At 39.3% G+C, this 59,810-nt stretch overlaps 1 protein-coding gene across 1 annotated transcript; it reads right to left on the bottom strand.

The window, feature by feature from the left end:
- Window positions 1-5,326: 5,326 nt before the first annotated feature.
- On the bottom strand, window positions 5,327-38,623 carry DCTN4 (dynactin subunit 4). The gene is made up of 13 exons (XM_046666579.1): window positions 38,363-38,623; window positions 35,686-35,756; window positions 33,161-33,339; window positions 27,418-27,461; window positions 25,154-25,261; window positions 23,480-23,553; window positions 23,132-23,244; window positions 22,478-22,587; window positions 16,241-16,314; window positions 13,162-13,216; window positions 12,033-12,140; window positions 10,735-10,832; window positions 5,327-7,933 (listed from the first exon to the last, which is right to left on the bottom strand). Exons 1-13 carry the CDS (start codon window positions 38,495-38,497, stop codon window positions 7,720-7,722), a joined length of 1,383 nt encoding a protein of 460 aa, XP_046522535.1. The 5' UTR covers window positions 38,498-38,623; the 3' UTR covers window positions 5,327-7,719.
- Window positions 38,624-59,810: the final 21,187 nt, after the last annotated feature.

Below are 59,810 nucleotides of genomic sequence, written 5' to 3'. Positions count from 1 at the left end.
TAGCTGAATGTCCTATATTTTATCTGGCGACCGCTACCCTCTCAGCGGGTGTGATTGTCCCTCTTAAAGAAAAGGAAACTGAGGTTAGAGAGATTAAGTAACTTGCTTCTGGTCGTGTAGCTAATATATGGCAAAGCCACAAATCCAAAGGCAATAGTATTGTCTTTACAACTTCTGAAATGAAAAGAGTCTTATGGATCAACACATACATTCTTATATCATTTTTGGAACAACTCATAACCACTCTGCCGGTACTTTATGTATTTCAAGCATTCTGGTACCACTTTCATAATTTTTGACATATCCTATCATCAAACTACCTAATATGTTTGTCACCATTTTTAAAAAACAGGTTTATTTAAAATAGTTTAGGTACGGCAAAATGTCACCCCTTTTAGTTGTACAGTTATGAGTTTTTACATACATTCACCACAAATATAGAATAGTTCCATCATGCCAAAAAGTTCCCTTGTGCCAGAGTCCATCCATTTCTCCCCACACACAGTCCATGGCAACCACTGGTCTGTGTTCTGACGCTATAGTTTTACCTTTTCCAGAATGTCATAAATGGAATCCTGTATAGCCTTTTGGGTCTGCCTGTTTTTTCTTAACATATTGTATTTGAGATTCACCCATATTGTTACATGAATCAGTAATTTGTTCCTTTTTATTGCTGAGAATTCCATTGTATGGATATACCAGAAGGTTAAAAAATCCATTTGCCTATTGATGGACATTTGAGTTGTTCCAGATTTTGGTAACTATAAATAAAGGCATTATAAACATTCACATACAGGTTATTGTATGGACATAGGCTTTCATTTGTAAATACCTAGGAGTGGGATTACTTGATCGTATGTAAAGTATGTATTTTCCTGTATGAGAAAGTCCTTGGGTTTATCTGAGCTTCTTGGATCTGTGGTTTGTTGTCTTTTGAAAATTCTTCAATGTCCTCTCTAAATATTCTTCTCCCTAGTTTCTTCTCCACCTGGGACTCGAATTACACGTTAGATCATTTGATATTGTCCCATAGATCTTGAGTACTCTGTTGTTGTTTCACTCTTTCTTGGGTTTCAGTTTGGCTAATTTCTATTGACCTATCTCTAAATTTCCTGATTATTAACAAGTCCTTGCCTATGACAAGTCTACTGAGGAGCCCAGAGAAGATACTCTTCATCTCTGATCCTGCCTTTTTTATTTCAGTTTGTCTCTTATAGTTTCTGTCTCTCTGCTGAAATCTGTTCATATATATTATCCGTATTTTCAGCTAGATTCTTCAACGTGTTAATCAGAGTTTAAGTCCCTGTCCGATAATACCAACATCTGGGTCATATCTGTATATGGTCTTGTTGATTGTTTCGTCTGTGAAGAATGGGGTGGTTTTTCTTGCTTCTTTGTGTATCTCAAATTTTTATTGAATACCAGTCATTGCTTATATCACAGTAGAGACTGAGGTAAATAGTATTAATACTTGGAAATGAGCAAGCTGCTTCTTCTGTCAGGCCATTCGGGTGGGGTTTGGTCAATCTAGTCAGGAACTGAGCTGGGTTTGGGTTTTGCTGTTGCCATGGCTGCCTCCAGCAGATTTCACATCCTCTAGCATTATTTTGTGCTTTAGGTTGGGGCTGAAGAACTTTTCTCAAGTGTTCCTGTTTCATCCTTAGCTTTCAGCTGTCCTGCGTACCTGCACATGTGGCATGTCTCCATGCCCTTGCCCATCCCCCAGCTGCTGAAGTTTGTTACTAGCTGCTTTCTAGGTGGGTAGTCGGGGAGGGGTCAGGGATTCTTCGATCTAATTCAGCCTCAGTCTTTGGTAGGTCCTTTGTGGCCAGGCCCTGGGAATGGGTCTTTTCTCAGCATTCTTGCCCCTCCTCTCTGCAGCAGCCAAATCCTGACTTGGATCTATGGCTGGCATTGTGGGGGAGTTTCCTGCATTTCCTGTAGAACTTTAATGGTATTGGTATAGAGTCCTGGGGTCAGGACTGACTCTCGTCCCTCCCACGGGTAGAGGTTTTGCCGTACCTCGCGCCAGCAGCAGTGCATCTTCACCCGTGCCCTGTGGAGGCAGGATTTTCTGTTCCTCCTGCAGTGGCTTAGGCCTTCTTGCTCCTTATGAGGGAAGGGTCTGGGTAGGGGGAGGCAGAGTTGCCTGCAGATCTCTCCTGTGTGCTTTCAGACCAAGGCAGGCTGTAGAGCTCCAGCATCCCCCCTCCTCCCCACAGGTCTTTCTCATGAACACCTGGAGGTTTTGGAAAGCAGTTCTGAATGCACGCAGCTCCGTTAGTGTCTTAGGCTCCCAGGAATTTTGTCCTGTCAAGTTAGCCCAAATTTGGCCTTGGGGAATTCTTTAACATTTTAGTTAATTTCCTCTTACCTGCTTGCACGGTGGTCAGCACTTCTTCCTCCTATGCTCTTCTACCTGTGAGCCAGTCTGCATGTCTGATCTATCCTTGCAGGGGTCTGTTCCTCCTTGAAAGGCAGGCTATCTGACTGCCCTGCCACGTCAGCTCTCTGATAGGTCCATAAAATTTATGATTCTGTCATCTGTCTGCCTTTTCTTTTTGAGTAGGGTGACACTCTTTCCAGATATCTACATCATAGGCAGGAGTGGAGCTCATGAGTCACCCCTTTTACTTAAAAATATTTTAAGAGGAAAATTTTTATCATTTTTGTAAATGGAAAATTATCACGTTTAGATGTAGCCTTAAAAGCAAGTACAATGAAAATGAAACAGTATTTTTTAATAAGCAGCTACTGTTGTCTGCCAAAGGCTCTGAGCCAGAAGCCTATGTTTAAAAAAAATGAGCGTTAGATGTTACAAACATCAGACAATTGATACTTTTTTCCTTGATTTAACCAGCAGGATGGGGAAGGGGGCGGGAATCAGAAGGAAATACCTTTCCCACTGATTGATTCCATATTCTTTAATGTTACTTTCATTTCACGAAATCATTATCTCATGTAGGTGTCTCAAACTGTGAAATATATTTCACTGTAGATGCCCCTGACTGCCAGAAAATGAGGATAAATAAAGTATTGCAATTGAATGACTTAGCTCTGAGTTTCTGGGTTTGCTCCAGGCTGCTCTCTGAATGTAATTAGGAGAAACAGAGGACAGAGGGGCTTGGATTTGGCTCTGAAGGAGTTTGCAATCCAGTAAAAGAGATACATAGATGCAAAACCCCATGATACAAGGACGTAAATGCTCCAGAGAGGTATGGTGCTGTGGATTAAGATGATAGCGAGATGGGAGCAGGAAAGTAATGCTGGAGATGGTGCAGAGAGAGGAAAGAGTATTCTAGGTAGAGAAAACACCAGAACAAGAAAGCTCAAGGCAAGTAAGATATTTGGCTTATGACAAAGAGGCATGTGTATATTAAAAAGAAATAAAGACACAAGATCAACAGCTATATAAATAAGTAAAAGGACAATAGTATTAATTCAACAAACTTGAGTGCCTACTATTTGCCAGGCATTGTTCTAAGCTCTGCAGATACATCACTTAAAACAAACACAAACCCCCTGCACCATGGAGCTTATGTTCTAGTATGATGAGTCAGAAAATAAACAGATATATGGTAGTATGCTGGACGGTGATTAGTGCTATGGAAAAAAAGAGCAAGGAAGGGGGACAGGGAATGTGTTTAGGGGAGGGCAGTTGACATTATTTAATAGGGTGGTCAGGGAAAGCCACACTAGGAAACATTTGAGTGAAGCCCTACTTGTGATGAGGGTGTGAGGTATACAGATACCTGGGAGAAGACCTTTCCAGGCAGAGGGAACAGCCAGTGCAAAGATCTCGAGAGGGCACCTGCCTGGGTGACGCAAGGGACAGCTGGGGTGGAGTGAGCACGGGAAGTAGTACATGAATTCTGCAAGGCTGAAGAGGGCGTGGGTTTCAGGTCATGTAGGGCCTCCCAAGCTGTTAAGGACTTTGTGTTTGGTTTGCTCTTGAGCAAGGTAAGGAACCTATACGGGTTTTAAGCAGAGAACTATGACTTAATCATTCTGGCCACTAAAAGGTCGGGTAGGGACCAGGGTGGTTTCAAGGAGACTAATTTGGATGCTACTGTAATAATAATGTAGGGGTCTAAATAGATGATGGTGATTTGGCCCAGGATAGTAATGTTGGAGAGGGTATGAAGTCGTCAGTTTGAAGACAGAGCTGACAGGATTTGCTGACCGAATGTGGCACGTTAGTCAAGGGTGATGCCAAAGTTTTTATTGTGAGAAACTGAAAGGAAACAGTTAGTTAGGGACAAAGGCAGGAGAGGGAGATGTGGTGAGAGAAAATTCAGAGTGTAGTTTTGGACTTTCAGAGACTTTTCTAGAGCTGGTATGTAAATTTGGGAGATGGCCATAAACTGGGTGAGGTAACTAAGAATAAGTGTAGAGAGAAAAGAAGTTTAAGAAATGAGACCTGGAACATTCCAAGCTTGGGGAGATGGGAAAGAACTTGCAAAGGATACAGAAGAAAAACTGCCAGTAAGGTGGAAGAAAAATCAGGAGCACTGTGTTCTGGAAACCAAGTGAAGAAAGTCTTTCAAGAAGGAAGAGATCAACTGTCAGATGCTACTGAAAGATTAAGTAGGTAAGGACTGACAACTGACCACTGTTTAAAGGTATGGATTGTTGGGGACTTTGACAAGAAGTTCCAGTGATGTGGTGGGGATGGCAACCCAAGGAGAATGGATTCAGGTGAGAATGGGAGGAAGGGTACTGGAAGGTAGCGTTGAGTTTTGCTGTAAAGGAAGTAGAGAAACGGAGTGGTAGCTGAAAAGAGGTGTGAGGTCAATTTCTTTAAGATAAGAGAAAGCATAGCATGCTGATCGAATCAATGCAGGAGTGGGAGGGGGAGAAATTGCTGAAGAGATGTCCTTTAATAGGTAAGAGAATGAGATTGAGTGCATTAGGTGGCGGGGCTGGCATTAGACAGGAGCATGAACACTTCATCTACAGTAATAGGACGGAAGAGCTGAGTACAGACAAAGGTGGATGAGTGGCTACTTGTCAGGGCTGGACCATCTTGTATATTTGAAAGGATATTTTTGGGAGCAATGACCCAGGATAAAAGCTGGTAGAGGCCTAACACCATAACATTTACATGATGGTTCTCAGAACTTGTTTATATAGAGCTCAAGCAACAGCTACCTATATAATGTTATAGTGAACTAACCTGATATGAAGTTTGAACTTAGTTCATTTAAACAAAGGGAAGGGAGCATGCCCCACCGACTCTCATACTAACTCTGTTGACTTCACCCGTCTCCTGACTCTGAGCCGCACTATTCCAGTCAGTCTTCATGAAACCAAACAAAAGACACACTCAAGCTTTGATTGCTTTATTTCACGACATTAAGTTAAGCAATAAGGCAAAACAGTAACCTGTCATTCATAAAAATCAAGGAGTGCCTCTCATTCCTACAGGATGTTTCTTCACAAATATGTGTGACATTTAGCTCATTATGCCTGTAAGCACTTTGAACAAAAGAAAAGTTTAGTGGGTTAATCAAATCACAAATTCAAATTAACTTAGCCTGAAGTTTCCAAAATTGTAGTTTCTAGTGCTAATGACATCTAATTCGCCTGCAGTGATGCACACTGACTGTACATTAAAAATCTTGCACCTGATCTAAAACAAAAAAGCAACAAATTCCGAATGCACCAGCTGCAGGTGTTGAACCGCTTCTCCTAACACACAGAACACAGGCTTGCACTGAAAACCATCTTGAGGAAATGTTAAGCTAATGGCTCTATTATTCTGCAAGTTAATCTGGCTTCTGATGAAAAAAAATTTTATGATCAAAAGTGTTTTTGTGTTTCTGTGTCACATGGGGGTGATGAGACCCATTACTTCAGCATTATTACTGTTGGGAACAAATACTGGCTGTGTGCCATAAACGCACGACATACAACCGTGTGTAGTCTCTGCCAATGTGTAAACAGGAAGCTATTCTCTGCTCTGATGCCCATTTCCTCCACTGGCAAATACGGAGCAGCGGCTTCACAGCAGGCTCTGTGAAGCAGGTAGTGAGATAAAAATTAGTTTGACACTCTGTGGGGTAGCAAAAAATTAAACTGTTTCTATAGTCTGCAAATTTGTCACTATATACCCCTGGCCCCAACTCCTAAGAGGCTACACCTTACTATTGTCATAATATTAAAGAGTATTTTCTCCTTACACTGCAGCATATATATTACTCTGTGGAATATTATTTCATAAAACTGGTTTGACCTTAAGAGTACAATTTAGTGTCTTTCAAAGGCTTCCTAAGTATTTTTATCTTCTAAGGGGAGCCATCAAATTACTGTGTCCTGTCTGTATTCTATATTACTATCTATCTTAACTTTTTTCTAAACTAAAGGCTTGAACTTCAAAACAAACCAAGATAAACAGAAAATTTCCCTTTTCCCCAAAAGCCCGTTGGCCACTTGCTAACAATACATTTACAACAAACGTGGTGTAGTTGGTGGTCTACTTTGTCAAGCAAAGTTTTTCATTTTAGAAAACATCACAGAAATTAAGGTTAGCAACTCAACTCGAGGATACCAAGTGAAAACAGCATGTGTGCTGTTAGGCAAGTATTCTGGGCTACTTGCTTAACTATTTCATGCTTTACAATCACAATGGTCTTATTTGACACACCATATGATAAAAATCTTAAACTCAGGAAGGGGAAAGGTTCTTTTTCTAAATATCCAGTTTTGGATTCAAGAGATTATAAATGTTAATTTCCCCTTCAAATCAAATGGAAAGAATAGTAGTTCATATCATGCTAAAACTCTAACCTTTAAAATGTCTTCTGCATTCCAGAAGTGAACTTGTCCACCAAGTTTTCTTTGGGCTTTTTCCAGATCCCAAATACTCAGACCAATTTACCGAGTTAAGGAGGCAGAGCAGGGAGAGGGGTAGGGGGTGAGACGTACAAAGACTGCCTCCCTGTGGCAGTATTAGTCCCCGGATATGTGGCAACATTTAAAATGAACGGAATTTGCCACCCTCTTAACGTGACATACAATTGCGTGCTTTTCAAATGCTTCTTAAAAGTTCCATATACTACTGGGAAAAAACTTTAAGAGCAACTAATAAATAAGTATCCTATATTCACTCAGAAGAGGGCAAATGAGGGCGCCTTAAGAACTTCACAGGTTTTTCCAATCAACACAAAACTGACAATTCTATTTTTCTGTCAAATGGAAATCAATGGCAAGACAGGAGCCACGATGGCAAGTGAAGGGGTATGTTTAGTCTGCTAGAGTCTGTCTAATGGAATGCGCAAAGCAGCTGGTACGCTGAGACTAGTGCTGGGTCATTAACAGCAGGTCTATCCTTCCATTAAGGTTCATCTGGGAGACTGTGATCCTTTGTGTGATCAGATTGGGAGATAGTATGGTCAGAGTTTCTCAGGTGGCCACTCTAATGCCACTCCAAGGAACAGCTGCTCCCCTTTCTGGGGATGGAACTAAGCTGTTATTCAATGTGCAGGGTTCAGTGAGGGAGACACAGATTTACTGCTGTCAAAAGAAGGGAAAGCAAGAGGAACAGCAGTTACCCTGTGTTCCTAAGGCCTTGCCTGTGCCCCTACCCTGCTAGGAACAGGAGTCAGTAGTGCACGAGTACATCATCATAAACACAGCCTAATGAAGCAGCGGCTTCCATGTTTTAGTGCAGGTTTGTGGTGATAACGTCCTTTGGGATCTGCCAGCTAGCGGAACCTTTTAAGGAAGAAGCGGGCCCAAGCTGAGTTCCACATGCTGGGTGAGCCAGATGACTTCTGTGCCCTGGTCACTTTCTTCGATGGGGCGAATGGGGGCTGTCAGGTTTTTAAAATCATGCTTCATCTTAAAGCACACGGTCACTTCGCCCTCCTCACGTTGTGGGGTCACTTTGATGAAAATACCCACTTTGTTGGCCTTTCTGAAGGCTATAATGCTACGGAAGGAAATAAGCACAGGATTAGGCAGGTCACAAGCCACTAAGACTTACAGTCGCTTTATGGCCCAACACGAAATCTCAGACGACAAGATATGACCACCATCCCGTTTATCAGCAATGAAGAGTTTCTTCAGCAAAATGTTAATCTCCGTATTTTTTTAACATTACAAAAGTAAAATATAAGAATTTCAAATGGGAAAAAGTAAGTCATTCCCCTTATTTTCTCCTTCAGCACACAGAGAAAAACTGTAAACGCTTTGGTTCTTAACCTACCAGGTATTTTCCTATGAGTTGACACTTTTTTGCTTTTTTAACCAAAACAAAAGGGACACATTATTCCGTAACTTTTTTCCCTGTTTATCACAAACATCCTTCCATACTGGCAAATAGAGATCTTCTCCATTCTACTTACAGGTTGCATAGTATTCTGTATGTACCGTAACTGGTACACACTGAGGTTGCTGCCAGTTTTCCCCTGCTATAAACCCTGGCGCTGCGAATGTCCCTTCACATTTACATTTGTGCACAGGTGGTGATATTTCTACAGGATATAGACAGATATTAACTCAGAGTTTTAAAGGAATTTCTGGAACACCACAGATCAGTGTGTTTTTGTAAGTAACCTCTGTAAATTAGGAATTTTTCGGATAGGAAAAAATCTCTTTAGTTGAGGTTTACCATTTTAGTTTTCTCTGACATGTGCTTGAAGTTTGTGCTTTAATAACTTAGCTTCAAAAAGTAAAAGAGCAATGAGATAAACAGAATTTTACCTACTATCCAATGATACTAAGTTACTCTAAGAAAAGTTACTGGAATTAGATATTTACATATTTATACAGTATTATATAAATTAATTTTCAGATATCTAAAAGTCCTATAAAGTGTAATAATGTGAAATATAATTAATTCAGTTTTTTATCAATCTGTCAGGTAATCTGACTGGAATTTAATATCTTAGATGATCCTTTCCAGAAGTTTACCTTGGCTTAACAAATTTCTGTACCTAATTAATGTAATTTAAGGACCCACATAAAGCAGAGATTACAGAGAATGCATGTTGTATTGTGTTTAAGTAACTACACCCTTGATCTGTATCAGATTCATTAAAAAAATAAATTCAAGCAGCTGGCTTGGTGGCATAGTGGTTAAGTTCATGGGCTCCAGTTGGCGGCCTGGGGTTCACAGGTTCACACCCTGGGCGCGGACCTATTGCCACTTGTCAAGCCATGCTGTGGTGGTATCCCACATAAAATAAACAGAGGAAGATTGGCACAGATGTTAGCTCAGTGACAATCTTCCTCAAGCAAAAGAGGACGATTAATGAGAGATGTTAGCTCAGGGCCAATCTCCTCACCAAAAAAAAAAAAAAAACAAGTCAGTTAAAAAGAGTACAAAGAAAAAATTAAGTCTGTTTTTTAGCCTTAATTTCCTAGGCAACCACTGCTATTTGGGAAGCATTTTAAAAAAATTCAGATTTCTGGTGCCCACTAAGACCTGCTAACGAGAATCTCTGGGGTGGGGCCTGGACTCTAGGGATAAACACAACACAACCCCTGCCCTGGGGCATCTGAAGTGAACTCTAGTTTAGGGATCACTGCACTCATCTCACCTTTGCCCTCACTCTATTTCTCCAGCCCAGCCCACGTTCTCTTTTCTTTCCAGTGCTTGCTGAGGGAGCTTTTGATCCTTCTGTTAAAAAGCCTTAAATGTTCCTGTGTCAGTATCTTAAGCTATTTCTTTTGAGCTCCAAGCCCACCGTCTATATCTTGCCTGTGACACAGGACTCTGCTAGCCACATTTCTGCTTGGTAGGCTGGCTCCCTGTCAGGTCCCTGTAGTGGGCTCTGAAGGGGATGAGAAGCGTGCAGGAGGAAGGGGCTGTGCCTGCTCCCCACCGTGAACTTCCTGTTGCTGCGAGGTTCCTGAGGGCACCACTCCAGCAACGCTTCTTCACCCAGAAAGTGGCCATATCCACTTGCAGTTTTCAGACTCTGGCATAACCAGCTTCATCGTGCCACCCCAAGATGCCAGCACTGGCCAAGCAGCGTTCCCTCTCCCACCTCCCCAGAGGTCTGAGTTTCAGCTCCACGGGGCTCCTCCTGCAAGCCTCTATCTAGACTGTAACAACTGTGACCCTTTCCCTCTAACCATTTCACGGAGGGGCGGTCACTGCTTCATACAACTGCCATCTCTGGGATCCTTTCGGGTTCTTTCGAACTCTCAAGTTACCCAGCTAACAATTCTCTATACTAAGTTCTCTCTGATCAGATAACTGAAGTGATTCTTGTCTTTAGACTGGATCTGACTGAGGCATTTCCCATCCAGGGGAAGGTGTGGGTTTTTACTTTCCAGTTATTAGGTAGGCGAGAGTAAAATCTTTTAATTACTCTAAGGGGATGAGGGAGGGGGAAGACAAAGTCAATGATAAATCTATGGGGACAGCATATTGTATCCTGTCCACAACCATTAAATCATGTACTTGAAAATTTTTTTTATTAACATGGGAAAATATATTTACATGAAAAACAAAGGTTAAAAAACTGTGCTTACAGAATGATATCAACGATGAAAGAAATATATGGAAAGACAAACACCAAAATGTTAATGGTGCTTATCTCTGGTGATGGGATTTTATTTTCTTTTTCATGGTTTTACATATAGTTCCCAAATTTCTATAGTAATTATTTTTATAAACGGGAAAAAAAAAATTTTAAACCCAAATAAGAAAACTGGAATCTATGAATGGACCTCCTGTATGAGCCAACTGTGGTAAGGGAGGGTCACAAAAAGATCACTCACTCAGGATCATCCTGAAAGTCCTGGGGTTCCGCCAACTCATCATACTCCGCGGCTGCGTCCTTGCCGGCTAAGACGAGCTCTTTGGGAGGCACTGCCACCTGGGGGGCAAGAGAGAGAGGCCTGCCTCAGAAGGGGCCAGCGCACTGTAGGACATTCATGCAGCAGACTGCAGTGAAAGTATGACACCGATCCAGACAGGCAGAAGTAAGCAGCAGGGTTCAAGACACAGACAGTATTCTAGCACTTACACTAAGTTTAAAAACAATGACTAGATGAATCACCAAGTAGCAAAATGTAGAAAGGCCACATTTCATTTAACTGATACTGAAGTCAAAATCTCCTATTTCAGTGCTTTGTATACTCTATGTAAGCAAAGGGCATGTAGAGGAGGGATGCCACTTTTAAAAGGAGATGTTATTCCTATGAGTCTTGAAGAATGAGAATGCATTAGACTGAAAGAAAGGTGTGCACATGTGTGCCAAGGGAGTGGGGATAAGGAGGCATTCTAGGTAAAACAAACAGCAAATGCAATTCTCTAGCATGAAAGTTCATAACCCATTGGATCTGCTTGGATCACAATCATCAGATGTATGATTCAGAGACAGCTAGATTTGGGGATCTGGGGGAAGATCATCCTGGAAGAACAAACAGAGGTGAGAGCATTAAGGGGCTCTTATGCTATGCCAAGGAATTTGGATTTCACCCCGAAGTCAGAGGGACAACAAATGATCAGCATGTCATGATCAAAGTTAGATTTAGAAAGATCACCCTGGTGGCAAGACTGGAATGGAAGCAGGGGGGACTAAAAACAGTGAGGTCAGGGGGGGCTGGCCCCGTGGCCGAGCGGTTAAGTTCGCGCGCTCCGCTGCAGGCGGCCCAGTGTTTCGTTAGTTCGAATCCTGGGCGCAGACATGGCACTGCTCATCAGACCACGCTGAGGCAGCGTCCCACATGCCACAACTAGAAGAACGCACAACGAAGAATACACAACTATGTACCGGGGGGCTTTGGGGAGAAAAAGGAAAAAATGAAATCTTTAAAAAAAAAAAAAAACCAGTGAGGTCAGTTATGAAGTTACTGTCACAGTCTAGGTAAGAAATGATGAGACCTTCAAACAGGGCAGCAGTAGCGTGTTTGCGGATAAAATAAAAAACTTAGGGGGTAGAATCAAAGGAACTTGATGACAACTTGGATGTGGAAATGAGAGATGTTTTCCCCATGTGGAGGTCCTTTAAGCCTCAAATGAGGTCACTCCAGGAAAAGTCAGGGCCAGTCAGGATGAAGCAAAATGCTCCTACCTTTGCAGTGCTGTTGATATTATCAGGGTCCCCCTCCTCACACTCCAACAGTGTCACGTGGGTGAGGTTCTCCACTGGATTCGTAAGAGTCAGGAGGACCTGGCTCTCCTGCGAAGAGGAAAAGCATCTCTCAGACATGTTCCACTACTGCCACCGAGGTCCAGTTTTTTAGTTGCTATACCAAATACTTCACAAAATTATCATTCCTCCCCCCAATTACTCCTCAGCAATAACACCCAATTCTCCCCCACCTTCAAAGTGCTCCTGATTCCCAGTCTATTATTTCTATGGTAGGCCATAGACTCTTTAGAGTTGCTTTTCACTGAGGAAATGGACGGATCCCACAGAAAGGGCCAGTTACTAGATCCAGAAATTCTGAGGATGGACATTGTCTAAGTGATTATTTAAAGTTTACAACTCTTGCTCCACCCTGTCCTCCACTTAAGGACTGAAAAGAAGGAAGCTCTCATAAATAAAATATGGGAGCCACAGGCCAGCCAGATGTAGCAGAAAAATGGCATATCAAGACTGTAGAAGACTTTTTCAGATTTCCTGAATCATAATTTGCCCTTGTTTGGTATTCTTTTGAGATTAGCAAAAAAATCTCTAAAATGGACAGATACTATTCAAATGTCTTCACGAGCAGCATGAGAGGAAAGAACTAAGGAGGCTGCTGCAGAATATTCTACAACTCATTAGGGGGTGTGTATGAGAGAAAGGGGCATAGATAAGGATCTCAAAAGAGAGCGGCTATGATAAAGAAGAAACCTAGCTGATTCCTGATATCTGATACATACACACACACGAGATGGTGGAGAATCTCCTGACAGGAGAAGAGCTAAAGATGCCTGTGGGGTCCAACAACAACTCCTTTCTTTTCCTCACCCATGATTCCACTTCCAATATAATGTGGACTTGGCTCCTTCTTCATACGCTACAAAGATGCTGTTGTCAAGAATTCCAGTTTAAAGAAATTTAAAATCTCAATCCCTTTTATTATTCTGAACTACTTTTTTTCTATCCCTTGCTCATTGCATCCCATGACAAATACCCAAAGCCACTTACATACACATGTGCTCACATCTTTGATCAATGAATTTTCTTTTCTGTTGATAGGCAAAGTACTAACCTTCATGTAGCGAAGGTTGGGAATTGACATGATTCTCACTTCTGGGATATAATTGCTATGCATGAATAAAAAAAAATTTATTAACTTTCATTCTTAAAATTATTACTGTTTTTTAAAGCTAATGCAGCAAAGAAAAGATTTCTTTACATTAATTAGGACATATCAGAGAAAAAGAATTTTAAAGAATCATATCATCACCACAATAAAAACTTAAGATAAGACATGAAACTGAACTGGTTGAGTTCTTTCTGAAATCTTATGTATACTTCCAGTTTAGAGCCTATATATGTATGCGTATCATGGCAGATATCTTCCTTATACATTTATTAGATAGCTTTTTGAGATTTTACTAATTCATTTCTGTAAATCTGAAAGGCAATCGGTTCTAAGATCCAAGGCTTATTTAATAATACACTGTAGGGGTGTAGAAACACTACCAAAGACTTCCCAAACACTTATTTTTTTTAAAGACTGGCACATGAGCTAACATCTGTTGCCAATCTTTTTTTTTCCTTTCTTCCCAAAGCCCCCCAGTATACAGTTGTATATTCTAGTTGTAGGTCCTTCTGGTTGTGCTATGTGGGACGCCGCCTCAGCATGGCCTGATGAGCTGTGCCATGTCCGCACCCAGGATCCGAACCAGCGAAACCCTGGGCCATCAAAGCACAGCGCAAGAACTCAACCACCCAGCCACGGGGCCAGCCCCCCACTAATATTTTTATACAGCACTTACTACACGCCAGGCAATGTTTTAAGTACTTTACAAATATTACCTCGTGTAATCTTCACTGCAACTGCCTGAGACAGGTATTATTATCATCCCCATCATAAAGAGGAAGAAACCAGACTTGGGGGGAGAAGTGACTTGCTGGTAAGAGGCCAGGACTCAAACCCAGGCAGCCTGGCTCCAGGGTCCCTGCTCCTAACCATTATGCTATGCTGCCTCTCTAAGTAAGATAACAGAATGTTGTACTTACAAGTGCTTGTTCTGGACTCAAAACTGCCCAGGTTGAAATCCCAGACTGGTGTTTATATACCAAGATATTCTTTGTAAAGACCAGGGCAAGATAATTACCTCTTTGCATCTTGGTCTTCTCAATTATAAAATGAGGACAATAAGAGTATCTATATCTTGAGGTTACTGTGAAGAATACATTAAATAATATGTGCAAAAAGTGGTTGTTAGCACATATAAATATTAGCTACTGTGCATATATTAACATAAGACAAAAATCTATTGCAGAAACACTAAAAGTGGGGGGGAAGTGCACCTTAAAACTGAGACAATACAGTACTTTAAATTCAGACTAGACATTTTTCATGCTAGTTCTCAGGATTACCTGAGTGACTTAATAACAATTCAAGGGCCCCACTATTGAAGATTTGGATTCAGCGGGTCTGATGTGCAGTCAGACTGTCAGTATCAAGACTCCCAGGCAATTCTGCCATGATGTCAGAAAAAGGCACTTTTTCTCAAAGCAAGCTTAAGAAATTAATGCTAAGCACATCCCGCCATTCAGGTTTTCTGTAATGAGTATGATTCTTAAGAAAGGCATTTGTACCACATTTCACATGTACCATTTTTGTAATTCTCTTCCTAACCAGTCGCGTATTAAATAAGATGGTTAGGAAAATAGAACATGTCTTACTGGATTTACAGTTACAATGCATTTGCAAACATAATAGCTCATTTGATTCTTCTCAACAACCCTGAGAGGGAGGCAGGACTGGTATCATTCCTGGTTCAGATATAAGGGAATAAGTTTAGACAAGCAGAGTGACAGACCTCATACCTGGCCTTCTAGTCCCTTCCTCCTAATTCACCAGACCAGCACTTCTCAACCTTTTGACTATCAATAACTTCTTTTTAATTGCTGCATAATATTCTACAGCACTAGTGTATCTCAATTTAAACATCTATTTCTTTGTTAATGGCTAACCAGCTTGACATTGAAGTTGTTTCCAGCTTTTTGCCATTAAAATGTTGCAATACACATCCTTATAAATGATCTTCAGATACTGGTGCTTTTGTTTCTGCAGAATAGATTCCTAAGACAGGACTGCTGGGTTAAAAGGTCTACGTAATTTTGTCTTGGTTTTCCAAACGACTCTCCAAAAAGACTAGCAATTCACATGCCAACCAACGATGTATGCAAATATGTTTACCCACACTCTCATGAGCACTAGACGCTATTTATTTTTTTAAACTTTTCCTATCAAGTCTCAGCATCTTTCCATATATTTCCTAGCCATTTGGAATTCCTCTTCTGTGAGCTGCCTCTTCAAATCCTTTGCCTCACCTCATCCCCCCTCCATTTTTATCTTCCTAATTTGTGGGAATTCTGCATTCCAGGGATATTAAACTTTTATTTGTCATGGAGTGACAAATACTCTTTCCTGCTCTACTGGCCGTCTTAGGACTTTGTGGTCAATTTTGTTTTTCACAGCTCCTGGGTTTTTTTTTTGCTAAGGTCAAAGCAGTCTGTTTTCCTTAGCGGCTTCTGGGCTTCCTGCCTTGCTTAGGAAGGGCTCTCTCCCCCTCAAATCAAGAGAATATTTTCCTAATTTTTCAAAATATTTTTCTTGTTTGATAGGTGATTTGCATACACAAAGTTTCCTTCTATTGACAAGTCACAATGAGTTAACACTAAAATCACTAAAAAATCTAATAAATCTAATCTAATAAAATTACAGGAATTTTTGCACGTTACAGGAATACTCTTCAATCTGCTATATCGTGTTTATCATTTTTTACTTTAATTTTTAAAAAGGTCATTCCCAAACTTGGGTATTTTGTAATTTGTAGTGAATGATTAGTGACCCTCGATCCAACAGTCAACATACATTACCACATACCATACTATCACTGTGTCCCCGATACAAACATGCACCCCAGAGTCTGTCTATAGATTTGCCTTAAACTTCATGGTACGCAATTCAAAACCTTAACAGGAACAGAATAGCAAGATTATGATGATGTAGTTTTTCTTTTCTTTTTTAAGCCAAGAGTAAGCACATTTCACATTGGAAAAAACCAAAACAAAACAGTAACCAAAAACACCAATCCCAAAATACTTACACAGCAACCAGCTGGATTTTGAATTTGATAGATGTTGGATTAAATTCTGGCTTGCTCAAATTATGCTCACATTTCTAAAAAGAAACAGACTATGTCTCAGAGGAAAACAAGTACTCTGCTGATCCACAGAGCTGCAAAATTCAGGACAGCATTTACTGGCAAGACCACATATGTTTTGAAATAAGAGTTTACTATGCTACTGATAACCAAAATACACAAAAGGAGATGTTTTGGGTTTCTGGATACAAGCAACCACAGTATCAAATATTACACCTTTGCAGTGCTTTAAAACTATCAAAATAACACAACTAACACATACTGAATACTTACTATGTATGCTGAACAATGTGGATTTTCCTGATTTTTCTTGTTTTCTTTTAAATTGATGATTTTTTACTAGTCCTCCTTCTTTCCCCTCTACTAGCCTAAAAAGTATACATTCTTGGTTTCAGTGGGTTTAAACATCACACTGACTTTATGAAGTAGGTGTAGGAACTATAACTATTATTGTCCCCATTTCACAGATGATGAAAATGGGGCACAGGAGGGGTAAGTATTCTGGCAACTTCACAGAGCTAATAAGGATTGGAGCTGAGATTTAAATCCAAGCAGTGTGACTCCAGATCTCATGTTTTAAAATACAGTAATCATTATTTATTTCTTGAATGGGTACTACATGCACCTGGTTAAAAAATTTTTTTAACAGTACAAAAAAGGTACAATGTAAAGATATGTGTAACCTGTCCCCTTTTTCCACTCCCCAGAGCCAACCAGTTTCTCATGAGTTTTCTTGTAGACAGCCTATGCACATAACAGTATACGCATACATCATCTTTCTTTTTCACAACAACATAAAAGGGAACATTTTATATAATCTTCTGCCCTTTGCTTTCTTCACTTAATCTATCTTGGAATTCCATACCAGCACACACAGAGGTGCCTCTGTATCCCATTGCAACAATTTAACTTATCTAACCAGACCCAAATTGATGGCTGTTTCCATGACTTTGCTACTACAAACAATGCAGCAATGAGTATTCCTGTACATGAATCAACTCCCACATGCGTAAATGTACCTGTAGGATAATGTCCTAAAAGAAGATCAATGGGTCCATGCATTTGTTACCTTGATAGATACTGTCAACTTTTGCCAATCTGATGATTATGAAATGGTATCTCACTGCAGTTTCAAAGTACATTTCCCTGATAACTGTATAATTTTGAGTATCTTTGCCATTTATTGGGTATTGAGATTTCCTCCGCTATGATCTGTACATTAGTATCCACTAGTTATTTTCAACTGGGATATCTTTTCCTTACTAATTTGCTAAAGTTCTTTAAATATTCTGGATACTAATCCTTCGTTCATTATTTACCTTACAAATTACTTTTCTCAGTCTATGGCCTATCTTTTCATTTCTTTATGGGTTTTCTTTGAAGTGGCAAACAAGTTTTGCTTTCAATGTATCAAATATGTAACTTCTCTTTTATAGTTTGTGCCCATTTGCCTCATGGAATACTCCTCTAGCCAGAAGTCACAAAGATATTCTCCTATATTTCCTTCTAGAAGTTTTGTTCTTCACATTTACTCTTTAAAGTTTCCAGTGTTCCTGAAATTGACTTTTGTGTATGGTGTGAGACAGAGACTCAATTTTATTTTTTTTCATATAATCATTTGACCTAGCAAAATTTAATAGGCTATTCTCTCTCCAATGATCTGCAATGTCCTATTTAGTAAAATCAAGTTTCTTTACATGCATGACCCTATTTTTGCTTTCTTTATTCTGTTCCAATAGTCTATTAATCTAACATATGCATGTATTTTTTATGGTTATACATACATGTATTTATTTTCCTTCCTTTCTTACACAAAAAGTTGCATACTTGCCATGCACCCTGCTTTTTGTATTTAAAAATATATCCTATATCAGTACCTTCTTTTTTATAGATTTATAGTACTCATTGTGTGGATTAACCTAATCTCTGCATATTTTGGTTTGTATTTGTAGAGGTGTATCTTTAGGGCAGACTCCTATTAGTGAGGTCAATGGGACACTGCTTATTTACTCTTGGTAGATATTACTACGTTAATTTTATGTAAATTTTTGTTAATTTATATATTAATATTTACTTACTATCATTAATCTTTTTAAAGGAATCAACTTTTGGTTTTATTCTTTTGTAGTTTATATTGGTTTCTTAATTCATTAATACTTACTCTCCCTTCTAGTTTCTTTGGACTTACTTTGCTGTTCTTTTTTCTAACTTCCTGAAATGGATGCTGAGATCACTATCTTTTAACATTTCTTCTTTTCTGATATATATATATCTCTAAGCATGGCCTTAGTTGCCTCCTACAAGTTTTGCTATATAGAAACCACTGATTTCTAACTTAATTGCATTGTGATGAAACATCTTAATAATTTCATCTTCTGAAAAATGTTGAGACTTACTTTATAATCCTGTATATAGTTAATTTTTACAAGTGTCTATGTGTACTTGAAAAGAACGTATATTCTGCAGATACTGGGTACAGTGTTTTACATATGCCATTAGGTCAAGTTTGCTAGCTAAATTGTTAAGATGTTCTATATCTTTATTGATTTTCATCTGTTTGTTGTTTCAGTTACTGAGAGAAGTACACTAATTTCTCAAAATAATGTCTATTAATGAAATTTTCTCAACTTCATATATTTTGAGTCTCCGTTATTTGTGCATACAATTTTAGAACCATTATATCCTCTTTGTGAATTAAATCTTTTTTCCTTCATGAATTCTCTCTCCTTTAAAAAATGAGTGTTGGGGCTGGCCCAGCAGCGCAGCGGTTAAGTGTGCACGTTCCGCTTCTCAGCGGCCTGGGGTTCAGTGGTTCAGATCCCGGGTGTGGACATGGCACCGCTTGGCAAAACCCATGCTGTGGCAGGCGTCCCATATATAAAGTAGAGGAAGATGGGCATGGATGTTAGCTCAGGGCCAGTTTTTCTCAGCAAAAAGAGGAGGATTGGCAGTAGTTAGCTCAGAGCTAATCTTCCTCAAAAAAACATTAGTGTTTGCACAATATACCTTTTCCCGTCTATCTTTACTTTCAATCTTCCTGAATTCTCATGTTTGTGTTTCTTGCAATCAGCATTTAGATGACGTGTTGCATTGTGTTTGTTTTTGAATTTTGTCTGACAGTCTGTTTTTCACAGAAGCCTTCAGTTCACTGGTAGTTAACGTAAATGCTGATCTATCTGGCTTTAAATCTGCTATCTTACCACATGCTTTCTATTTGAACCACTGGTTCTAGATTCTTCTCCTCTTCCTTCCTTTCTTTTTGTAGATAGACTTCATCAAGTTCAGAAAGTTCCCCACTATTCCTAGTTTACTGAGAGACTTTTTTCTTTTTTTAATCATGAATGAGTATTGGATTTTGTTAAAAGCTTTTTCCCATCTATTGATATGATCACGTGATTTTCCTTTTTCAGTCTGTTGATGTGATAGATTACATTAACTGACCTTTGAATGTTGAACCAGCCTTGTGTTCTTGGGATAAATCCCACTTGGTTGTGGTATATAATTTTTAACACATTTTTGGATTTGATTTGCTAATATTTTGTTAATAATTTTCACATCTATTTTCATGAGAGATACTGGTCTGTAGTTTTCTTGTAATGTCTTTTTCTGTCTTTAGTATTAGAGTAATGCTGCCCTCACAGAATGAGTTACGAAGTATTCCCTCTACTTCTATCTTCTGAGAGACATTATAGAGAACTGGTCTAATGTCTTCTTTAAATGTTCAGTAGAATTCACCAGTGAACACAGCTTGGCCCGGTGTTTTTTGTTCTGGAAGGTTACTCATTCAATTTCTTAAATGGATATAGGCCTATTCAGATAGTCTATTTCTTCTTGTGTGAATTTTGGCAGATTGTGTCCTTAAGGAATTGGTCCATTTCATCCAGCATATCAGATATTTGGGCATGGAGTCATTCCTAGTATTCTTTTACCATCCTTTTCACTTCCATGGATCTGTAGTGGTGTCCCCTCTTTCATTTCTGATATTAGTGATTTGTGTCCTCTCTCTTTTTTTCTTAGCTTGGCTAGATGCTTACTGATTTTACTGGTCTTTTCAAAGAACCACTTTTGATTTCATTTTTTCTTCTATTGATTTCATTGATTTCTGCTCTAATTCTTATTTCTTTTCTTCTGCATACTTTGGATTTAATTTGCTCTTTTTTTCCTAGTTTCCTAATGTGGAAACTTAGATTGTTGATTTTTGAGCTTTCTTATTTTCTAACATATATGCATTCAATGCTATAAATCTTCCTCTAAGTACTGCTTTTGCTGCATCCCCAAATTTTAATAAGTTGTGTTTTCATTTTCATTTTGCTCAAAATATTTCTAAATTTCTCTTGAGATTTGTTTTTTGATCCATGTGTTACTTAAAAGTGTGTTATTTAATCTCCACATATTTGGGGATTTTCCAGTTATCTTTCTGCAATTGATTTCTAGTTTCATTTCACTGTGATCTGACAGCAGATATTGTATGATTGCTCTTCTTTTAAATTTGTTAAGGTGTTTTTTATGGTCCAGAATGTAGTATGTTGGTAAATGTTCTAGGTTGGCTTGAGAAAAATGTGTATTCTGCTGTTGCTGGATGAAGTAGTCTATAAATATCAACTATATCCAGTGACTGACGGACGTAACTGAGTTCAACTATATTCTTACTGATCTTTTGCCTGCTGGATCTGTCCATTTCCGAAAGAGGAGTGTTGAAGTCTCCAACTATGACAGTGGATTCATCCATTTCTCCTTGCAGTTCTATCAGTTTTTGCCTCACAGAGTTTCACTCTCTATTGTTAGATGCACACACGTTAAGAATTATTCTATCTTCTTGGAGAACTGACCCCTTTACCATTTATAATGCCCTCCTTTATCCCTGATAAGTGTCGTTACTTTGAAGTCTGCTCTGAAATTAATATGGCTACTCTTGTTTTCTTTTGGTAGGTGTTAGCATGGTCTACTTTTCTCCACCCATTTACTTTTAATCTATATGTGCCTTTATATTTAAACTGGGCTTTTCCTTTCTTTTTAAAAAGATTTTTCATTACAGAAATTTTCTAACATATGCAAAAATACAGAATAGTATTGTAAATCCCTAGGTACCCATCACCCAGCTTCAACAATTAGCAACTTGTTAGCAATAATGGCCAATCTTGTTTCATTTACACTCTTACCCACTCCCTATGCCTGACTATTCTGAAACAGATATCAGATATCATATCACTTCATCCATAAATATTTTGGTATGTATCTCTAAAAGACAGATATTTTAAAACATAACAATACTATTATTATCCCTAAAAAAAGAACAATTCTTTTAATAGCATAAAGAAATCCGAGTGTTTAAATTTCCCCAAAGCCTTCATAATTTTTTCTCTCCACCCTTACCCTTCTTTCCTTTCTTTCTCCTCCCTTGCCTCCTTCTTTCCTTCTGTGTTTTGTTTGACTCAGGAATTAAATAAAGTCTCCACACTGTGTTTGGTTGATAAGACTCTTAAATCTCTTCTAATCTAGCACTGCATTATGTGACAATAGCAGCACTATTACAGCAGTCACCTGTGCTCATTGAAACGAATTAAGATGAAAGGTTCAGAACCTCAGTTGCACTTATCACATTTCAAGTATTCAACAGCCACAGGTCACTAGCGGTTACTATGCTGGACTGTGCAGATACAGAGCATTTCCACCATCACAGAAAGTTCTGCTGAACAGTACTGATCTAAAAGGTTTCCTCCTTTCCCCCCTTTTCTTGTTTTCTTTCACCATTTATTTATTGAAGAAACTCTGTTGTTTGCTATATAGATTCCCAGAGCCTAGATTTTGATTTTTCTTTCTCTTAAATTGATTACTTTTTATTAGTCCTTTCATTTCCTCTCTATTAGCTTAAAAGCTATATATTCTTTCACTATTCTTTGAGGGGTTTGAGGGGTAGCACTATAACTTAACCTTCAGAAACTTCAATTTCCACATCTGTAAAACCTGAGCAACAACAGTACCTACCTCACAGAGTGGTGAGGATTGAGTTCACCTTGAAAACATTTAAAATATGCCTGGACACCTAGTCCATTCTCAGTTAGGCATTTTCTATATTTACTACATCCCAGAAGTTTTGATATTGGCCAGACACCAATCATGTTTCCTTTACTTCTGCTTTTCTCTTGTACAAACGGCAACTGTAGAGAATGGAATACGTACCCGGCAGCGCAGGGACCGTTTGATCAGAAGATGTTTGTGACGAGGATAAAGCTGTGAAGCACAGATTGGCTGGAAGTCAGGCTGCAGGAGGCGCTGCTGAAGGGTGGTCACTAGCATGCAAGGCAGAAACCAGGCTTAGTTACAGTGACTTGCTCAAATTCAGACTTACATGAAACACCATCTTTATGAATAGCGTTTTTCAAAAAATAATAATATAGAATTTTTTTTTAAAAGATTGGCACCTGAGCTAACAATTGTTGCCAATCTTTTCTTTTCCTGCTTTTTCTCCCCAAATCTCCCCAGTACATAGTTGTATATTTTAGTTGTGGGTCCTTCTAAGTGTGGCATGTGGGACACCTCCTCAGCATGGCCTGAAGAGTGATGCCATGTCCGCGCCCAGGATCCGAACCGGTGAAACCCTGGGCAGCCAAAGCGGAGTATGCAAACTTAACCACTGGGCCATGGGGCCAGCCCCTAACATAGAAATTTGATAGACATTTTATAGTTCTTCAATTGCATCTATTTTATTTTCTACATGATTCATTTTACTATTAACAACTATACCATTAAAAATCTCAGATCACAAGGCCTATTAGTAACCAAAGCAAAATTAAATGTAAAGCAGAAACAAAGCAGAACCATGTATAAAATTACCCTCTGTTAAATTTACTGGTCTTGTATAATAGTCTTCAGGTAGAGGTTCCACTTCATCTACAGCCTGAGCTGGCTCAATCTTTACCTCTTTCTGGTCCTCTCCTTCTTTAAGGCTAAAAAATAAAAAGCAGTGATTTCTTAAGGGTCTACCTGATCCTCTTCAAAGTCTACGGTATCAGTAATTCAAGTCTTCTATTGCAGAATATTCTTTCTGTTTAGGTCTTTCCTAAGTATGAAAATCTTCTGCCTCATTGGCAACAGTTATTTATTTATTTTTAAATCACATTCCTTTAATATTCATTTTGATACCTGCTTTTCTCCTCAAAGACATTTAATGTCCAAACTTACGACAGTCCAGCAAGGGTACTGATGGTTGCACCAGCTCGTGGTCGCTGAAGCCTAGTTCCAAGACCGTATTTGTCCTAAACAGAGTTCAGAAATTCCTATTAGAAATTCCACCTTTACATATCCTACTTATCAAAAGAAAGAATTTGGGTGGGACAGCATGAGAAGCTCAGGGAAATAAGCAAAAAAAAAAAAAGCTAATTTGAAAGCTTCCTTTAAAGAGAGTAATTTGTAGCCCCACATCATCTTATTCTTAAAATAATAATAAAAGCACCAAACATGGAGATTCAAATTACATTAAATAGTAAAACTGAATGAAATGTAATTTATTTTTTACTATTAATCTAAAAATATCTAAGCTATGGCTTAGACCAGAACTATGTGGAGTGTCTGAGACACACGATGAACGTCTTCTTGGAACACTAGTGATCATCTGCTAACTTCTTCAGGGTTAGCAAGAATCATAAGAGAGAACTTACCACTACATGAATAGTGTGTTGCTGTAGGCCCCAAAATAGCAGCAGGTTGCAACAGAGACAAAAAAAATGCAGCATAAGATAGAAGCAAAGCAGGCAGGTTATACGGGAAAGTAGGAAGAATAATGCATTTAACTCAAATTCCACTCCTAAATACACTACTGCACACGCTGATTATACCGCTGAACAATTCAGAAAAATTCAGTAAGATTTCGCTGAAGTCTTTCGCAAAGGTAGATGCTTTGCAAGTTCTGTTTTATTAAATTCTAAACTAGATATTTTTATATGGACCTTACCAATTCTTAGGGTTTCAATGACTTAAGTAATTCTCATGTGGAAGAAGTTTGACAAATTACTTAATATTTAAAGGTCTCATTTCCTCAATTGTACAATGGGGATACACCATTTACTCCACAGCATTGTTGTGAACATTAAATAAAATAACATACGTAAAATACTTAGCACAGTGCTTGACACATCACTGCCATTCAATTAATGTTATTCATTAAATGCCAACCTGCTTGGCTCCAAGCAAACACATGAAAACAAATTGTTCTGCAAAAGCAAATAAAACTTAGGGGGACAAAAACAAAAGCTCCAAACCCTAACCTCCTGCTTCTGATTGGTGGAATACAAACCAGTAGAGAACGACTTCCATAAATAACTCCTATCAAAAATTTCACCTGCATATATTACTATTTATTTAACCATGCAATGTGCTATGCTCAAGTCAGTGTTTTCATTCTGGAGAAACGTGGGAGGGTGCCAAAAATTCTGACAACTAGAGATGGGAAACCACGACCACCAGAATATCAAAGGTGGGCTACGTGGGCAACATGAACAAAATCTACTACTTGCCCACCTTCTTCTGACTTTCTGTAATAGCCAAAAGCTCTCAGTAAGAGTTCTGTGGTGCCTACAATATTAAACAGTAGCCCCTTTGGGGAATAATCAGAAGAAAAAGGGGAATGATGGAGAAAGAAACACTTACGCCCTTAAAACTCAAAGAACTCAAACAGAACTAGTGATACGGCAAAACCATGACGGCTGGACATGAACATCCAGAATCTGAGGAGCCTTTCTCTGCTACTATCACTCAGGAATCTAGGGACAATGGCCACTTTCTGAAGTGGTCACTGTTCTTACGCCACACAGGTCTTGGTCAGTGGGTGGCAGACTCCTTTTTTTACCATGCTCTCACCGAAAAAGCCAAAGGCATATAGTTTCTACGTCGTGCCAGTTTCTTGCGATCTCGTTCAACCTTCTCTTTCTGAGCAAGCTGCTGGTAATATTCAATCAGCTTGTTCATCTGTAAGAAATCAGAGACTCAGTATTTGTTTCACAAAAAAGCTAACAGGAAATATACAAAATTAATCAACTCTACCCACTAGATACATAACGAAGAGAGAAGACAAATTATTAAGGTGGGCAAATTCACCCTTTTGTTCAAGGAGAATTTCTCTTCATTACGTGATCTATCTTCAGAATTGAAATGGAAGCTTCAAGTTCAACAACAGGAAGAAACTGGCAATGAAAAGACTTGGAAACTTCATGCTCTCTTCCCACTGCTTTTACCTCATTACTTATTTTCCCTCATAACCGCTCCTACTTTTTGGGCATGGCCACAAGACCATCTACTTCTAAGAATGTGACATTTCATATTCTATTTTCTCCCCTACTCCATCACATATTTTCATTTTTGAAATATAGTTTAATCATAAAAACAATATACGTCAATTGTGAAAAGTTCAAACAATACACAAACATAAAGAATAAAAAGTGCAACTTCTCTTTTACCTGTGTCCCAGCTCACCCTTCCCCTCAACAGAGGTCTCCACTATTATCAGTTTAGATATCTTTCCTACACGCTTAACAGACACATGCATGATAATACTATATTTTGCATACATTTTTAAAAATCTGCATGTAGACATATAACTTTGATATGTATAAAAATAAATATAGCCCTTATTTTTCACATAAGGGGAAAACAACTGTTTTGTAACTTTCTTTTTCACTGAAAGTATGGTGAACTTTTGATCCAGCACAAATACATCAAGTACATCTTCCCATCCAGTAAAAGTAGACCTACCTCATTCTTTTTAAAGGCTGCACCTTATTGCATAGCACAGATGTCCTAGAAGGTATTTAACCATTTCCTATGATATGACTTAAATGGTCTCCTGGTACCCATTCCTGCCCTCTAAATTCAGAAGCAATTATTTTTGGAAACATCAATCTGATCCTGTCATCTCTTTGCTTAAAAACACTTAGCAGCTTCTTAGTTCCTTAACCATCTACATGGCCCTGCACAGTCTGACCGCAAGTACTCCTCTCCACGCTAATACTATGCTCCACTTTGTCACACTCACCTTCTTGTCTACAACTTGCTTTTCTCTTCCTCTTACAAGCTCTTTGCATATGCTGTTCCTCGGCCTTGAATTCTTTCCCTTCTGTGTATTGTCCTCAGATCTTAGTGTAATCCTCAGATATGGACCTAACTAGTTGAAATTCCCCCTAGGAAATGTACACATGGCAAAATTTACCTCTCTTTCACATAACTTATCAAACTTTCCTTTATCCAGGGATCATTTGATTTTTGTTTTCCCATTAGACTTAAGCTCTATGAGAATAGGAAACAGGTATCCCTACAGTTCAGCACAGTTCCTGGCACACAGTAAATGCTCGATAAATGTTTGATGAATGAATACATGTATTTGTGCATAAGTGCAAGTATTCCTGTGGGTCAGAGTCCAGGAAGTAGATACTGCTGAGAGCTCAAGAAATCTGTACTAATTTACACTAACAACAGTTATGTGAGAAGGTCCAATTCCCCACACTCATCCAGGGTATTTTCAGTATTTCTTGTTTTTGCTGATGTCAAAGGAGAATAATTACAAATTACTGTTGACTCTGCAGTTTGATCGTAGATACTTCATTTCGATAGCATCTCATCATCTTCCCCATATTCTAGTTCCAGGGGGAAAAAGTCAGCTCTAGTACATGCTACGGAGATCAATTCTCTATGAACTCTTAAAGGATGCTCAAATCATGATTGTATAAGCACCACTACTGAGTCCAAGAGCATCTTCTAAATTAGTGGTGTTTTCAGGGGTTAAGATATCTTTATATTGATGATATTTCCAAGAGAATTTGAGAACAAATGGAACCTTAACTTAGTTGGTGGGTACGTGAAAAACAAAACAAAAACATATTTCCTTTTTCTATTCACAACCCGAATACAGAACTAAAACCATACCTAGGCTTCTCCATTAAGTCAGACTGGAAAAAACCTGTCATCGTGATTTAATATCTTTACAATAAGAAGCTCTTTCTATGCGTAACAGATACCAAAATACACATCACGGATTTCTAAGCACAGGTCATGTCCACTGATAAACTGGAAGATCTTTGGTCTTTTTCTCCATCTTATTTCATCCTCTCTCTAACTGACACTTTACTTACCCGTTGCGTGTGAGGGTTTTCAGGTTCCTGCCAACCACCACTAGCTGCAAAATAAAGGAACATTAAATAAGACTTTCATGATGTGATAATTTTATTTTCATAAAAACAGATCATCTGCAGGCTACAAAATGAAACTTAAAAACATAAAATCACAGAACTTACAAGAGAGAGTTCTAGAAATTATATGGAACAGAATGTTCAGAATGAAAATTTTTCTTTAAATACAATAATGGTGATAATGATAAACACCACAACTGACACATGTATAGCTTATGTGCCAGGCATTTGAAATACATTACATTTCACTTTATTCTCCTAATCACCCTCTGAGGTAGGGATTCATTATTAGTTTCATTTTACAAATGAGGAAAGTGAGGCTCAGAGACGTTAAATAACTTGCCCAAAGTCACACAGAGAATAAGTGGTAAAGCCAAGATTCAAACTCAGGCAGTCTGACTCCAGAGATCCTTCTTTTACCTGCAACTCTGTGCAATGTCTATGTTCTAAGACCTGGGTTTGGAGAAGAATTTCTTACAAAACAAACAGCACAAATCATAATGGAAAAGATTATTCCAGAAAGTTGAAAATAAAACCATAATGAATACTTCCAACAAATGGTGCTGTAACACTTGGATACCCACAAACAAAAAACATGAGCCTCGACCTTCATTTCACAAGATATACAAAACTTACCCTGAAATGGACCATAGACTTACATGTAAGAGCTAAAACCATTATCTTTCTACAAGAAAACATAAGCAAAAATCTTAGTGACCTTGGGTTAGGCTAAAGTTTTCTCACTGGACACAAAAGGCACAACCTATAAAATAAAAAATTGATACACTGGAGTTCGTCAAAATTAGAAATTTGTGTTCTACAAAAGATATTGTTGAGAAAATAAAAAGGCAAGCCACAAACTGGGAGAAAATATTTGCAGAACACATACAGTCACGTGCTGCTTAACGACAGGGACACGTTCTGAGAAATGCGTCATTAGGCGATTTTGTGTGAACATCATAGAGTACAGTTACACAAACCTAGAAATTATACCCTACTACATACTTAGGCTGTATGGTACTAATCTATGAGACCACTGTCATATGTGCAGTCCATTGCTGACCAAAACGTTGTTACACAGCGCATGACTGTATTCAACAAAGGACTTGTATCCAGAATACAGGACTCTTACACAAACTCAATAAAAAGACAAAAACTTGGGGCTGGCCCAGTGTCACAGTGGGTAAGTTCGTGTGCATGCTTTGGTGGCCTGGGATTCACAGATTCGGATCCTGGGCACAGACCTACACACTGCTCACTGCGCCATGCTACGGCAGTGTCCCATATGCAAAAGAGAGCAACACTGCCATAGATGTTAGCTCATGGCCAATCTTCCTGACCAAAAAAAAGGAGACAAAAAATAGTTAAAAAATGGCAAAAGATTTGTACAAACACTTTATTAAAGAAAATATATGGATAGCAAATAAATATATTAAGAAAATGCAAATTAAAACCATAATGAGGTATCACTACACACTCATTAGAACGACTAAAATAAAAAAGATTGACAACATTAAGGGTTATTGAGGAACTAGAACTCTCCTACACTGCTGGTGAGGATCCAAAACGGTATGGCCACTTTGGAAAATAGCTTGGTAGTTTCTAGTCAAGTTAAACATACACTTACTCTATGACCCAGCAATTCCACTCCTAAGTATTTACTCAAGACAAAAGGAAACATACATCCACACTAAGACTTGTAGGCAAATGTTCATAGCAGTTTTATTCATATGGGCCCCAAAATGGAAAAAACCCAAATGTCCATCAACTGGAGAATGAATAAACAAATTATGATATATCCACACAATAGAACACTATCCCACAATAAAAAGCAAAAACATGGACAAACCTCAAAAGCATTATGTTAAGTGAAAGCAGACAGACACAAAAGATTACGTGTGACAAGACTCCAATTATATAAACTCCTAGAAAAGACAAAATTACAGTGATAGGAAGCATATCAGTGGTAGTCAGGGGCCAGGAGGTGGGGGGAAGAAACTGACTGCAAAGGGGCATGAGGAAACTTTTTGGGATCATGGAAATGTTCTATATCATGATTGTGGTGGTGGCTACATGACTATACACATTTGTCAAAAATCACAGAATTCTACACTTAAAACTAGTGAGCTTCATTATATGTAAATTATATCTCAATAAAGCTTGCCCAAAAAAAAGGAAAAAATAAACTATAATGAGATATCATTTCACAACCACCAGTTTCGAAAAACTTGAAAGAAGTCCAATGATACTAAGAGCTGCCAGGGCTCTGGAGCAATCAGGGGTAGTCTACTATTATATGCTACTGCGGGGGCAAAAAGTGGAAAACCATTTTGGAGAGCTAAAGACCAACACGACTTAAAACCAGCAATTTTATTTTCAGTTATGCAGAGAAGCCCTTACTTTTGCAACTTGGGAAACACATATTTCTAACAGTACTGCTGTCAAAAGCAGAAAACTGAAAGCAGCCTAAATGTCCATCAAGAGGAGACTGAAGAAGTCAACTGCGGTGAGTCATACACGAACCAACCAAGTATCACAAATGCATGCTGACAGAGGAAAGTGGTAGACGATACATACCGTACGTTTCCATTGTTTCAAACTGAAGGACATTATTTGTTAGCGGCTACACATGTATGTGGAGAAGTCTGAAGATAGGCAGGCACCCTGATAAATGCTGAATTCAGGACTGTGATAATTCTCTCTCTCTAGGAGGCAGAGGAAGGGGAATGCAGACGGGAAAGGCTACAGGAGGGGCCTAAATTACTTTGGTTGTGTTTAATTTCTTAAGCTGGGTGATAAGTACATGAGTGCATATTATTGGTATAATTAAAAAAGCTTTTTTCCAAAACAAAAAGGACTCTCATTGAAGGTGACACTATATCCCTTGTAAGAAATGGCAGCAATAACATCCTTTAGTACAACATTCATATTTTAAAGGTTGCCTTACTTAAGGCAATCGTGAAAAATTATGTGAAAGAAACATTTGTTGTAATATTTTAAAAAATCTAAACATTTTACCTAATTGCTTCTTTAGAAACGCTAATTTATTCTAAATAGCAATTTGGGAGACATAACAATCTCATTGTAAGTTTTTCTCTGCACATTACTGATACAATGGCTTACTCATAAATAAACAACTAGTTCTAACTAAAGTGGTTTCAGGGCTTCTCAGATACCAATGACATCAGGGAAGAAATGAAATGATCTGTGCTCTTCAAGAGCTCCTAGTAGTCAATTATCACTATCAGCATAGCCCAGAGGAGAGAGTTTTCTAGAAGCAAGCACAGGTTGTAAGTTCTGAAATATAAATTCTCCAACCCTAATGGCTCATAATCCAAAAAGCATAAAACATTCGTTTAGAAACAACAAACGGAGACATCTACTTGGACTTCTGGGCTTTGTTTCCTTAACTTGATAAAAGCAGACAAAATAAAAACACAAAAATACACTCTAACTCACCAAGCTACATACTATGCCACTTTGAGGTTGTTTTCAACATTTAACTTAAATTCTAAAAACAAATTCAAACAACTTAGTTGTCACAATGACATTAAAACATACACACACAAATATGTACTTTCACTCTAAAAAGATGCTACAGAATCTTTCTAACATAAGTCACATTTCAGGTACATACATACACACCAACAAGCATTTTTAAGGAACTAAGATCCATCTGTTGGGTTAACTAGTTTCTTAAAAGTATTTTACGAACTTAATGTACAAAGTCAGAGAAACAATCAAGAGCTCAAGCACTCTAAACCAAATGGCAAACCCAACAGAATCAATAACTAAAACTTTAAGAACAGAGTTGAATCTAAAGGAACTTCACCCATATTTACTTCCAAATTGTGTAAGAATCTGTAAAACTTTTTAGCTAAAGTCCATCTTCATTTTAGTTATGTCAAATGACATAATATATTTGTTATGAGCTTCTTCATATATTAGTAAGCTGAAACTTTTTTTTTTAAAGATTTTATTTTATTTTTTCCTTTTTCTCCCCAAAGCCCCCCAGTACATAGTTGTATATTCTTGGTTGTGGGTCCTGCTAGTTGTGGCATGTGGGACGCTGCCTCAGCGTGGTTTGATGAGCGGTGCCATGTCCGCGCCCAGGGTTCGAACCAACGAAACACTGGGCTGCCTGCAGTGGAGCGCGCGAACTTAACCACTCGGCCACGGGGCCAGCCCCAGTAAGCTGAAACTTTTAATGAAAATCCAAAAAATGGTAATTTTTAACAAGTCCAAAAAGTTTTCCAAAAATCAAACAAAGGAAATTTCAGAAAGATAAAAGGACAATGAAGAATTAGCTATGCTACTGTTTATATTAAAAAACAAACAGCAACTGAAGGTTTTGAACCGACCGTATAAAGTGTTTCCACTCTCTGATGTTAACCATAGAGTACAGGAAATGTAAAAATAAAGGAATTTTCCTGATAAAGATAAGTGCAATCTTCACTCTGAAACACTCAAATGATGGAGACATAAATGCTTTGGTGGTCTTTATGTCCAAACACACACATTTTTCTGTTTCACTGACAAACATTTTATACCTATACATGTATCTTTGAGCATGTGTTTGAATCTCCAGGATAGATACCTGGACCTGCAATTGCTGGGCAGAAGGATAAGAGCAATGAAAAATTTTAATAGATGTTGTCCAACTGCTTTCCAAGGTAGTAGCATATGAAAAACCTATTTTCCCATATTCTTGCCAATACTTCATATTACCAGATTTAAAAATTTTTGCCAAATCAATGGAGTCAGTTTTAATTTGCATTTCCCAGATTACGAGCAAAGTTGAACACATCTTTTTGCATATTTATGGGCTTAAAAAAAATACTACCTCACCAAATTGGGTGTGAAAACAAAAAATCCAATCGACTGGACAAGAAAAACTAAATGAACTCAGATATCCAAAACATGTTCTTTGGTCCCAAGGAATTCATATTAGAGTTGAAAACACTTAAATAATTCACATATAAAGAATATTAACAGTACAAGGCAGTTTATGATAGCCAAAGAAAGAGTAAACATAAAAACAAAGGTCTATAAAACTTCAGAGGAGGGAAACAGGAAGGGGTGGGACTTGACTTGTGACTTCATGAAAGGTTAGGGTCTTTCCACGGCATCTGCAAGGTTACTGAGGAGTCTGGGGTGAAGAAAAAGATCTTTAACCCTACTGCGGTCCCTTCAGTGTGCACATTCTGGTTACTGAAAATTTTCATTTCCATCTCTGAGAAATGTTCATATCCGGTGCCTATTTTTCTGTGGGGTTTCTTTCTTACTGATTTATAAGGTTCCTCATTTTTGGTTATTTATCTTTAGTCTGTTATGTATGATCCAAATACTTTTCTCAGCTTGTCACTTTAATTTTTTAGTTTTGTTCATGGTGTGTTGTGTCATCAGGAGAGTTTATTTTTTATGAAGAGCATTAATATTTGATTCTAACAAAGTGTCAGATTTATAAACGCTACTTTACCAACTCTAAGAAACCGAAATAGTTTATCCAGTCTCAGATGAAACATTATGGTAAATAAATGGGAGAATTTGGGAACACAAAAGATTTAATGACAAGATACTCTGAATTTAGCTCCTACCACCCATTAGGTAACAGAAATAATAATCTGTGGGCAATTACAGCGCTGCCAATTTCACAAGATCTCATGTTGAAGTCTGTCTCACTCACCCACGGATTTGTCTGCCATGCCCACATCTCTAGATGTCCAGCGACAAAATCCACAGGCCAGGTAATAGGCTTTCTTCATGGTGGTCTTGGCTGGGTCATCGGGAAGCTGTGTGGAGATGCTTGTTGCCCGAGTGGAGAGGGTGTGCATGCAGCCGGGACAGTCAAAGCAGTTGGCGCATCTATGATACAAAAAATACAACAATTCATTCACTCGACACACATTATCAAGCCCCTACTATGTGCCAGACATCGTTCTAGGTATTAGGAATTCAAGACAGAACTATAAGGGAGGAGTGTCTCTCAAGCAAAAAGAAATAAAGTATTCCTGACACTCTTACAATGTTTGTTTTAAAATTTCAAAGGTATTATACATTCATTATTATTATTTTTTTTTAAAAGAGCAATCATTACCAAAGTTCCTGAAGAATTAAGAGCCTGACCCAACCCTACTTCCGAGGGAATCACTACTAACAGTGTGGAGTTAACTATTTCAGACTCTTTACTGTACAGACCACAAAGGTTTCTGAGGAAAAGAGAAACGCCACAGCTTATGCCTTTAAAGAGGACAGACCAATTGCACAATGGGAAACTGAGAGGCAACAATACAATAAGCTGGAAACTGGGTTTGGAAAATAACTGCTTGTCTGCTATGCCAGAGGGCTGAAACGGACACCACCCAATGCAGTCGCACTGGACGGGCCCAGGAGCGGAGCATTTTCTGGGCTTTCAGCTCTCTCTTTAGGCACTCCTCTTCCTAGTGCTCAGCCAACATCCCCGTCCAGGGGCCCCTGGGCCTTGTTGCTTTTAACTTTCCCACCACTTGACATTATCAAGATTTCGTCTCCAGTCCTGGACTTGCTCTGAAGCTCCAGCCCGTAACTCCAATTATCCGCGACACTTAGCTGCCTGGATAACATTCTCAAATGAGGATAGTAAGAGTACCCACCTCGCAGTGATATTCTGAGGATTAAATGATAAAATAATGTGTGGACAGCACACAAAACAGTGTCTGGCTTATCAGGAGCTATTTCTCGGGGACAGGAAAGACAAATAATAGTGGATCACCTCCAGAGAGGTGTAGCAGTGTGACTGGCAGCAGAGGACTTTCACACCAAGCTAAAAAGCAAAGGGCACCCAGTAATGAGCACACCTACTACCAGTCTCCAATAAAAGGAAGCAGGGCTCCTTGGAGAAGGGGTTAATTCTAGGACTGAGGGAGAAAATATACAGGATAAGCCTGGCGTATCTTGTAGTAACAGAAAGAAAGCGCTCAAATGAATGAACAGCTCCTCCCCACCCCCCATACAATGACAGGGTATGTCAGAGGGGTACAGAGGTCTACTGAAAGAGCTCCCAATGGCCAAAGCTAGAACAATCTGAACAGAAGAAATTATAGTCGTATTGGATTACGTAAAGCTTAACAGAAATACACATGAGCCCAGACTGCTTTAAGTAAATGATTAAATAAATAGGAGAGCAGAGAAAAATCTTCCAAGAAAAGAATTTCAAATAGTTTATGCAGACAGCCCTCACGGAGGGGGAGCATAACTCTCCAGTATTTCAGTGTGGGCTGTAATAACAACTTTCCTTCCAAAGAGTACGTTATGGAAAAGGAGGAAAAAAAAGCTGGAGAAACCTGACAAACGCTAGCTCCAGCCAGGGAATAAAGGTGAACACCAGTAGTGATAAGCCATATTGACGTATGACTGGGTATGTACCAGTATGTACCCTGGATATGACGCGTTGAAGGGTGCACTTTCCCTCTGTGGTCCCCGTCAAAACACATTCCCCCAGCTGACGAGAGAAACATCAGACAAAGTCCAACTCAGAGACATTCTCAAAATACCTTACCAGTACTCCTCACAACTTTTAAGGTGATCAAAACCAAGGAAAGTGTAAGCAAATGTCACAGTAAGAGGAACCTAAGGAGCTATGACTATTAAATATGAGTATCCTGAATAGGATCCTGGAACCTAGTAAAAGGAGATTAGGGAAAAACTGAGGAAATCTAAATAAACTGTGGAATTCATTAATAATAATATATCAATATTCTTCATTAATTGAGCCAATATACTGTACTAAAGTAAGATGTTAACAATGAGGGAGACCAGGTATGGGGTAAATGGAATTCTCTGTACCATCTTCACAATAATTGTTAAGTCTAAAACTGTTCTAAAATAGAAAGTTTATTTAAAAAAAATCAAAGGACATTTCATTTTTGGCAAAGGGAATGCTAAAAAATGAAAAACAGCTTGTTAAAAAAGAGAGTTAATCCCATGTGTTTTCTAACCAGCTATTAAAAAAATAGTTGAGGAGGGCCAGCCCTGGTGGTCTAGTGGTTACGTTCAGCATGCTCCACTTTGGTGGCACAGTCCTATACCGCTCTGTTAGTGGCCATGCTGTGCTGGCTGCCCGCATACTAAAATACAGAGGAAGATTGGCACAGATGTTAGCTCAGGGAGAATATTTCTCAACAACAACAACAAAAGTTGAAGAAAAGAGGAAAAAATGGATCTCGATCTTACCTATTCTTTTTTAGTTTGGCTTCAGCTGATGGCATATTTTCTAAGCAACTGGGACAATAATGGGAGTCCACCTAGAAAGAAACAAGAGATTACAAAATCAGAGGAAAAGAAATTCGTTTAGCTTATGTATACGTCTATACTAAATAAGAAATTTTAAAATACATAGCAGCAGCAGGTGAGAAATCACTATCTGGCAAAGAACCTGGACTGTTTTCAGCTTAAAGTTTCTTCTTCAACCACGTTTTTTCTCACCCCCTTGATTTCCTAAAACTCTTCTATTTCTCCTTTCTGATCTTTCCTGTTCCCCTTTCATCAGGGTTTTATGTATTAGATATGTTAAAAGTTGTCTAGAAGAACTCTATGATAATCTAATGAATACGTTAATAAATAAAAAAACCTATTTGTGAAGCTGTGATTAAATATTCTATCTTGTTTAGCTTTACTGGACTACAATAACTTGACCACACTTAAACTGTTACGGGAAATTTAAAAAGTTTTCTCTTAAAGAGATTTTAAATGACAAATTAAACTACTAAGCTAACAAGATAGTCTTATTGTATTTAACCCCAAAACATAGTATAAAAATTAAACTCATTGTATTTTTTTTTTTGATATTTTTTTTTTTAAAGATTTTTTTTTTTAATTTTTTCCTTTTTCTCCCCAAAGCCCCCCCGGTACATAGTTATATATTCTTCGTTGTGGGTCCTTCTAGTTGTGGTATGTGGGACGCTGCCTCAGCGTGGTTTGATGAGCAGTGTCATGTCCGCGCCCAGGATTCGAACCAACGAAACACTGGGCCGCCTGCAGCGGAGCGCGCGAACTTAACCACTCGGCCACGGGGCCAGCCCCACTCATTGTATTTTTTAAGGCCTGAATAATTATTTTCTTTAATGTAGGTAGATCCTATTTGATAATTCTAGAACTCTAGTCAACTGCAGATGGAAAGACAGATTCACTTGACCATAAATACTATGATAGAAACTGGCTTCTTCTTTTATCATCTGCTATAAACAGGACCATCTTTCAAAAAATAAAGTTGCTGCTCAAATAATCTCCAGGAAAATAAAATACCGCACTGCTAACTAATATTTGCACTTACTCAATATAAAAGGCAAAATAATTTATTCTTTCTTGTCCCCTTTCCAAATCATACTTGTCCCTTCATATGTAGCTCCAATCCCAGGTTCTCCATTAGAATTTTCTGGGCTACTCCAGCCCTCACTAGCCTCATCCTTCCCCAAACCCTAATGGCCTCCACTTCATAGGGACACACCAGTCTGTAAAAGATGCAGTCGCTGACTGAATGTCTTAGCTGAAGAGATCCTTAGAGATCAAGGAGACTGAGCTCCATAATGACACCAAATGAGAATCTAATCCAATAAATTCTGAAGGTGGAGCTGGAACACAGATGCATCTGAAAAAAAAAGGCCTGACCAAAGATACATACATACATACACATACACACACAACACGCTAATGAAGAAAAATATACAAGAAATATCATGTACGTAACACAGCATTGATTTTTCTCTGGTATTAACTGCGTTCTCTGACTAACCTATTATGAAAAATATCCCCAATAAAATAATAATTATTAATAACGTGTAAAATGGCTTGTAGGATAGAACATGTCTTCATACGCATTTTTAACAGTCCAGGGATCTTCAGTGAAGTTCTGAGTCAGGCTGCTTGGTTTCAATTATTGGCCCTCCCTCCCACCCCCCAATTTCTTGCTGTATGACCTAATGCAGACATTATGTGTTTGTTTCTCTAACTGCTCTTAGTTTTTATGATGATAAAGGGGATTATGTAAAGCACACGGCATACAGAATACTGAATAAGCCTAACATTACAATCAGCTTTTTTTTCACTAGACTAAGTTACTCAACAGCAGATTTGACTTACTCATCTTCTAATCCCCAAAGGTTACTGAAGGAACAAGACGTGTCAAGGGCTGCAGAAGTTCTGGGGTTTTGCTATTTGGTGATTTTTTTACGGGGTGGGGTCTTTCACGTTTGAATGCCCACTTGTGACTGTGAAGGACAGCACCGCACCCTCAAGCAGAAGCGCCATGAATATAACACTTCGAACCTCTTACATGACAGACCCTATTCCAAGCGCTTTTCACTCAGCCCAACCCATCCTAAGTTCTTCCCTGCTACAGGCCTTTGCCCGAGCCAGGAACAGCAAGGCATTCTGACGAGGGCCCCGTTTCTGGCCAAAGTAGGGGCCGAACTTCCACGATGGGAGGGGCATGAATGAGAATGCCTGCACTCCCTTCCCCCCATCAATCCTGCAAAGACAGTATCTCGCCCCTTAAGGACCCTGACCTAAGCACCCCTACACCTTTTTCTCCCCAACCCACCCAATTCCCAAACCCCCCAGGAGACAGACGGCCAACGTCCCCAAAGTCAAGTCTGTCCAATCAGAGGGCGCTCTAGAACCAGAAGATTTCCCCCTCAGCCCCACCCAAGGCCGCTCCTCCTTTCCAAGAAACAAATTATAAGCAAATTAAATCGCAGGCAAATCTGAGTGACGGAATACACAGCCAATCAGGAAACTAGAAAAACGACTACCGCCTCCAACCGGCGGAACTTCCTCGCCTGTCGCGGTGACTGGGAAGAACCCCTCCCCCCTCCCCCCAACACACACATTGTTCATGGGACGACGGCGTTACCTCGTGAGACACACATTCCAGCGACCGCAGCTCGCTACAATAGCGGCAGAAGTAAAGCTGCGAGAGCGGGGCCCGAACCTTCTTTTCTCCCTGGACTAGGTAGAGAACCCGCTCCGATTGCAGCAAAGACGCCATCTTGGAGGGGGAGGAGCCAACGACGCTCCCGTCGCATCACGTGACCCGAGAGCCTGCGTTTTCCTCTCCGCCTTCCCTACGTCTTTCAACGTACACTTTGGCGTAAGATTTCCGACCCCGGTGCGGGGGTCTGCGCCGGGCGAGTCAAAGTGCGCGTGCGCAGCTGGGATCCACTGTTTCTTCCCCAACCCTGGGCCCGCCCCCCCAGCCTTTTAGCGAGCGTCAGCCGCCTGGGTGGAGCTGAGGGTTTTCTATCGTTAAGTACGGAATCGCAGATCAAATCCAGACAGGCTCAGTGCTCGCCTTTTCTTGGTTTCTTCCGGAAATGGAGGCTGCTCTTTTGATTTATTTAAGCTGCTTCTCCGCCCTCACTTTCCAGGCAGACATCCAGGAGGCAGAGGGAGGGTCTCAGGGACAGAGTTCCGAGGGAACTGGAAAGCTAAGAGTTAACACCAGACTCTCTTCTGACAGTCTTGCCACTGACCTCTAGGAAACTTTCACAGACATTATATCGTTTGAAATTTCTTAGACTGTAAGCCCCTCCACGGAGGAGGCCATATCTCATTCATTTCCAGGTTTCCAGTACTTAGCACTAGGACTAAGTCTCTATTGTGGGCGTTCAATAAGTATTAAGGAAGGAATGAAATCAATGATTGCACAATGTTGTTAGGTGTCCTTTATATTTTTCTAGTGCATAAACTCAGCCTTAGATGTGTAAAATGACCACTTAGAACTAGCCCAGCAGAAACTGGAGCCCATGTTACTGGCCACTAGTTCTGTGCTTTTCTCTTTGTTCTAGTGTTGTGTTATTACCTGTCTGACATTGGAGTTGGTGATTCAAAAGAAATGAAACTAAAAAGTAATATTAGCTGACATTTATTGAGCACTTTTTGAGTGCGGGACACTGGATCAAAACTTTGCATACATTGTCACATTTAATTTTCGCAAAAACTCCAAAAGGCTGGTACTATTATTATCTCTATTTTACAGTGCAGGAAATTGAGGATTAGAGCATTAGAACGGTTTGTCGGTTTCCTAATAGCAGCAGAACCCTGTTCTGTCTGACTCCACAGCTTGCGTGCGTTACCGCTATGCATACTGCCGCCAGCATGTTTTTTTACTTTCTTTTTTCCAGCTTTATTGAGGTATAATTCACAATGAAAATTTGTATATATTTAAGGTGTACACCTTGATGATTTGATAAACATTGTGAAATAAGCAACACAATCAAGCTGATTAACATATCCATCCCCTCACATAGTTACCATTTTCTTTCTTTTTTTTTCCTGGTGACAACACTTGAGATACCTTTTTAGCAAATTTCAAATATGTAATACAGTATTGTTAACTATAGTCACATTGTTGTACTTAAGATCTCCAGAACTTGCATAACTGGAACTTTGTACCACTTGACCAACATTTCTTCATTTCCTTCTCCCCCCAGTCCTTGGTGACCACTATTCTGTCTGCTTCTACGGGTTTGACTATTTTAGATTCCATTTATAAGTGAGATTATGCAGTATTTGTCTTTTGGGGTCTGGCTTATTTCACTTAGCATAATGTCCTCTAGCTTCATCCATGTTGCTGCAAATGGCAGGATTTCCTTCTTTTTTAAGGCTGAATAATATTTAATTGTGTGTGTGTGTGTACGTATATATATATATATGTATCACATTTTCTTTATTCATCTATCTACATTTAGGTTGTTTCCATATCTTGGCTTTTGTGAATAATGCTGAAATGATCATGGGAGTGCAGATGTTTCCTCAAGCTTCTGATTCCATTTCCTTTGGGTATATACCCAGAAGTGGGATTGCTTGTTCGTAAGATCTGTTTTTAATTTTTTGAGGAACCTCCATACTGTTTTCCATAGTGGTTGTACCAGTTTATATTCCCACCAACAGTATAGCGGGATTCCCTTTTCTCCACATCCTTGCCAACACTTGTTATCGTTGGTCTTGCTGATGATAGCTGTTCTAACAGGTGTGAAATGATATCTCCTTGTGGTTTTGATTTGCATTTCCCTGATGATTACTGAAGTTAAGCACCTTTTCATATATCTGGTGGCTGTTTGTATGTTTTCTCTTCAGAAATATCTATTCAGGTCCTTTGTTCATTTTTTAATTGGATTATTTATTTTGCCATTGAGTTATAAGAGTTCCTTATATGTTTTGGATATTAACTGCTTATCAAGTATAGGATTTACAAATATTTTCTCCCATTCTGTAGGTTGCCTTTTCATTCTGTTGATTGTTTCCTTTGCTGTGCAGAAGATTTTTAGTTTGATATAACCGCATTTGTCTATTCTTTGCTTTTGTTGCCTCTGCTTTTAGGGTCATATCCAAGAAATCATTGTCCAGACCAATGTCAAAAAGCTTTTTCCCTATATTTACTTCCTATAGTTTTATGTTTTCAGGTCTTTCATTTAAATCTTCAAGCTATTTTGAGTTGATATTTTTATATAGTGTGAGACAAGGATCCAGTTTCATTCTTTTGCATGTGGATATCCAATTTTCCCAACTTCATTTATTGAAGACACTCCCCTTTCTCCTTTGTGTGTTCTTGGCTCCCTTGTCCAAGACCAGTTAACTGTTGATGTGTGGATTTATTTTCTGGCTCTCCTCTCTATTCTGTGCCGTTGGTCAACGTGACTGTTTTTATGCCTGTTTTGATTACGGTAGCTTGTAAAATATTTTGCAATCTGGAAGTGTGATGCCTCCAGCTTTGTTCTTTTTGCTCAATATTGCTTTGGATATTCAGAGTTTTTTGTGGTTCCATATGAATTTTAGGATTTTTTTTTTCTATTTCTGTAAAGAATGCCATTGGGATTTTGATAGGGATTGCATTGAATCTGTAGATCACTTTGGGTAGTATAGACGTTTTAACAATATTAATTCTTCCAATCTATGAACACAGGATGTCTTTCTATTTATCTATGTCTTCTTAATGTTCTTCATCAATGTTTTATAATTTTCAGTGCACAAGTCTTACACCTCTTTGGTTAAGTTTATTCTTAAGTGTTTAATTTATTTTTTTCTATTATAAATGGGATTGTTTTCTTAACTTTCTTTTCAAATAGCTCATTATTAGTATATAGAAACACCACTGATTTTTGTATGTCAATTTTGCATCTAATAACTTTACTGAATTTGTTTATTAGTTCCAACAGATTTTTCTGTTGAATCTTCGGAGTTTTCTACCTATATGATAATGTCGTCTGCAAACAGAGATGATTTTACTTCTTCCCTTCTGATTTGGATGCCTTTTATTTATTTTTCTTGTCTAATTACTCCCCAGATATTTGTACTTTTAACTATATGATTAATAAACGAATACATTCTTGGGCTACCTTTGGGAATCCATTTGGCAAACCTGGAAATGTGAAAGAGTTAACATTCTGTGGGACAATCTTTGACCAATGTGGGGTGAAAACTTGTGAATAAATGTCCCCTTCTTCCTTCTCCCAGATGTTCTCCTTGGGTCTTTAGAGGGTTCCAGCAGGATCCAGCCCTGGTTGCATACAATGGTGACCAGCTTGTTCAGGTACCCTTGTATTGACTTTCCTTCCAACTGTTTGACTCTTCCCGCCTCCCTGCCTGCAATCTCTCACTTTAGACTCTGCTTTCCAGGGGGAGCTGAGGCTAAAAGAGAGACCCAAAGGTTGAGCTACCACATCAACTGGTAACCACATTTAACAATTCTTGGCAATAAACTCTTGTGAAAAAATCCAACCCAATTTACATTCTCACCATGAGTGTATGAGATTTCCATTTCCCTATTATTTATTCAACATGGAATATTATCAAATCTAGGTTAATAGTTTTGCACTTTCTAGCCATGTGATCTTGAAAAAGCCGTTTTTACCTCTGAGTCTTGTTTCGTAACACATAGAATGGGAAGAATAATCGCTGCCTTAGTAAAAATAAAAAGTCATCATGGCTGTGAAAGAATCCTTCAGAGTAAATTCACAATAACAACTAAAAATATTGGACTTAGTCAGACTTTTGTCAAATGAGATCTTGTGGAGAGGGCTTGGATTTGGGCTCCCACATCAGAGGCTCAGAGTCCTCTATAGCTTAGGAGTCCTGGAGAATTACTTTGACCATAGCTGACCATGAGGAAGGCTGACCTCCTCATTTTGGTTTTCTGCTTGAAAACTGCATTAATCACAGGTTTTCACGCATTGCATCTGCAGACTCATCTAAAAGTCATAGTAAGGGAACAGAGGAAGAAAAAGAAAAGCCAGTGTTTCATTAACACCCATCCTGGCCTCTCTGGAAATATGTTGGCAGTGCTACCTAAAGCTATTTCCCAAGTGTGAGCATGGCAGAGGGCTGCGGGTATGCCTTCATCCTGGGAAACCTGTCCATGGACTCTGCTTTGAATTGTTTTTTACAGAGTTTCTTCTCTTTTCCTGTATACCTGCCTCTCTTATTGTAGCTGTACCCTTACCCTCACTCAGCTGCCCTAGCCGAAAACCTGGGGACTTCGAGTGGCTCTTTCCTTTCGATTCTACCTCCTGGATAGCTCTAACACCTGCCTGTCTTCATTCATTCTCACAACCACTGCCTTAATTCAGAGATCTACCGTTTTTCTTCTGGACTTACTGCAGCCTCCTGACTGCCACTCAATTTACTCTCTATGCTGAGCCAGAGTGACATTTCTAAAAGCCATATGTTGATCTCGATCCATGTTTGTTGTTGTTCAGCTTCTTTCAGCAGCTCTCCATCACCTACAAACTCTTGGGATAATGTATAAGACCCTCCAGGATCTGGCGCCTGCTTACCTCTTCAGTCTCATCTCCCAGACACATCTCACTTGCTTTCCAGGCCTATCTAACTCTTGCTGATCTACCAGGAAGAATGTGCAGTGTCCTCTTATGCCTTCTTGCCCCTGTACATGCAGTTCCCTCGGAGAGAAATAACCTTTATCTGCTTGCCAGCTCAAGGTTAACTTCCTCTGTGAAGCCTTGTCTGTTCCAACAAAGAGGAAATTGACCATGCTTGCCTTTGTCCCACAACTGTGTCCTGGTAGAGCAACTTGCATACTGCATTGTCTTCATTTCTTAACAAATCTGTCTTCCCTTCCAGACCATAGCCTGGCAAAGGGCCTGACCCAGAATAGGTATTCAATAAATTTTGTTTGATGCCTTTTACATCTGGGAATATTTCTTACATCTCAGATTGCTAAATTGGCTAACATTACCTGATAGGTATTATTCACAAGTTACTTTACAGACATACCCTATGAGGCAGGTCCTATAACTATTAACCCAATTTTATAGATGAGGAAACAGGCTCAGAGAGGTTAGGTATTTGCCCAAGGTCAGACCAATAGGAAGTGGATGAACCCAGGTCATCTAACTCCATACACTACTATCTTACCGATTATGCTATAGCCCATGAGTTGGCAAACTTTTTCTGTAAAGGGCCAGATAGAAAATATTTTAGGCTTTGCAGGCCAAGAAGCAAAATCAAGGATATTAGGTAGCTGTAAAGAGAGAAAACTTCTGTTCCATCCCTCTGGATTGCCAGTTGCTGTGTGGTGAGCACACTTTGCCTCAAGTTGGAGACCTTCTCTCAGCCAAAAAGGAGAAAGGCCAGTGGCAAGGGGGGTGAGGAAAAGTGGGAGAGGAGAGCGAGGCTGCCGCTATGGTCAGTTTAACTTTCTTCCCCAATGACTCAGACCCAGGGGCTCTACTCTCCTCCCAGGAGAGCCTGGCCATCTCAGCTGGTGCAGACTGAAATTCCCCTGCTCAGTGACTGGCAGTTGCCAGTAGCACAATCCCTAGTGTGTAGGTAGGGACCAGCATGGGCCCTGGGCAGCAGCAAGGTGCAGGCACTGGCGTGGGAGACAGGCACTGGGAGCGGAGAGAAAAAGAGCCAGGCATGAGGACACCTGGCTTGGTTTCTGGGGCTCACGGTGCCACCTGCTTCAGTGGTGCTTGCGGGTTTTACAAAAACAGGCAGCAGCTGTGGGCTGAAATTCGCTGACACCTGCTGTAGCCTCCTGGTGTAGTAGACTGAGTAACTTAGAATTATTACCTACTAGAAAGATCTTTGTTCAATTTCTGTATTTTTCAGATAGATAAAATGAGATCCAGAGAGTCAAAGGAACATACCCACAGGTTTCCTCACTCCTGGTACAATATTCTGTTTTCTAATTCCAAAAATGCAGTTCTCCTCTTCACTGCTCATCGGTTAATTCATATCCACAGCTGAGTAAGAAACCGGTTGCTCTTCTAACAATACTTAAAAAGAAAAGTAAGCAAATGCAAGGGAAAACAGGATGCTCATGGATAACCTATTCCATTTTGCCCTGGGAGTTGGCTGGAATTGCGTCATTCTCATTTTGAGGACATGAGTTTCACATCTCTAGAATGCTCTCCCCATGGCTTCAAAGGGAAGTTCCCAAGTGCACCTCATGCCTAACTAAAGCTTGTCCCCCTCACTCTCCCTTCTCTGTGCTTAGTAGGCTAATGGGAAGCTTATCTCAATTCTGTGGCACCATGGAACACTTCCTCTGTGGTCTGCTGAGGATACAGAGACGTGAGCTCGGCGTCCTTTTTCTGCTGGAGGATGCACAGGGTGACCTCGGGTTAATCACTGCAGCTGTTACCCAATTACTGCCAGTGCTTCAGGAAGACCTCTGGCCCCTGAAGTGCTGGCTCATAAGAGACAGCTCATGGCCACGCACTCTCTCTATTCCACTCCTCTCTTCCTCCCACATTTGCCCACTCACCCCTGGGAAATGCAACTGGCTCAAGAGACCATAGCTCTCAGGAAAATCAGGGTAAAATCATGGAACAGTAGAGCCAGAAGTGACCTCAGAGAGTAACTAGTCCACTCACTTATTTTAAAGATGGAGAACTGAAGCCCAGAGAAGGGAAGGGACTTGCCCAAGGCCACAGAGGAAGTTAGAGGTGAAGCTAGGGTGTGAACGCAGGTCTTGGTTCCAAGTTTATTTCTTTCACTACACTTGGCTGGACCTTCACCTCTACACAATTCACCACCCAACCCCGAGGCTTGCTTCTAGAAGACCACCAGTGTATTGCTTGTTGAATTGAGTAAAATAGAACTGAAGATTGAATTTCTGCCTAACTCAGTGCCTGATCCAGAGCAGGTACTCAATAAGTATTTGTTGGATGGATGAGTACTATCTTCAAATATCTGGAACTTGTTGGCAGATGGAAGCTGGTAACTAAAAATTGTTTTCTTTTTGATCTTCAAGCAGTTCCTTCTTTTAGAAGGTAGAGGAAGAAACGAGGGAAGGGAGGCAGGCCACAATTTTAAATAGGGTGGCCAGGGTGGGCTTCATGAGGTCAGAACTGAGCAAAGATTTAAAGGATATGGGGAGTGGGGCAAGTGGATATCTTGGGGAAGAGCCTCCAAGCAGAGCTGAGCAAAGTTTCTAAGCCTAACTGAGGAAGAGCAAGGAGGCAGTGGGGCTGTTATGGAATGAGCATGGGGAGAGGTATAAGAGATGAAGTCCCAACGGTAAGGGGGAAGAAGGGGTGCAGCTCATGTAGAATCTTGAAAGGCATCTTAAGGATGTTGCATTTTGCTTTGAAAGAAGTGGAGAGCTGTTGCGGGATTTCATGCAGAGCAGTGACATGATTTAAAGTACATTTAACAAGGATCATTCTGGGAATGGGACTGTAGAAAGATAGGAGTAGAAACAGGGGTCAGTCTGGAGATTGCTGCAGTGATCCAGGCAAGAGGTGGCAGTGCCATGGATCAGGGATTCTAACTATATTTTGAAGGTAGAGCCTATGGGATTTCCTGATGCCCAACGCTGGGCAGTTGTGTATATAGACTGCTGTGTGAAGGGTGGCTTGGAGTTACGCATCAGGGAGGCTGTTGTTGGGCCAGGGGATAATCCATTTCATGGTTTGGCCGAATTCAGCCACTGGGAGTTTATTTTCTCAGAAATTATCAAGGCTATCTGTTTCTCCTTTGTGAGGTCAAAATAAAAACATCACAGAAAGGATCAAAAACTTACATGTTCAGAAGAAGGAGATGAAGCTAACTTGTTGAGTTTCTAGTTTACTTTTCCAAATCACCAAGCAGGATGATTACTACACCGGAAAACATATTTCACAAGAGGCCCAGAGAAAGAGCTGGTGGTTGCTAAACACATTAATCAGATTTTCAGCACTCCAGCTCGAGCTGAGAAGGAGAAGCTGGTGTGGGAGGGCCCAGCCCATTTGGAGTGGTGCCAAGGGCTATTCCAAACAAGCTGTGCCCGTTGCTTTGAAGGTAAAATGAGTTAATAAAAGTTAAAGTGGGTAGAGCACAGGACATCGTAAGTTGCTGAGTAAGTATTTGTTATTCGGCCACGGAGTTTAGCCCACCCCGTCATTTACAAGTGGGAAAACAGGTTCCGAGAGAGGAAGTGGTTTGTCTGAAGTGCCCTGGATCTCCAGCTCACTTAATGAGCACTAAGTTGATTTGTTTTATTATGTTGGGGTGACTGGGACTTCCAGTCTTGCCCACACTCCCACCTGTGCCTTTTGGCTGCCTCTTACAATTCATTTCTGGGAAGCTCTTTTAGGCTTTGAGCTGTCAGTGTCTCGTCTGATCGTCTGAGAATCTGCCCTCACAGGAAATGTTCTGTTACTCCCCAGCACCTGTGGTTGGGATGTTTCATTAGTCTTGAGCACCTGTGGAAGCCAGCCTCCAAACTGGCCCTCAGTGGTATTTGTACCCTGTGTACTCACCTTTCCCATTGTCCCAGGGTTGGTCTGTGTGACCAATAGCATACAACAGAAGCGGTGGTGTGACACTTCTGACGTTAGATTATAAAAGTCTGTGGTTTCTGTGTTCTGTGTTCTCTTGCTGGCACGCGTGCACATGCACACACACACTTAAAATCTTGGATCACTTGTTTGGGAGAAGCCAGCTGCCACTTTTGTGAGTAGCCCTATGGAGAGGCCCATGGGGCAGGGAACTGAAGCCTTGGCTAACAGCTAGTGAGGACTGAGGCCTGCCAATAACTAGTAGGTGAGCTTGGAAGTGGATTCCCCAGCTCCAGACAAGGACTGGGATGACTGCAGACCCAGCTGGCAGCCTGACTGCAATCTCATGAGAGACCCTGAGCTAGGACCCCCTAGCTAAGCAGCTCCTGGACTGCCACCCTTAGAAACTGTGAGATAACATATGTTTGTTTTAAGCTGCTAACTTTTGAGATACTTTGTTACACAGCAATAGGTAACATACAACCACCTTCCCTTCCCGCGGTGGGGTTTGCACCCCACCTTTGTTGCACCATTCACCTCTTTCCACCTCTGCCCCCTCCACCATCCTTGTCATCACCCTGTGCACTCCCCATGTATCCTTAGCATCAACTGTCTTCTCTGAGGCTGAACCCAGAAGTCATCAACTTGTTAAAATCAGTCATGGTACCAAAAGGAAGCAGGTGGTGAGCTAAAATGGAATTTGAGAAAAGTGTAATAAAAAAGGAACTATTTGCAAAAGTGTGAGTGGGGTGGAGGGTAATCACCCGGAATACGGAACATGGCAGTACCCAGGGCTAGTAAAGGTGGGGTGCTGTTTGTGGCCAGAGGCCTTAAGGGGTGAGGGGAGGGAGCACTTATTGGAACCTTGAGACAGAGAGAGCTGTGTGAAGAGGGCCCCCTGAGAGGAGTTGGGACCTTTAGGTCCAGGACAGAGCCAGGCATTGGCATGCCTGGGTGGAGGGTAGAATGCAAAATACTTCATCTGATCTGCGTTCTCATGTGCAAAACGGGAGTTAATAACATTTTCACCATAGAATTGTTGTAAGGACCAAGTGATATGATGCATGTAAAACCCTTGCTATGTGGTAAGTGCTAAAGAAGTGTTTTTTAAGTAAATAATCATTTTTTAAAAAAAATAAAGGCAAAGAATTTCATTATAGATTTTTTCCTGAGACCGCATTTACTTCAAAAATTAATAAATTTTTACTGATGGACTGGATTGAAATATCTGCCAGTAATAGGCATTCTTTTCTGTCTCCAGCTGCATGACTCTATGATAATTGAGCACTTTGGAATAGCCATGAGAATTGATTCAAATAATTATCACCACACTAATGAGACCATGTGACTGTCACTCCACTTCAAAGCTATAAAATGGAGCCTTCCATTTCCTTTTCTTTCTTCCTGTCTGCCCAGAAACTTATTTTATCTCACATTCCGCATGTTTGGAAAATTCCATCACTTTACCTTCTTGCCTAATCATTAGTTCAGTGAGGGCTTTCAGCTATAATAAAAAAAGTTGTAATTAAAATAAAAATTCCTGCATCTAGTTTTCAGACTGAAAGTGTATTTCTTTTCAGAGTTAGCAAGCAAGTGGGGCTTCCCAAAGAGTAAGAAGGCACTGTGCCCAGAGATCCGTAGAGCAAAAAGGACCGTAGGAATTTGTCCAGGGGAAGAAGGGAAAGATGGAAAGACACAGGGGACTCAGGAGTCCTTGTGCATGGTGCTTGACTTCTTGGGAAGAACTGAGCTGCTTAGGGACCTGTCAGGAGGGAGCTGGTGTCTGAGCCAGACATGCCCGCCAGTGGAACAAGATGGATCACCCTACATGGATATGCTTTTAACTCAAAACTGTAGTGATCTTAAGATCCTTGAGCCTTGGCTTTGAAAGGATTTTGGAAGCACAAGTGACTTCAGAGACTATCTAATTCAGTTACCTTCTTTCCAGGTTTGGAGCTAAAAGACCTAGAGAGGGGGAGGGACTCATCGAAGGTCACGTGGCAAACTAGATAGAGCCAGCACAAAAAGCCACGGTTTAGTACTGCTTCGTGCCGGTTTAGTGCCTTTTACTTTGTGCCCAGGTGCACCCACTTTCCTCTGTCCCTCCAACCCTCCGCCATTCCAATAGAATCCTTCTGCAACGTGTTTTTGCTTGCATACCTCCAGTGTTAGGAAGCTCATGACATCCCAAGAAAGCTCGTACTGTTCCATTTCCAGGCAGTTCTCTTAAAAAATTCTTTCTTAGAGGTTTTCTCAGAATTCCCACAGCCCCCATGAGTACCCACATCTCTAGATCAAACATCCTGATTTCTTGTAATTTGGTCTTTTCTGGGGTCTGTTTTAGAAACTGAGAGGAATTTTATACACACAGTTACCTAGTTAATGTTTCCTTCAGACTGTGGTGGCCGGAAGGGAACACAGATGTGATTTTTATGTGTCACACAATTTTATGTGTCAACTTGGCTGGGCCACAGTACCCTAATACTTGGTTAAACACATCTTGGTGTTGCTGGGAAGGTATTTTTTCGGGGAGGTTGACTTTTTAATAAGTAGACTTTGAGTAAAGCAGATCAGCCTCCATAAGGTGAGTGGGCCTCCTCCAGGCAGTTGAAGACCCTGAGATAAAGACTGTCCACCTCCGAGGAGAGGAATTCTGCCACAGACAGTGCCTCGGACCTAAGCTGCAACATCAGCTCTTCCCTGGGTCTCCAGCTTGCTGGTCTCCCCTGCGGATTTTGAAGTTGTCAGCCTCCAAAATCATGTGAGCTGATTCCTTAAAATCAGTCTTTTTCTCTCTCTGTCTCTCAGTGTCTGTTTACACACACACACACACACACACACACACACACACACACACACACAGTTGGTTCCATTTCTTTGGAGATCCCTGACTTATGCTATGTTTTCAAGCATACAACTTTGCCTTTAGGCACAACCTCAGAATTGGAAAGAAAAGTCTTTATTGACCTCTCATCTTCCTCTCAGCGTCCTATCATTCATTCATTCCACAAGTGGAGCATATGTTCTGCCCCAAGTGCTGCTGATAGAAAGGAAAATATTGTAACCAGAGTTCTGAACTTAGGGCCTTGATAAAGTCAGACCCTGCCCCAAAGCATTAGTGCGTAGAATTTAGGGTGACATAGAATTTGGCTCTGTAGTCAGACAGTCTTGGGTTCATAATTGGCTTTGACATTTACCAGCTGCTGACCTTGCGAAGTCACTCAACACCCCTGAGCCTCAGTTTACCTTCTCCATCTGTAAAAGTAGGGATTTGGATTGGAAGATCTTTAATTTTGGACATACAGTCTCTCCATTTAGTGAAAATTCAGTGAGGGAAGAATTGTAAATAGCATCAGTCAATCAGTAGGATGACAAAGAATACTGAAATAAGACTGACAAATTAGATGGGAAAGTGGTTAACACTCTATAGGGCAATAAAAACATCTACTTCAGGGGCTGGTCAGGCGATGTAGTGATGGTTAAGTTTGCGTGCTCTGTTGCGGCGGCCCAGGGTTCGCAGGTTCGGATCCTGGGTGTGGACCTGCACACTGCTCATCAGGCTCTGCTGTGTGTGGCGTCCCCCACACAAAACAGAGGAAGACTGACACAGATGTTAGCTCAGTGATAATCTTCCTCAAGCAGAAAGAGGAAGATTGGCAACAGATATTAGCTCAGGGCCAATCTTCCTCACCAAAAAAGAAAATGAAAAAAAACCCCACCGTCTACTTCAGGCCTATAGCTATAGATGAGTATATAATTTCTATATACTATATATACAAATGAGCAGTGTTTACCAGTCAGAAACTCTCTCACATTCATGATTTCACTTGATCCTATTTCATCTTCACTAAAACCTCTTGAGGTAGACAGGAGCATTCACATTTTGTAGAAGGGAAACTTGAGGCTCATAGACATTAAATACTTTGCCCAAGGTCACAGAGTTAGTAAATGCCAGAACCAGGATTCAAACTCAATTTTTAAAAATTCTGAGCCACATTATCATGCACCTTCTTTTCCTTGGAGATTTTTTGGCACGTGGGATGAATGGCATGAGTTTAAGAAACCTGGGATCTGTTTTCCAACACTGTGTTCTCTCCCAACAGTTGATCAAAGTATAGTTTTGCAAATGTTAAAAATATAATTTGTATACATACATATGGCGAGCATATATCAAAGTTTTATTTAGATTTTTTAATGAAGGAACCAGTAGGATGACAAAGAATGCTGAAATAAGATTGATAAGTTAGATGCAAAATTGGTTAATGCCCTATAGGGCAATAAAAACACAACTTTTGGGGTTATCTTTTCCATCAGATGGAACTCATTTACATCTCTATTGGACAAAACAAACCAAAACAAAACAAATTTTTTTTGTACCTTATGAAACTTTTTATAAGTTAGCATCTAACTTTACAGAGTTGTAAAATGTCTGGACCCTAGTAAATCAAACGAAGGTACATATCCTAGAGAGTCAGACAGGCTTCTTAGGCCATGCTCTTGTATGACATTGACAAGACATCTAGTCATCCTTTGGGTTTATTTCCAAGTTCTGGATAATTTTTCCTATCAGTCCTCGTCTATGATTGTAAACTTCAAAAATTATTGATGATCACAAAAATGGCTGACTTCATAATCTTTTGGAGTTATTTGGCCTGACTCATTTGCGTAGAAGCCCCATTGTTGTATTGTCAGCAGATCTAGAGCATATGGTGCTCATCAACTACTACAGCCAGAGAATTAACTTCTGTTGGAGATTTCACAAGGAACTAGGATTGAATTTTTAATACCCATGATCATTCCAAAGATATCATCAACTTGATTGAGATATAATTCACATGTCATGCGATTCATTCATTTGATGTATTCATTTCATTGGCTCTTAATGTGTTCACAGAGTTGTGCAACTATCATCACCATCCATTTGAGAAGATTTTCATCACGCCAGAATGAAATCCCACACTCTTTACACATCACCCCACATTCTCCTCACTACCCCCAGCCCTAGGAAACCACAAATCTTGTTTCTATCTTTATTGATTTGCCTGTTTTAGATATTTCACATAAATGGAATCATATAATATGTGGTCTTTTGTGGCTGCCTTCTTCCACAGTACTTCAGTTTTTAAAAATATCTGAGTAATATTCCCTTGTATGGTCATGAAGATTTGCTCCTATGTTTTCTTCTAAGAGTTTTACAGTTTAACTCTTTCGTTTAGTTCTTTGATCCGTTTTGAGCTAATTTTTGTATTTATAGTGTGAGGTAGGAGTCCAACTTTATTCTTTTGCATTTAGATATCCAGCTGTCCCAGGACCATTTGTTGAAGAAACTGTTCCTTTCCTACTTAATTGTTTTGGCACCCTTGTTGAAAATCAATTGACCAGAAAAGTGATGGTTTATTTCTCAATTCTATTCCATTAATCTATATACCTGTCATTATTCCAGTACTACACTGTTTTGATTACTGTAGCTTTGTAGGAAGTTTTGAAATTGGAAAGTGGGAATCTTCTGACTTTGTTCGTCTTTTTTAAGATTGTTTTGGCTACTTGGAGTCCCTTGCATTTTCATATGAATTTAATTTATAAGCTTGTCCATTTCTGCAGAAAAGGTAGTTGGGGTTTTGATTAAAATTGCATTGAATCTGTGACTAGTGGGATGATCATGAGATTTTTGTCCTTTATTCTATTGATGTGATGTATTACATTAATTGATCTTTGGATGTTAAACTAACCTTGCATTCCTGGGATAAATCGCATTGGGTCATGGTGTATAATCTTTTTAATATATTTCTGGATTCAATTTGTTAGTATTTTGCTGAGGGCTTTTTGTGACTCTATTCATAAGAGATGTTGGTCTGTAGTTCTCTTGTGATATCTTTGTCTTGTTTTGACATCAGGATAATATTGGCCTCATAGAATGAGTTGAGAAGCGTTCACTCCTTCTGTTCTTTGGAAGAATTTGTGAAGAATTGGTATTAATTCTTCTTTAAATATTTAGTAGAATTCATCAACGAAGCCATCTGGTCCTGGACTTTTCTTTTTTGGAGTTTTTTGTTTTGTTTTGTTTGTTTTCCCAATTCAATCTCTTTACTTGTTATGGGTCTGTTCAGATTTTCTATTTCTTCTTGAGTCAGTTTTGGTAGTTTGTGTCTTTCTGGGCATTTGTCCATTTCATCTAAGTTATTGAACTTGTTGGCACAGAGTTGTTCATAGAATTTCATTGTAATTCTTTTGATTTCTGAAAGATCAGTAGTAATGTCCCCTCTGCTACTCCTGATTTTAGTCACTTGAGTCTTTGGTGTTTTTTTTTTGTTGTTGGTCAGTTTAGCTAAAAGTTTGTCTATTTTGTTGCTCTTTTCAAAGAACTAACTTTTGGCTTTATTGATTTTCTTAATTATTTTTCTATTCTCTTCATTAATATCTATTCTCATCTTTATCATTTCCTTCCTTTTACTTGCTTTTGGTTTAGTTTGCTCTTCTTTGTCCAGTGTCTTAGGCGGTAGGTTAGGTTGTTGATGTGAGATCTTTCTTCTTTTTTAATGTGGGCGTTTATACCCACACATTTTCCTCTATGCACTGCTTTAGTTGCATCCCATAGGCTTTTGTATGTTATATCTTCATTTTCATTCATCTTAAGTATTTTCTGATTTTTTTGTGTATAATTTCTTCTTTGATACACTAGTTATTTAGTAGTATATTGTTTAATTTCCACATGTTTGTTAATATCACAAATTTCTTTTAGTTATTGATTTCCAATCTCACACCATCATGATTGGAGAACATACCTGGTAAAATTTCAGTCCACTTAAATTTGTTGAGACACATTTTGTGGCTTGACACCTCTATCCTGGATGATATTCTATGTGCACATGAGAAGTATATTCTTCTATTGTTGGGTAGCATGTTCTATAGATGTTAGGTTTAGCTGTGTATAGTATCGTTCAATTCTTCTATTTCTTTGTTGATCTTCTGCCTAGTTCTTCTATCCAATATTGAAAGTAAGGTATTAGAGTCTCTGACAATTATTGTTATATTCTCTATTTCTCCCCTCAATTCTATCAGCCTTGGCTTTATGTATTTTTGTGGCCCTGTGTTAGGTGCATATAACGTTTATAATTTCCTGATGGATTGACCTTTTTATCATTATAAAATATACCTCTTTATGTCTAGTAACATTTTTTTAAAATTTACTTTTTTTCTGTTATTAATATAGCCACTCCAGCTTTCTTACATTTGCTGTTCCCATCATATGTCTTTTTCCATCCTTTTGCTTTCAATCTATTTGTGTCTCTGAATCTAAAGTATGCCTCTTGTTAATAGCATATAGTTGGATCCTATTTTTTATTTTATCCAGTATGAAAATCTCTGCCTTTTTATTGGACTGATTCATCCATTCACACTTAATGTTATTATTAATGTAGTTGGATCTACACCTGCCATTTCATTTTTTGTTTTTTATATCTCATATATACTTTTGTCCTTTTATTCCTCCTTTGCTGCTTTCTTCTGCATCAAGTGAATATTTTCTAGTGTCACCATTTTAATTATTTAATAATCGATGTTCTAAAATTGCTCTTCTTTGTTCAACTATTCCGGTACCAGAACCAAAGCCAAGAAATTAATCTCTGTCGGCTTTGCTTTGCAGTCCCTGAAAGTAAGTGATGTTGTCTTTTCTCAAGATCCCCAACATTTGCTAAGTTTGCTAATCTGCCAGCATGTGAACTTCCTTACTATCTTACTAGCATAATGCTGAGAGCCTGTAAGCCGCAGAATCGGTTTAGCAGGCCAGTCTCCTGGAAGGGTTTTGTAGCTTTGCTTCCAGACAGGAAGTACAACTCTTATTCCTGAATGATTACATGATCGTAGTCGATTAAATGAAGTTTTTTCTCAAATGTAAAACTCTTTGGATGGCTTCGTTTGTATAATAGATTTGATCAGTTATATCCTCATTAAAAGGAGGGCAGATTTTGGACTCTTTGCAAATAATTACATTGTTGGGGACTCAGTAAAATTATTCACTCTTGAATCCTGAGGGGTCAATGGGAACAAGATATCATTAAGAAATATTTTCTTTTTGTTTGTATAAGCATAGCTTGCTAAATTGAGGGTTAGCGATAGATCAAGAAGAAAGCAAAAAACCAAAAAAAAAAAAAAGAGGACTTCCTCATAGGCACATCAAATACAAAACATTGAAAAAAATCCAACAATATTCTAAAACGAGCATAGTTATATTCCCTTATCAACTTATCAGGCTCCTGTGACTTATTCTTGACTCACAAATCTTGGATCAGCAGTGTACTTCCATGAAGTGGTTTTCATCTGAACTGAAGAGTCCTAGCAATCCTGGCTCAGTGCTATGGTTCAGTCTACAGCTACCTACTTGTGGTTGCGATGTCAGCTTATGCTGAGAAACCTGGCCCTATATCTATTCCAGTTAAGAGCACCTCACACAATCTTTTCCACCAAGTTGCTGGGACTGTCCTCTGTTGAAGACACTTTAGTATATAGCAGAGGTCTTCAGGTAAGCATGTAAAGAAAGCAAAAACCACTTGTTGATTAGACTGAAGGCTCTGTTAATTTATAACAGTAGACAACTGTATTAGAATAGAAGAGAGTAAAATCCTATTGGGTTATGGATTTTATCAGTGTTTTCTCAAGTGTTAGAATATATTGTGGACATGGGGACATTGGCAAATCTACTTTAAAAAATGAACATAGGGAAGATAGAACTTTTTTTTTGTTTGGACGGCTTATCCCATTTTGTGGGCCTAATATATAATGCAAAGCCTACCATAGTATTAAGCCAAGTAAGAAATATGGACTATATCAAACTTACTAATTAGTTCTACTATCTATCCTGCTTGTGAATGACCCATTAAGGGTTATAGGGTGAGAGAACAAGCCTTTGGTATTTTAGCCATCTAGAAAGTACCGAAGATGGTTGACATGTAAAAACATATTAATAATTACATTTTTATAAACTCTGGAACTGATCTTGGAAGGCAATATTAAAAAGAATTTTCAAAGAGGAATCATCACTAGCTTAAGACAGACGCACAGATGCCTAGGAACCATGAATGGTTGCAGCTTAGCTACCCATTAACCAGAGTGATAATACGCTAGTACTAAATAAACGTAATCGTAGGTGTAATAATAAGGAACTTAAGCTATTTAAGAAATGAGGAACTTCTGCTGTTGTTTGTTTTTTAAAGAACCAACCAAGGTCATGACAAAGTCAGCACAAAGCACAGAAAATTATTCTTGTTGGCTATATAATATCTGCTCTTTGGGCAGATTACACAGAAGTTAACAATAACTTTTGCTATCTCTTGTCAAGGACCAACTGAATATTCTAAGACTAGTTTGTCATTTTAATATAGAGAATAACAAAGCCAAATTCTACTCTTGCATTAATATAACAATTGGCAGCAAAGACCTTTTTAAAAAGTGTTAGGAGTAAGCCCATTAAAGCAGACCCAATTTTGTCAAAATTTTAACATATTTCATTGCTTTTTTCTACACTTATTATTTGTCAATATTATAAAGCAAGGAAAACAAAGTTTTCTTTTCCTCAAACTTCTACAACTTACACATTCAAATTTTGTCTTTTACTATCCTTTCACATTCTGGCACAGTTAGTCATTTATTTTACTTCAAGACAAAGTTGCTCTCTTTTCCCCTTGATAAACAAAACCACACTCATAATCTTACATGCACATCCATACTTCTTTGTTACTTCAATTCTTAATATAGCTCAATGGCCCATGTAAATTACAACTTTTTCCTTAAGTTTATGCATTTATTTGAAGAGAATTGACATTGTCGCAAACTTTAGATTTTTCTTCTAGAAAAATGTGTTCATACATTTGTTCATATCTTATTTTGTGTATCTCAAAACTATTTTTCTAGTTTTCATCATATTAAATAAAATGGAATCCTACCCATTTCTTCCCCCCCAGTTTTATTGGGATATAGTTGACACATAACATAGTGTAAGTTTAAGGTGTACAACATGTTGATTTGATACATTTATAAATTGCAAAATGATTACCACCATAATATTAGCTACCACCTCCATCCCATCACATAGTTACCATTTCTTTTCTGTGGTGAGAACCTTTAAGATCTCCTACTCTCTTAGCTTATAAATTACAACTTTTAACCAATGCAACTACCTTCTACTTCCTGACAGAGATAACTGCAGGCAAGTAACTGAGTATGGTCTGAAGTATTTAGCAGAGCAGCTAAGCGAGCATTATAAAACCTCCTATGGCCACACACATCCGTTTTACGTTTCTTAAAGTCAAGTAACTGAGTATGGTCTGAAGTATTTAGCAGAGCAGCTAAGCGAGCATTATAAAACTTCCTATGGCCACACACATCCGTTTTACGTTTCTTAAAGTCTGCAAAATCGATCATATACCTTAATATAACCCAAAGGTTTATCCACTCTCAAACCTAAAAATAAGAAGCAAAGGTTGTGTGTGTGTGTGTGTGTGTGTGTACATACTATGGTGACCAATGTTTTTGTATTCTATCTTCCTTAGAAATTATCCAGGCATCTAAAGATTATTCACCAATTTACTTGATTTAATATCAATCTAAATTCTTAAGTTAATTAAAGACCTTGGAAATTATGTTTAAGCTGATATATTACAGAGTAACATAATCATTGATGATATAAACTATTTAGGAAATTCAAATTAACTACAATCTCCATGATAAAACACTCTCCATCGCTCTAGCATTTCATCTTGTTTTATATTCTTCATGGTTTCAAAAACTGATATCACCTTGCTTATTTATTTGTTTACTTATTTATTGTGAACATTTTCCCACTAGATGTAAACACAATTAAAGAAAGAGAATTTGTCTTCTTTGGTGCCTAGAACATGTAGGAAACTTGCAATGAATAGTTTTGAATAAAGGAATACATGAAGGAAATCCTTACTCATAATAATCATTTCAGGATCATTCAGGAGGAATAGGTCTTATTTTACTATTTGACAAGTGAGGAAACTGAGGCATTGATAATCATTTAGCTACTGAGTGACAGACTCAGAATTTTGGTTTCCTGATTTCCAATCCAATAAACCACATTATTTCCCACAACTAAGTAAATATATGTGCAGGTGAAAAACATATGAAAGAAAATATATGAAAGAAGAAAATTCTTGCATAGATGTGATTCATAGAGAGGGTACCTGAGATGGACTGCAACTAGTGGGGGCCCCTTTAGGCAGTGTTTTGATAGAAGCCAATGTCATTAGTATACAACTTCTTTTATCTAAATTCCCCCGACTTTCAGGGGATCTCCCAGCAAGTATTATTTCTTTGAGCTCTTAACGTTTTCTCCTTTGGATTACTTGTCATTGAGGACCAAGGAAGTGAAATGTGAGTTGTTCCCTGGCATTTGCTGTAACAAAAGCTTGTTGCTCAAATTGGCTATTTCCCCCGCTCCTACTACCCCAACACAGCATTGCTTATTCTTCCCTTCCAAAGCCCTCTTGGCAAAAATCAGCCCAGCTGAGACATCAGACCTAACATAGTATGCTTCCCATAGGGTATTCCAACTTCATCTTTTGGCTTACTTTTTTTTTTTTTTTTTGAGGAAGATTAGCCCTGGGCCAACATCTGCCACCAATCCTCTTTTTGCTGAGGAAGACTGGCCCTGAGCTAACATCCATGCCCATCTTCCTCTAGTTTATATGTGGGATGCCTACCACAGCATGGCTTGCCAAGCCGTGCCATGTCAGCACACGGGATCTAAACTGGTAAACCCTGGGTGGCCGAATCAGAACATGCGAACTTAACTGCTGCGCCACTGGGCTGACCCCTTGGCTTGCCTTTTGAGTGCCTGGGCAAATCACTATGGGAAAGGCAGACTAAACCTGGATTGTACTGGCTCCAGTCCTGGGCTTCTGCATTCTCTCAGAGGGAAGCCAGTATTCACACATGGCACATGAGTGACCATTTTCCCAACCAAAGGAACCCCCATCCTCAACCACTAACCAGGGAACATTTTGTATTAAATTGAGATTGTCCTCCTTTAACTCCTGCGCCCCCCCACCCCCCCAGCTTAAGAGGATTTTTGTTTGTTTGTTTGTTTGTTTTGGTGTGGAAGATTGGCCCTGAGCTAACATCTGTTGCCAGTCTTCCTCTTTCTTGCTTGAGGAAGATTGTCCCTGAGCTAATGTCTGTGCCAATCTTCCTCTGTTTTGTATGTGGGACACCGCCACAGCATGGCTTGATAAGCAGTGTGTAGGTCCCTGGCCAGATTCAAGCTGCAAACCCTGAACCACAAAACAGAGCACATGAACTTAGCCCCTATGCCACTGGGCCAGTCCCTCCCCTGTCAAGAGTTTTGTGGTAAACTATTCAAAATTGCATGGTACTTGTTTTTAGGATCCCACACTTCTCTTTTGATTAAAACATGTTCTTGACTGACAATTCCTGTAACTTTTGTCAAATCACTTCTCATGTCAATCTCCTTCATCCTAGTTGTCTTCCCTCTGAAAAACTGGCATCTGGTAGTGATGATTTAGATGTCATTTCTGCTGGCCTCATCCCTGATTCAGA

Source organism: Equus quagga, chromosome 7 (genome assembly GCF_021613505.1).
Source record: "Equus quagga isolate Etosha38 chromosome 7, UCLA_HA_Equagga_1.0, whole genome shotgun sequence".
Classification (NCBI taxonomy): Eukaryota; Metazoa; Chordata; class Mammalia; order Perissodactyla; family Equidae; genus Equus; species Equus quagga.
The sequence above is the reverse complement of the archived record's forward strand: the minus strand, read 5'-3'. Positions and strand labels throughout refer to the sequence as shown.

Bases quoted from the DNA above. Each gene is read 5' to 3' on its own strand.
- DCTN4 (XM_046666579.1), bottom strand. From the start codon at position 38,497: ATGGCGTCTTTGCTGCAATCGGAGCGGGTTCTCTACCTAGTCCAGGGA. The intron at 33,340-35,685 runs GTAAGATCGAGA...TTTGTATCATAG, and splicing joins GCCAAACTAAAAAAGAATAG to ATGCGCCAACTGCTTTGACT. The intron at 10,833-12,032 runs GTAGGAGCATTT...CTTGCCCCCCAG, and splicing joins ATATCAACAGCACTGCAAAG to GTGGCAGTGCCTCCCAAAGA.